The 58,767-nt window shown below is 40.4% G+C and overlaps 1 protein-coding gene across 2 annotated transcripts; it reads left to right on the forward strand.

Moving 5' to 3' along the window:
• Positions 1-21,811: 21,811 nt before the first annotated feature.
• Positions 21,812-58,127, forward strand: LOC132207635 (transmembrane protease serine 11C-like). 2 transcript variants are annotated; one of them, XM_059643577.1, is made up of 7 exons: positions 21,812-21,932; positions 27,565-27,707; positions 37,599-37,667; positions 39,919-40,081; positions 44,747-45,012; positions 48,082-48,218; positions 55,380-58,127. In XM_059643577.1, exons 2-7 carry the CDS (start codon positions 27,605-27,607, stop codon positions 55,539-55,541), a joined length of 900 nt encoding a protein of 299 aa, XP_059499560.1. In that variant the 5' UTR covers positions 21,812-21,932; positions 27,565-27,604; the 3' UTR covers positions 55,542-58,127. The 2 variants fall into 2 exon arrangements, with proteins under 2 accessions (XP_059499560.1, XP_059499561.1); XM_059643578.1 differs by lacking the exons at positions 21,812-21,932; positions 27,565-27,707 and adding an exon at positions 35,260-35,354.
• The last annotated feature ends 640 nt before the right edge of the window (positions 58,128-58,767 follow it).

The raw sequence follows: 58,767 nt of genomic DNA on the forward strand, positions 1-58,767 counted from the left end.
ATTCACTTCATCTTCCCAAATGTAATTTTGCAAATTGCAAATTAGAATTCTAATCTCACTTCTTAACATTTTATCTACTAGACAAAGGAGCCTAAGTCTCAACCTGTCCTTGTTCTTTATATGGGAGCACTCTGTTGCTCATCTTTACACTCTCTCCAAATGTGTAATGCCTCTTTTGAAGCATACCATTCCTACAACAACACAAATTTATACAGCTCATTTAATTATGTAAAACATCCTAAGATGCTTCTAAAGGAATCAGACACAGATTGATAGTGAATCAAAGAAGGAACTTGGCCAATAGGTAAAGTAGAAGCTTAAAAACCATGAATGAGGTAAAAAGATAATGAGTTTTTGGGGAGAGTGGAGTTTCAGAGCTTAGGGCATGGATGACAGAAGGTAAAGCAACCAGTGAAACAGTCAGGGATGTACTTACGATTAGGATTATAAAGAAATGCAAGTTAGATGGCTTCAATATTGGAGATGATTACACTTTACAGAGAGACTTTGCAATGGAGGAATTTGAACATAAAGATAAGAATTTTAAATTTGTGACTATAATGGATCAGATTTCAAAGTAGGGCAGCAAGCACTGAGCTGATTGGAGGTGAATGGAACTTAGTATGAGATCAGATATGAGCTCAGACCTTTAGATGAGTTGAATTTTAAAGACAGCAAACAGTTTTGTTGCCAACCAAAATATTCTTGTCTGAATTTACACAGGTATAGGTCAGAATTTCAGAAGCAGATGTTGGATTAGGGGGTGGGGTGTGCAAACAGGAAATGTTTCGGATGTGAAAGTAGGGTATATTTGTGATGGAGATGGTATTTGTTTAAAATCTAAGATTGATATCAAATATTTCACCAACTGCGCTATGTCAAAGCCAGAAGTTGGTGGGAAAACTTAGCAGGACTGGCAGAATCTATGGGAGGAAAGCAGCATTACTGTTTAGAGTCTGGTGACTCTCATCAGAACACATCGTTTGGTTCAACATAAGATGCTGGCCAAGGAATGGGGTAAAAAAAAGGTTCACGATAGAGACCAAAAGCAATGGCTTCAATCTTCTTGTGTTTACTTGAAGCTCATCTAAAGCCAACTTTTAAAGGACTTATATAATTTTAATATGATCAGTGGATAAAGCATAGGATTGCTCATAAGAAGATATATCTAAAAGTTAATACCAAACAAACAATTGTGAATGGCTTAGTGAGCACTGTAAGCCAGTTGACAAAAGGATTGACTCTCATACTTCACTGGCAAAATACAAAATATTGATCTAGGCAAATAGAAAAGCTACTAGCCAGTAAGCACAACAAATGAACTAATCAAATCAAAAGATTCACAATTACATTAACAGTTTCAATCAGGAACCTCAAAACCAGTTAATCTTACTGTTCAAAACGTTCTTTGGAAGTAAGTTCATTCATCCTATGTATTACATCACACGCTTTTAAAATTTAGTGTTTAGCTTATATAGTATCAATGAATGTATAAGACATTGACATCTCTGGAAAGAAAATTACTCATAAATGTCCATCAGAAATTTCTGTGACATGGATACAATATTGGTTAGAACGTAGGTGACAGAGGTTGGTAGTGCAGGGTTGATTTTCAGACTTGGAGGCCTGTGACCAGCCATGTGCTGCAGGGATTGGTGCTGGGCCCACTGTTGTTTGTCATTTCTATAACCGATATGGATGAGAATGTAGGAAGTATGGTTAGTAAATTTGCAGAAGACACCAAAATTGGTGGTATAACACACAGCAAAGAAGGTTGTCTCAGAGTACAATGGGCCTTGATCAGATGGACCGATGGACCAAGGAGTGTCAGATGGAGTCTAATTTAAGTAAATGTGAGGTGCTACAATTTGGTGCAGCAAATCAGTGCTAATGCATTTAGTGGTAAGATCCTTGGGGGGTATTGCAGAACAAGGAGACCTTGGAATGCAGGTTAATATTTCCTTGGAAATGGAAATCCGGGTAGACAGGATAGTGAAGAAAGTGCTTGGTAAGATTTCCTTTATTGGTGAATGCAGTGAGTATGGGAGTTGGAAGGTCATGTTGTGGCTGTACAGGACTTTGATTAGGCCACTTTAAGAATACTGTGTTCAGTTCTGGTCTCCCTACTATAGGAAGTATATTATTAAACTTCAAAGAGTTCAAAAAAGATTTACAAGAACGTTGCCAGGGTTGGAGGTTTTGAGTATCAGGAGAGTCCGAACAGCCCGGGGCTATTTTCCCTGGAATGTCGAGGCTGAGGGGTGACCATAGAGAAATTTATAAAATTATGAGGGGCATAGATAGTGAGTAACCAAGGTCTTTCCCCAGGGCAGGAGAGTCTAAAACTAGTTGGCATAGATTTAAGGTGAGAGGGGAAAGATTTAAAAGGGACTTAAGGGGCAACATTTTCATGCAGAGGTGTTGCAGGTAAGGAATGTACTTCCAGAGGAAGTGGTGTAGGCAGGCACAATGACAACATATAAAAGGCATTTGGATGGGGCTATGAATAAAAAGGGTTTGGAGGGATAGGGGCCAAATACTGGCAAATGAGACTAGATTAATTTAGGATATCTGGTTGACATGGATTAGTTGGACTGAAGGGTCTGTTTCCGTGCTGTACATCTCTATGACTCCATGTTTTGCAGCTTTACTTCCTTCCCTATTCGACACACATGCACATCAGACCTTATTTTACTGCAGTGGTCAGGATATCTGCGAACAGTCTTGAACAGAAACTAACTGCCTTCATAATACACCTGTTGACAGCTTATACCTTCATCACCCGCATTCTAGTGGCTCCTCCCTGCAATGCTTAAGAATTTGGGTCTGCCTTTCTATTCATTTTTGAGGAATGAATTGGAAGCTGTAAATGTTCAATTTCAACAACAATGGTGCTCTGATCAGTTATTTCATGAAATTTGTTTTGCCAAATATACAAAAATGTGTATTTTATGTATATGTTTTCTTGTACTTTGAGACTTTATAAAGCTCTAGTAAGGCCGCATTTAGAGTACTGTGTCCAATTTTGGGCCCCACACCTTAGGAAGGACATACTAGCCCTGGAGCGTGTCCAGAGGAGAATCACACGGATGATCCCTGGAATGGTAGCTTTAACATATGATGAACGGCTAAGGATCCTGGGATTTTATTCATTAGAGTTTAGAAGGTTGAGGGGAGATCTAATAGAAACTTACAAGATAATGTATGGCTTAGAAAGGGTGGACGCTGGGAAGTTGTTTCTGTTAGGCGGGGAGACTAGGACCCATGGGCACAGCCTTAAAATTAGAGGGGGTAAATTTAAAAAGGAAATGAGGAAACATTTCTTCAGCCAGAGAGTGGTGGGCTTGTGGAATTCATTGCCACTGAGGGCAGAGGAGACCAGGACGTTAGATGCCTTCAAGGCAGAGATCGACAAATTCTTGATCTCACAAGGAATCAAGGGCTACGGGGAGAGTGCAGGGAAGTGGAGTTGAAATGCCCATCAGCTATGATTTAAATGGCAGAGTGGACTCGATGGGCCGAATGGCCTTACTTCCACTCCTATGTCTTATGGTCTTGTAACTAACTGCTGTGGAATAGCAGGATGGAGGGACATATATAGGCAAGAACATATAACCAGAAATGGGCATTATGATTATAATCCAATTATAACAAAGAATTATTTAAATTCAATGAGTATGGTGCAATATATTGATTTGATGAATTATAAAATATTGACAACACAAGGCTACTGTCTGTGTGGAGTTTGCATGTTCTCCCCGTGTCTGCATGGGTTTCTGCTGGGTTCTCCAGTTTCCTCCCACAGTCCAAAGATGTGCAGGTTAGGTGGATTGGTCATGCTAAATTGCCCGTATTGCTCAGGGATGTATAGTTTAGGGGGATGCTGTGAGGGTCTTGTTAGGCTGAATGGCTTGTTTCCACACCGTTGGGATTCTATTAAAAAAGGGGGCAATTAAGAAGATTAACATCTACATTGTGGTTATATTTACAAATTGATTATTAACTGACTTTTATCCTCTTCAATAAATAATTCTTATAAGCTGTCCATGAGGATTTGCATCTATCATCCATATCCAAGGTTTGTGATTATGTATAAGTAAGTAGAGGAATTGCCTTCAAACAAAATTATTATGACAAGTGATTACTGTGTGAGAAAGCAGGCATAGCATTTCACAAAGGGGAAGAAGTGTGGAAAAAGAAGTAGCCTGAGAATGAAAAAATTCTAAAAGTTGGGTGAGGGATAATGAGGTACATTAGGGAGTGGAGCTCTAAGAAGACCCAAACCAGGAAGGACACATGATGCAAACTTACAGGAGGTTCAGTTGGCAAATCCAGAACAAGATTAGGGCAAGGCTGATGCATTAAGTTTGCATTGTTGGAGACTGAAACAGGTGTTACTACCATGGAAGCGATAGCATCAAGAGAATGGATTTGATTTGCAATTGACACAGATTCTTGTGCAAAACCTTGTGAAGCATTCCTTGAATTCATAAACAGGACATAGAGCTGCTGTTTCTTATACTCTTGAGGTATCTGAATTCCAAGAACTGTTAATTCTGCCTTCAGCTTCGCAGTAGACCAGTTCCTCGGCTCAGATGATTCTCTATTGGCACGTGTTTGTGCAGGGGGTCGAGAATACGGATGCACGCCATGTGGCGTGGAATGGGGTAAATTTGACTCCTGTTCCTCCTCATGTGATGGTGCTTCAGATGTTGGAGATAGATTTGAGGCTGGAGCAGATAACGGACCTTTACTGCCTTTGCGTCCTTTGCGAGTCTTCATGGCTGCAGAGAATGAGTGAATCCGTCAAATAAAACAAAGCTTTGGCAAAGAAAACATAAAATAGGAAAAAAGTAAGAGCAGACTAACTTGAACCTTTAAAGTAAAGTGGGAAATCCACTGGGACTGACAAGTCACTCAGTGTTAGGGCAGAAATGGGAGATAATTTAAATCATGGTAATTTGACAAAGTATGTAATAATGATGACTTGATTTAATGACATCAGATGAGATCATAAGAATGGTGTTTCAAGGCTGCAATCCCAGGCCTGTCACAAATAGATTGTCACACAACATCATAATGTCTTTGACCTCTGACCCTCAGACTTCATTCTCTTTGCAGTCAGTTGAAGAAATCAGGTGCTAAATGCAACTTGGTGGTGGCCAGAAGATTGTGGGTTCAAATCCCACTCCACAGACTTGAGAGCACAAAGTCTAAACTGACACTTCATAGTAGTACTAAACGGCTGGGAAACATTCATAAGAATTTAAATTTTTTAAGGTGCAAAGTATACAAGTGGTAGGCAAAAAGCAATTTCCAGCAGTTCCCATTATCTCTATGCCAGAAGTACTGTGCAGTTTATCCCGACAACAGATGAAGTCTCCTTTAGTCAAAGCTACCTCCTGATTTGCACGGATCATGGTTATTGGGTAGGAAAACAGGAAATGGCAGTATTCACGCATCATATTCCTCACCGTTGAACCAATTTGCATCTCTGTATGGGACTGATAAGAGCTCTGTCTATAACTTTTCAATGGAGCGGTAAGTAGGTGAGATTAACCAGCATTTGATATCAATTCTAACGTCCCATTATTGTGCTTAGATGAGCCCATCGTACCACAAAAGAAAATACTCGTGTCATTCCTAAAGTAATGGATCAAAATTCCCAGAAGGTCTCAAAGTTAGGAATTTGTGTAAAGTTACAGGGACTAGTTTTGGATGAGGGGCAAATTGCTGAGAGATGTGTTTGGGTCTTTCACTGTAATAGATGAATGAATACTATGAATGCTGACCAAATTAATTCTGATCTGTTCTAATTCTTGCTATATGTAGTTCATTCTACATGTTAATATCATTATTTATCCACTCTAAATCATTCTTACTCCATGTGTTAATCTAGCTTCGACCATTTGAATGTTCTAACTTCTCTTTTATACGAGTTACTTGGCTATATCCACTGTGCTGTGTCAGCTGACTCGAGAGCAATATTTTACTTTAGTCATAAAAGCCATCTGCCTTCTTTTAACCCAACCAATAAATTGGTCGTGGCACAAGGTACGTTTTGGGGTGTGGTCTCAATTCCTTAGTCAGAGTTTTATGGGGCCTTTGGGAACAGGCTGGGAGGTGGGAAGGTGGGCAAAATGGAAGGCATCAGGTGCCTTTACAATTGTCTTATCTCCATGCCAGTTTATCCAGCAGAAGGAAAGATAGCGGATGGCAAGTATGCCCAGAGCCCATCTGAGCCATCTCAGCGACCAATTAACAGTCTCTCAACACTTGCTGCAGCATTTGGCCAATGGCAAGAGGGCCTGTTGCTGCATGAGAAGTCTGTCAGGTAAACCTTATTAACATTCCATTGCACTTGACTGGACAGGCTGGTGTTGGGGGCAACCATTCTGGTCTTTTTATTTTGGCCCGTTGCAGGGCATCCCAGCAACTTCATCTTCCTGCTCTGTATGATGTAAGCGATCCTATGCTACTACTTCAAAGGAGATCAGGGTAGATATCTCCAGTACAGACACAGAAAATGCTGGAGAAACAGTATCTGTAGAGGGAATTAAAATTTCAACTCCAAGATGACCGTTCTAAAGTTTGCAAGTTACAATATCAGACTCAAAGTATTAACTCTGTTTCTCTCTCCACAGGTGTGGCCAGATGTGCTGAGTTTCAACAGCATATGCAGTATTTTGTTTCTATTTTAGATGTCCCACTGTCCTGACCAATATTTATCCCTCAATCAACATCACACAAAAGAATAAATAAATTACCTGGTTGTAATTACTCTGTTATTTGTGGGAATTTGCTCTGTGCAAAATTGTTGTTTTCTCTAAATTACAACAGTGACTATACTTCAAAAATTGTTACTGGCTATAAAGCACATTGCATTGTCTCATGGCCTGTAAAGAGCTATAAAAATGCATATCTTTTTTTAAGATGATGCACATATTTTTGAAAAAGTCTGAGCTAAACGAAGGCAGTTGAGTGTAACATTATTCATTCTTGGATGTGGAGTGTCGCCAGCAAAGGTGACATTCAATGTCCATCTCTCGTTGCCCGAAGAAGGTGATAGTGATGGACCTTCTACAGACATCACAGTTCATTTGGTGTTTTTCATTTGCAGCTTTGACTTACCAGACTAGACTGGAGTCACGTGTAGGCCAGACCAGGAAAGGACGATATGACCCCGGTGAACCAATCTAACTGGAATCAATGCTGGCTTGGGCTGTTTTGTCTGTTTTCAGGATTTTTAAACTGAGCTCAAATTCTCCATCTGTCACGGAGAGCATTTGGGTAAGTGATCCCAGTAACATAAGTGCTTAGAATTTATTGCTTCTATTTATTACATGGCTCAGCATTATTGCAACATGTCATTGTGTCCTACAACTGAATGCAGTGTAGTCTCCATGACATTTAAACCACAGTGATCAAAACAAGATTTAAACCAAGGTTTGATGAAGCACTTCCATTGGGCAAACTAATAAACATATCTTTCAGACCATGAACGTCTAAAAAAGCTGTTAGCTGATGAATAGAAGCTAGTGTTCAACCTTTCTCACCTCCAAGCAGAGAGACGTTAAAGTGATATTCCCCTCTAGCAAAACTACTGCAGATGCAGGAGCTCTGAATAAAAACAGAAAATGCCGGAAAAATACAGCAGGTTGGGTAGCGTATATGGAGAGATAAACAAGAGTCTATGGCTCAGATCTTCTGGGATAGAATTGCAATTTCTGGAATAGGATCAAGCCAGGGAGAAAAGGCTGTCAAGGTGGAATGAGCAATGGGGCACTTATACAGTGACTCTGGAGTTGGAACTCGTTTTTATTCATCTAACTTTTAATTGCTTTTTTTTAAATCAGAGGCAGGAAGATTCTCATTAAGCAAGGGGTTGAAAGATTATCAAAAGCAGGCATGAATGTAGATTTAAGGTTATAACCGGATTAGATATGATCTAATTGATTGGTGGAGTGTGCTTGAGGGGCTGAATGAGCCTACTTTTGCTTTTGATTTATACGATTGTACGTCTTCTGATTTGGTTGGCAGTCAAGAGGGGTGTGGCTAGTGAGGCAGGCAAGGGACTACAGAAGGAGTGCATTAATCTCAGCCTTTGCATTTGTCCAGTATGTTTGAAGTTCTTTCAGCATATTTGGATGAGAGTAAGGGCTGCAGAGTAGATGAGCTAACAGATCATGGCATTGTGGTACACAAAGTCATTGAAGTGGGGAGAGCAAAAAGGAATGTAGTGGCAGCAGGGGGCTGTATTTTGAAGGGTTAGACAGTGGCCTGTGTAGCCAAGAGCTTGAGCTCAGAAACAAGTGTTACCAACCCAGTTCCAAGGATCAAGACATCTTTTCAGGGTGGCCTGCAAATTAGAGCAGGAAGATTCAGTTACTGCAGTCTATGTAGTTATTCAAGACATAGGTAGGAAAAAGAAAGAAATTCGGCTTCGGAAACATGTGGAGCTTGGCACCAAATTAAACAACAGAAGTTCAAAAGAGTAAAAATCTTTGGATTATTATCAGACCCATGTGCTAATTGCAGAGGGCGCATAAGGTTGAATACATGGCTCAAAGACTGGTGTGGGACAGATAAGTTCTGGTTCATGAGCGCTATCATCTATTTTGGGAAATGTGAAGGTACCATTGGGACAGTCAATAATCTATCCTGGAGCCTCTGTTCTAGAAAACTTTTTACCTAGGGAAATGGCCTTAAATGGAACAATGAGGATGAAGTGTCGAGATTGGGTAGATGTGGCAAAAGTAGTAGAGTCAAGGCATGACAGCAAAATAGTAATAAGAGAAATGTGGATCAGAGTACAGCAGGAAGAAACAGACAGAACAAACATAAGAATACCACCAGTGAAAACTAGATGTTACAAAGATAACAAAAATGCAAAATGAAAGGCTGTGAATTTGAATGCACACTATTTATTACAAAGTAAATTAATAGACAGTGCACAATAAAGAAAGAATATCAGCTGAAAGCGGTTGAAGTGGCACGGCTGTATGATGACAGTAATATTGACCGTTTGCATATTCTCTCCATTTCGGCATGGGTTTCCTTCGGTTTCCTTCCACAGTTCAAAGGTGTACAGGTTTGGTGGATCGGCCACGCTAAATTGCCCCATAGTATCCAGGGGAGCACAAGCCAGCTGGATTGGCTGTGGGATATGCAGGGTGACAGGGGGTTGTGTCTGGGTGGGATGCTCTTTGAGGGTCGGTGTAGACTTGATGGGCCAAACGGCCTGCTTCCATATTAGAAGGGTTTCTACGAATAGATATAAATGATGTTGTTGAGTATTCCAGGAAAGATGGACTTACTGCATTTTTGGACTGTGGGAGGAAACTCATTTGGATGCAGGAACAATGTGCAAACTCCACACAGACAATCACCTGAGCCAGGACTCAAACCCAGGTCCCTGGTACTGTGAGGCAGAAATGCTAACCACCGAGCCATTGTACCATCCGTATTCCTAGCCTTTCTCTACATAGTTCATTTTCTTTGTTACACAGCCATTGAATAATAGATATTTATAATTAACCTGCTCAGACACACCCACAGAGCAGATAAGATTTGAAGTTGGGCCTTCTGGACCCAAGGTAGGGACACTACCACTATGCCACAAGAGCCTCTCCATTTAATGCTATCATTTTCCACCTTATGTTATCCATCTGTCATTCCTTTAGTAGATTTGTGATTATTGATTTGTGTTTGTATTTAAGCTAAAATCCACTAACTATCCTGTAATGTATCTATTAATCATGGCCTAGCAACAATTAGAGTTACAGAATCACACAGCATGGAAACAGACTTTTCAGCCCAACTCATCCATGCTGACCAGATTTCCTACACTGAACTAGTGCCATTTGCCTGTGTTTGGCCCATATCCCTCTAAAACTTTCCTACCCACTTACCTGCCCAAATGTGTCAAAACAAAATGTTCTTGGGACCTGTATCAATTCCTTGACTGAACAGTCGGGTTCCAAAAGACCTAAATATACAGACTTGCTCATGTAGAGCATTGAAGAAAGAAATGATTGGTATATAAACAGTATCTTTCGTGGGCCTAGGACATCTTAAAGTTAATGAATTGTTTTTGCAATGTCATCACTGTTTTAAAATAGAATGATGTTGCAGTTGAAATATCCACAGAAGAATCCCAAGAACTGTAATGACAGGATTAGTTTCAGTGTGACTGATTGATCGAAAAAATATGTGGATCAGGACTTAGGGAAAAACTGCAGCAACCTTTGTCAAATCATATTATGGAATCTTACAAGTCCATCCGAGAAAGTGGACACCTGGAAGTCTAAAGGATGAAATTCTCAACAGTACTGCTTTGAAATGACATCCTGTATTTAGGCGCATTCAAGCGCAGAGTGATTGTGCCAGGAATAAACATAATTCTAGGTTCTTCCATCATGTGTCATTTCTTATGACCTTTGATATAGGAGTAGTGAAGTAAACCTTCCAGTTCATTAAAAGATCTGAGGCATCTTCTTGCAAAGATAAAAGATAGGGAAAATCCACAGCTCTTGAGATGATGAAAGAGATTTGAGATTAAGATAAGGAACAAAAAGTGTGCATACGGCAGATGTCAGATTGATAATGCAACGTAAAACCAGGCTGAATACAGAAGACACAAAAAAGAAGTGGAAAAGCAAATAATAAAAAGAAACAGAGCTTGTGAAAAGACACTGGTAGCTAATATTAAAAGGAAACCAGTAGATAGAACTGAGATATTAAATAAATATTTCATACATGTCTTTACTATGATTGAAGGTACTGCACAAGTCAGGTGAAAGAAGAGGTAATTTAGATGTTTACGGTGATTTAAAGTCAACAACAAAATATTGAATAGGCATTCTAACATTGAAATTGATAAAACACGAGGTCCAAGGATACCAAGCAATGTGACAGTGAAATTGCAGAGGCACTTTCTGACCTGGGGGCATTGACGCAACACTGAACAATTGCCATTTTTTTAAACCCTTGGCCATAAAAAGGATGTAAAGATAAATCCAGAAACTAGAAGGTAGACAATTAAACTTTACTGGTGGAGAACTTCAAGAAACAATGAGCTAAATTTTCCCAGCTACTGAATGATGTGGGCATTGGCAAGAAAATTGGGAGAGATTGGGTCACCTCTTACTGCTGATGTTGAAAGCAAAATGTCCAATTTTCCAACCGAGCACTGAATGGTAAGATGACATTCTCATGGTAAGAGGCCTATTTACATGCATTAGTATTTCAATATTAGTTAATTACTCCTCATTGTTATGCAGTTCCCATTCTCCCATCCACAGATGGTGACAGTCATGAAATTCAGAGCACACTCTCCAGCTTGCTGCTGCTCTCACAGCCCTCTGTCTTGGGCATCAATTACAAACAAACACAACAGGGCATGCTGAGATAACAAGGTGCAGAGCTGGATGAACACAGCAGGCCAAGCAGCATCAGAAGGGCAGGAAATCTGACGTTGCGGGCCTAGACCCTTCTTCAGAAATTTCTTCAGCCCATTTCTGAAGGAGGGTCTAGGCCCGAAATGTCAGCTTTCCTGCTCCTCTGATGCTGCTTGGCCTGCTGTGTTCATTCAGCTCTACACCTTGTTAACTCAGATTCTCCAACATCTGCTGTTCCTGCTATTTCCACAACAGGGCATGCTGCATGCATAGTGGTTGCACCAAATAAAAACTGAAAGAACTATGGATGCTGTAAATCAGGAACAAAACAAAAGTTGTTGGAAAAGATCAGCAGGTTTGGCAGCATCTGTGAAAAATTAATCAAACTTAATGTTTCAGGTCCAGTGACCTTTACTCAGAACTGTGATTGCATCAGATAGTCCCATCCTCCAGGCCCCTTTTGCTAAAGTGATGTTCTATTTTCCCTCTGTCTGACATGTCTGGGGCAGTTGACTGGAACCATTCAGGGTAGTTCCAGATTGCCAGCACTTGATCAAGTGTACAATGGGATTCAAAGATGGTGTGAAAGGTAAGAATTCCAGGAGGTCCCAGCAGTGCCAAATACCTGTCTGTGGGAAGTGGGAGGACACAATGAGCAGGGCACCATAGAAGTAGTGAGGCAAATTTGAAATGGTGGCATAAGAAATCTCACTAGGATTTTTGGAGATAAACCCTCTGAGAAGCTCACCAGAAATGGCACTTAGCTAATTTCTGGTAAAATTCAACCCAATAATTTGGGATAAGTTATTAGTGGCTTGAGAAAAGGTGGACTAAATAAAGAAAACCAACAAGGAATTGTCATGGACAAATCTTGTTTAAGTAACATGTTGGAATTTTTTGGTAAGGTAACAGAGATGGATGATGAGCATAATGTTGTTTTTATATACATTGACTTGCAAAAAGCATTTGATTAAGTGAAATGTAACAGATTCATGCAGAAAGTTAGAACTTCTGGAATAAAAGGGATAATAGTTACATGGACAAAATTGGTTAAGGGACAGAAAATGCAGTGAGAGTTTTCATTTAACACATTACTTTGGAACATGGAAACACTCAGGATTGTATGATTCTGTCAGATCACATGGTGTGCATATGTACTGGATGTCTCTTCTAACTCTGAGCTTGTCTTCTTAGCCTGTACTCAGCATGCACTTACTTGGAAGCTGCAAGCCTCTGTATATTTCATATTGCTTGCTTAGCTCACATAACATTGACTTCAGCACTGACTATGGGCTGCCAGGCTTTCTTAACAAACAGGGTCTTTTGTACTCCATAGGCATCAGGTTCCATGGATTCCATCACTTGCAGTGCAATGGAAAGCCAGAAGCTTGTCATGGTGTGGAGCACTTACCAGTCAATCGGGTGGACATATTGCTGTACAACATTATGCTGTGCCCAAGTTACACTTGCAGCATGTTTATATGCCAAGCACACTGCAGGTGCTTCACGCAAATGGCGATGTGTGAAATTCAAAGGGGAGCAATCCATACTGCAGCGATGTGGAAGCCTAGTCAGTCATGGTGTACCACCTTGAGGGGCTTGTTCAATTGCTTTTCAAGGGATTGCCCACAGTCAGACACTTTGACCTGCCAGAATCCAGGGATCCACGTTTTTGAATCTGGGAATTGGGCCATGATCAGCCTGCAGGCCCAGTGCAACCAGTCAGGGGTACGTCAGATAGGATGCAGTGGAGACATTAGTCCAGGATGGAGTGAGACAATTTATCCTGCATTGGGACAGGGTGGGTGAGGTGGGGTTGAGTACAATGGAAGTAGCTGGAAGGGCAGTTGGTGGTAATGCATAAGCAGGAGAGGTGCTGACATGTCCCCATTGAGTGATTAGGAAGGGCAGAAAGGGTTAATAGTTTGGGTATATGAAGGGGGTGACAGCCCTTGAGTGGACATGACGCGTGCAATAGTGAGAGATATAGTCAATGTAGGATGAGATGTTTGTGCAGGACATATTTATAGGGGGTGTTGACCTTGTTAGCATGGGGTATCAGAAAGAAGATGGTGATCCCTTTCTTGCAGAAGGCTGAGGATCGTTGATATTTCTGTCCTGTTGGGTCTTCCTTTATACCTGGGACAAGCACAGTCCTGGGCTACAATTGTATCCAGACTGCTTGTGTCTAGTGGTGTGACCTCCTGTGGCATTTAGCTCTGCCCTGTCCATCAATTAATCCACCTTTCATTTCAATGCAGACTTACCCTTTTCTGCTTTCCCAGGCTTTTTCACTGCCTCTGCAGTTGTTTAAAGCCTTTGACTTATTTTCTCCAGTTGTGATTAAAGGACTGTCAATCTACAGTCGAATTGTGAACTGTTTTCCTCTCCACAGTTACTCTCAAGCTGGCATGATGAGATTCAAACATATTCTGAGGACTAATTTGTAAGATTCTGATTTGAACATAATGAACATCTAAATCAAATGACCGCAAAATATAATGTCTATTTATTACATGACTAAGTGTAATTGCAAACTTTCACTGTACCCTATAGCACAGTGCAGTGCAGTCTCCATGATACCTAATCCACAGTGATCAAAACAGGGTTTAAACCAGACTTAATAGCACACTTTCATTGGTTAAACTAATTAAAACATCTGTCTTGCCAAGATCTAACAAAGCTTTTGGTTGGTGATTAGAAGCAATTAAGCAGAACTTTTTCTGTCATTTCTCATCTCAGAGATGAAGCCACAGAAATAATCCTGAACCATCCTCTCCAGCAAAAGCAAACCACTTTCTTTTCCAATTTTTTTTATTTCCACCTAGACTGATCCTCTGAACTGAAATGATTTCTTGCCACAGTACCAGTCTTACCACTTATTAGGAATACTACCCTATGTCTTTTTCTTGTCTTTGTGTTCTTCCAAAACATCAGTTACCCTTGACTTTCCAAGTTCCATTTTTGTTTTTATCAAGCCTACTTTTAAAAAAACATTCATTCATGGAATGTATACATTGCTAGCTAAGCCAGCATTTATTTTTCATCCCCAGTTGTCCTTCAGAATGTGCAAAGCTTGAGGTTTAGAAATACTCAAGAGTGTTGTTGGGTAGGGATTTCCAAGCGATATTATTCCAAGTCAGGATAGTGTCTGGTTTGTGGGGGAACATACAGTTGATAGTTTTACCATTCATCTGTTTCCCTCATTCTTCCAGGTGGTAGAGGTTGCAGGGATGGAAGTTACGGTTTTGCTTTTTGTCAATGGTGCATACTGTTGCCACCGTGCATCAATGATGGAGGAAGTGAATGTGTGGATGTTGTCTTATTCAAACAGTTGCTTTATCCTGGATTGTGTTGAACTTCTTCAGTGTTGTTGGAGCGGTACCAAACAGGTAAGTAGAACATTTTCCATCATAATCCTGATTTCTGACCTGTAGATGGTGCATAAAAAATTGGGAATCAGGAGGTGAGTTAGTGGACAGATTCCTAACCTCTGATCCAGCACATTTGAAGAGCCAGTATAAGCACAATGGGTTGAATGATCTCCATAACTATTCTGTGATCATATCAATTACTCTTGGAGGCACATTATTTATAAGGATTGCCCATGTCAGTTTCTGGACAATGATAAGCCACCAGGATGTTGATAGTGGGGATTCAGTATTGGTAAAGCCATTGAATGTCTGGGGTTGTTCGTGAAATTCTCTCTATTTGAGATGGTCATTGCCTGCTGCTTGTGTGCTATGACTGTTACTTACCATTTATAAGCCCACGCCTGGGTGTTGTCCATGTCTTGTGGCATATGAAAATGAATTGCTTCAGAAACTAAGGAAATCCATTGAATTGAGGGTGGAAATTAAACTTCACCGCCAACCGAGCTCCTTGCCCCCTTCATGGTGAAATTGTTGTAGTCCTGGAGGACAGCTTTCTCATTAGAGAAAGGTGACTGATGGTGGTTTAACCTGAGGGTCACATGCCTCAAGTGAGGTGCGAGGGCCAGGAGGGAGACCTTCATGATGACCTCAGCTGCACAAACAAACCTGCACAGTTGGCATCCCTCTGCATCATGAACCAGCTATCTAGTCAACTGAGCTAACCGCACCCCAAACCTGAATGATGTCCTCTCTTTTGGAGGCCATGGTCTGCGCCAATATTCCCCTCCTGTAGCCTACCATGCCCTCAGATACTGTTCTGTATATTTCCCATTCACTATGAGGCACTCACCTTCCTGTTCTGGTCCCCACCCCAACAAATGCATCTTTTATTCCCACTTCCCCAAACTTGACCACTCCACCAACCTTTAAGCATTGTTCACCTCCTGCTGCCCTACAGGCCTCTCCTTGCATTAATGGTCAACAGATTAGTACCCAGGACTAGGAACATCCCAGATCCTTGACCAATTTCAATAAGCAGTCTTTAGGTATGACTGACAAGTCCCCTGACCACTGTCTTGCAACTCCCCAGCTAATGGTACTCTATACCACTGATTGCCGGGACTGGCCCTACAGGATAAATCCTTGCTGTCTGCCTGGATTGCACTCAGACAGGTCTCTGGATGGTGAGCTTCCCAAACTGCTGACTGATTGTGGCCGGGTCCCGAACTGTGAGCTAGCTGTGTCACTGACCGATAGTACAGGGCCCCAGTGACAACAAGCCCCCACCAAATTTCTGACATCACCCTGTGAATAAATGTGCGATGTGATTGCTGCACAGGCAGCTGGTACATACTGTAGACGTTAAATTGATGCCTTGATTTGCCATACATCAAGGCATTGCCCCCCATGTCCTGGACAAATCCCTAATGGCAAGCAGACTGTGCGGTCTGTTCAAAAGTGTATGTCAACACAACAGTTCTGAGAGTCTTTGGCTCTGGTTGAAGCAACAATGCACTCACAGCAAAGGCAAGGAATTTAACGCTGTAAGCATATGGATGGCAAGCACTAAGAGAGCAGATGAGCAGCCCTGAGGAGCCCTGGCCCTGTGTGCAAAGTGTCTTTGCTGCAGCTGTCCAATGCTGGCGTGACTGCAATGCAAATCTGTACTTGCTGTGTGGCCTGTAAGTGGATGAGAGAGGTGCCATGATGGTCATGAAGTGTTGGTAAACGTTGGATGCCAGCATTCATGGACACATATGGTGCCCATGGATCATGCCTGAGTTGCTGATTGTTGCTGAGCAGCATGGCGTCTCCTTATAGACAGGGGAAAGTGAAGTCACCAGGTTCTCGCTCTGACTTCCATGTTGAGATTTCTCGACATCTAGCCTGTTCTGTGCATGCGGCAAATTAAGAAGCTGGATATTAATTACACAATTTGGGTTATTAAGGCACTTAACAAGCAATAATCACCCTTAGGAATTTATGCAGCTGAGCGAAAATCTCACCTCGTCAGTTTGAAAAGGCATAAAATGTTGTAGAGGAGTTTCCAGATTGAGATTGAAATTGAGATTCTTATTGATTCTGTCCTCATCTCACCATTGCCCAGGTCAGTCAGGCCCCTATAAGATTCAGCTCTATATTTGCATTTGACTTCATTTGGCTGTCCAGGAGCTTTCCTATTTCTCTTTCTTTTTAACCTAGAATGAATTCTTGATCATTCTGAAGCCAAAACAATAGGAATTCTATAGGTATTTAAAGAATAAAAGAATGACAAAAGTAAGATTTGGGCCAATCAAGGATAGTAGTGGGAAGTTGTGTGTGGAGTCAGAGGAGATAGGGGAAGCACTAAATGAATATGTTTCAACAGTATTCAATCTAGAAAATGACAATGTTGTCGAGGAGAATACTGAGATACAGGCTACTAGACTAGGTGGGATTGAGGTTCACAAGGAAGAGGTATTAGAAATCTTACAGAGTGTGAAGATAGATAAGTCCCCTGGGCTAGATGGGATTTATCCTAGGATCCTCTGGGAAGCGAGGGGGAAGATTGCTGAGCCTTTGGCATTGATATTTAACTCATCATTGTCTACAGGAATAGTGCCAGACGACTGGAGGATAGCAAATGTAGTTCCCCTGTTCAAGAAGCGGAGTAGAGACAACCCTTATAGATCAGTGAGCCTTACCTCAATTGTTGGTAAAGTGTTGGAAAAGGTTATAAGGGATAGGATTTATAATCATCTAGAAAAGAATGAACTGATTAGGGATAGTCAGCATGGCTTTGTGAAGGGAAGGTCGTGCCTCACAAACCTTATTGAGTTCTTTGAGAAGGTGACCAAACAGGTAGCTGAGAGTAAACCGGTTGATGTGGCGTATATGGATTTCAGCAAGGCGTTCGATAAGGTTCCCCACAGTAGGCTATTGTTCAAAATGCGGAGGAATGGAATTGTGGGAGATATAGCAATTTGGATCGGAAATTGGCTTGCTGAAAGAAGACAGGGTGGTAGTTGATGGGAAATGTTCATCCTGGAGACCAGTTACTAGTGGTGTACTGCAAGGGTTGGTGTTGGGTCCACTGCTGTTTGTCATTTGTATAAATGACCTGGATGAGGGTGTAGAAGGATGGGTTAATAAATTTGCAGACGACACTAAGGTCGGTGGAGTTGTGGATAGTGATGAAGGATGCTGTAGGTTGCAGAGAGACATAGATAAGCTACAGAGCTGGGCTGAGAGGTGGCAAATGGAGTTTAATGCAGACAAGTGTGAGGTGATGCACTTTGGTAGGAGTAACTGGTAGGCAAAGTACTGGGCTAATGGTAAGATTCTTAGTAGTGTAGATGAGCAGAGAGATCTCGGTGTCCATGTACACAGATCCTTGAAAGTTGCCACCCAGGTTGACAGGGCTGTTAAGAAGGCATACAGTGTTTTAGCTTTTATTAATAGAAGGATCGAGTTCCGGAACCAAGAGGTTATGCTGCAGCTGTACAAAACTCTGGTGCGGCCGCACTTGGAGTATTGCGTACAGTTCTGGTCACTGCATTATAAGAAGGATGTGGAAGCTTTGGAATGGGTGCAGAGGAGATTTACTTGGATGTTGCCTGGTATGGAGGGAAGGTCTTACGAGGAAAGGCTGAGGGGCTTGAGGCTGTTTTCGTTAGAGGTTTATTAAAAGGTTGAGAGGTGACTTAATTGAGATTAATATAAATTTAAATATAATTAAATTAATATAAATTTAATATAAAATAATCATTGGGTTAGATAGGGTGGATTGGGAGACCCTTTTTCCTAGGATGGTGACGGCGAGCACGAGGGGGCATAGCTTTAAATTGAGGGGTGAAAGATATAGGACAGATGTCAGAGGTAGTTCCTTTATTCAGAGAGTAGTAAGGGAATGGATGCTTTGCCTGCAACGGTAGTAGATTTGCCAACTTTAAGTACATTTAAGTCATCATTGGACAAGCATATGGACGTACATGGAATAGTGTAGGTTAGATGGGCTTCAGATCGGTATGACAGGTCAGCACAACATCGAGGGCCGAAGGGCCTGTACTGTGCTGTAATGTTCTATGTTCTATATTCTATGTTAAAACAACTTATAATATTTTTTCAGTGTTTCCTCTGTCCTGTTGTATATTACCACAATATAAATAAACTTCCATTGAAATTCCAGGAGTCCAGCAGTGATCTGCTCTTTCACACATGCAGATTTAAAACCATTGTTCTTGAAAGATTGCTTAGTTAAATTATTAAATTCCTTCTCCAAAATGGATCAACACCAAAATACCACTAGTTTAAACTCCAACTCTTTAAGAAAAGACAAATATATAATCATACACCTTCTATCAATTAAGAAAAATGGAGGGTGATATTAATTCCAAGTATATTATGTATAATAATATGGCTATTGAAGGGATAAAATAAGATTAGATGCTTATGGGTCTGGTTCTTTTGATGGAGTTGGCTCTGCATTCTTAAGTTCCTATAAACACTGGTATAGACTCACTGAAGATGGATACATGTTAAGTAATGTAATGAAGTAAAATTCTTGGTAATAATTTCATTATGGGGAGATGCTGATGCAGTAGTAATATCACTGGACTAGTAATCCTGAGATTCAGGCTAATGCTCAGGGGTCAGTGATTGGTCTAGGTCAGTCTTTTCATGCAAAGTTGCTTTGAAGGCAGCAGATCTGTTTGACAAGGTTTCTCATGCAGCTTTTGTTTCACTGAGTAAGATTTCTCAAAATAAGCCAACCTTTGAGTGAAATCCTCATCAGTCAACCAGGAAAATGTCTAAACAGGCTACTGGGCAATGCGGAACAGCAGACGGTGTGCTGTGAGGGTGAGGTGAGAAATATCGGTGACAGACATACTGCACATTAAATGCAAACAAGGGCTGGTAATGTAACGAAAAGAAACAAATTATTTTGTTCCTTTGATGCTTTCTACATTTAAAATGGTATGAAAACTTCTCTACGACTTTTTACCAGTTCATTTGCATTACCTTCCACATGTTAACAAAGTCAGAAGTCACACAATACTAGGTTATAGTCCAACAGCTTTATTTTTGAAATCACAAGCAGGCAAAGCGTCAAATGAAGTGAAAAAGTCACCTGACAAAGGGGCTGCACTCTGAAAGTTTGTTATATCAAGTAAATCTGGTGTTATGTGACTTCCGACTTTGTCCATCCTAGTCCAACACCGACATCTCCAGATCATTCCACATGTGAGGCCTTGACTGGGAGTAGTATGTTTTCATTGCTGCTTTGCTGTGAACACATTATAATGCTAAGTTAGAGATAATGGGAACTGCAGATGCTGGAGAATCCAAGATAACAAAGTGTGGAGCTGGATGAACACAGCAGGCCAAGCAGCATCTCAGGAGCACTAAGAAGCTGCTTGGCGTGCTGTGTTTGTCCAGCTCCACACTTTGTTATGATGCTAAGTTATCTACCTATGCAGCCCTATTGGCTCATCTAAATTTCAAGATCCAGCATACAGATTCTTGTGCTGTTGTAGTAGTTTCCTAACTTTTGCCCTGGAAAACCAGGTTCAAGTCCCACCTGCATCAAAGGTATATAGTAACATAAATATAAGAAGGATCGAGGATAGTTTTGAAGTTGTCTGACGGTGAAAAATGGGCAATAGCGTAAGATAATAGGGATATAAATCAAGAGAAATCATAGATGGTGGAATTTGAAATCAATAAGCATCTGGAATGAAGAGTCTACTGTTGACCATGAAAGCATCGGTTCTTATAGGAGAAACAGCCACCTGGTTCACGAATGCCCTTTAGGGAAGGAAACTGCTGTGCTTACCTGGTCTGGCCTACATGTAACTCTATACCCACAGCGACATGGTTGACTGTCAACTGCCCTCTGGGCAATTAGGGATGGGCAACAGATGCTGGTTGAACCAGCAATACCCGTAATCCAGTGAATTAATTTTTAAAAAAACCCAGCAAAGCAGCTACTGGAATTTAAAGTCAATCACAAATCTGGAAATGAAAACTATTCTCAGTACTTTTTACCATGAAATTATCATCAATTGTCGTGATCATCTGTTTCTTATTCTGCAATCCTTACCTAATCTGATTTCAGACCTATAGTGATGTGATTCACTCTTAATTGCCCTCTTAAATGGCCCAGCGAGCCATTCAGTTCAAGGGTAATCACGGATGAGCAATAAATGTCAGACTTGCCACTGATGCCCATATCCCAGGAATGAATAAAGAGATTGATTCCAGAATCTGATCGGAATTGTCCTGGAGTTCACCACATTTCTGTTTTACTCACTTTGTAATTTTTCATTATTTACGTTCAAACAGTCCCCAGGAGTTTACATTTCTCACATTTAAGCTAGTGGAGCAAAACATTTTGTAGATTAATATTGATTTAGTATGGAGTGAGTTAGACCATCTTTCCATATGCATTACTGCATATTTTGTAATACATGAAACTCACCACAGTTGCAGATACTCTGATTGATTGGTTTTACACTGCAAATAAATGCTTTACCTGTTATAGAACAGTGAAAATAATTCAGAAATCTTTGGCCAGTTTGTTACAGTGTGAAATGCAACCTTATTGAAATTGTCTAACTTCCCAGTGATAGAGCATAATAATCCTGTTCAAAGGTCACAATGTACTTTCAATCTTTAAAAGTAGGTCCAACAGTCCTTTATTTTGAGCACGTGAGTATTACTATCTTAATACAGGCAATAATTTACACACAGCACGTATCTTTCCAGAGCTGCACCTCAACCTCAATAATTACAAACTGCTTCATCTGTGTTTTTATACCCTCCTGATGTTAGGATTACCAGCAGGAAAAGATGACTAAATCCTTAGGGGAAAGCTGAACTCTGACTGACTAATGCAGCACACAACCAAAACTGTCTCGGTTGGTGAATAAACAGTTGCAATTTTATGTAAAGCCTCTTCCACTTTTTAGTCCCTTCCAATTATGCAATCTTACGTACACATGCAGGCATGATAAATGATACCTGTGAAATGACTCAGTATCTGAGTTAACATGCACGATTACCTGCTTCAGTAGTTTATTTACATCCATCCCATTTTCACTCTTTGGGCGGGGCAAAAGAATGAATGAGGATATTAAGGACTATCACCCCTACTAACCACAACATCACTTTATAAGAGGTAAGATTGTATTCTCATTTACCTTCTAATATATGCTCTCTTTAACTAACTTGCTTTAAGTAAGTGAAAACACTTGTCTGAACTTATAAAGCAGACAGCGAGTCCCGGGCGGAGACCAGTGGGGGAAGCAGTCCTGGCGCTTACCTTGGAGCTGATGAGTGCCAGTATGGAGTAGACTGGGGCTTGATGCAGAGCAGGGACAGCTATTGGAGTGGGATTAAACCCTGCAGGGCGGCCCTTTGCTGAGCTGTTACACTGTAATGTCTATTTGAAGATTCCTACCTTACTCCAATGTCAACTCTTTAATGATGTCCTATTTTTAACTTAGTTGTCAACTCTGTTAGTAATGCAACTACTATTATTCCTCTGCTGTAGCCAAGATTTGCACTGAAGTACTTGTATCTAAGATGTTGCCATAAGAAGGCAGACACTGTAAAAGCTTTTCACTGTAACCCCACAATGGAGCACACATGACAATAAAAGGATATTGTATATTGTATCACAGGATTCAGAAGCTTTGCCAAGTTTGGTTTTATCCAATTCTATATCACCAGATCGCTGACGAACAGTCAGAAAAAAGGTACTTTGGACTGATTGGTTCAGTAAGGTTGATGTATGAACTCTGTAACTATGATTGCTGGCCGTGTTAGTTGGTGCAAACATTCATTAAAAAAAGAATGCATTCAAATGTCCTGCAATTTGGTAACTGAATCATTTTTGACTTAAAAATCTCCTAGTGAAATTTTAACAAGTTATATGAGCAAGCTTAAGGTTATAGGGCAACAAATTCACAGGTACCTAGTACTTCCACGTTTGCATTTTTAACAGAAACCTTCAGACAGTAAAATGTCTGAATGTGAATTATAGGCACACTGTAAAACAAAATTAAACTCACTTAAGCAAATATTGGAACAGGTAATCTGAAAATGAGTCAAAGAGAAAAATTTTAAGGAGTGTGTTAAAAGACAAGTTAAAAGCTGGAGAGGTATGCTTGAGATGATGGGGAAATTCCAGAGATTAGGCTTTGGGCAGTCGGAGGTACTACCCTAACCATTGAACAATGAAATTAAAGGATGTGGTAGAGGCCATAATTATAGAAGGTAGGGTTCACAGACTTCCACAAATTTCAGTGCAATCTAGATAGATGAGAGAGTGACAGGCATGTGTGAAATGCACTCATATGTACACACAGATTTTGCATCTCATATGGATTTCTTTTGTGTCAATATTGAATAGCAGGTCAGAAGACAGAGCTTGTAGGTCAGTGAATTTGATTGTAAATTGAGCTTGCTGTGCTGAAATAATAACCCCCTTTCAGACCTTTATGCTGCCATCATTGATTTAACTACTGTAGACTGTACGCATATGGAATGTGTTTGGGCTTTCAACAGGCAAGAGGACCCCGCCAGGATGTGAAAGTTATTAGTTTTTAAAGTAATTTCTATTTTTGAGACCTTTAATTAAACACTGCATGCGTTTCAATCTCATGAGGCTAGATTTTACTTTCCATGTAGACTCCACAATATTACAATCTATACTGAATAAATACAAACTATTCAACATAAATATGATTCTACAAAAATAATATTTATTGCAATATTATTATTACAGCTATGCAATAAAAATAATCACATGAGATGACCTTTCAACAACCTGCAAAATAAATAATTACCAAGGCAGGGAGATGTTCTAGCCAAGGCTGTAACTTCCAATTTTCTTCCACCTGAATGTTCTCTGGTTTAAATTATAAGCTGTTCTCATTAAAAAAAAACCCAAGATGGCATTTGGCTTTTATTATGTCTGGCAATCAAAACAATGACCAGAAACATATTTATCAAACAGACCACTCCATTTTAAGGCAGTTCTACTTTAACTAATTTACATCTTCCATCTAGTCAGTGCTAAGAGGCATCAGTCACAACAATGGCTCAGAGTTTTCAGTCTCTGGAACATGGGCGATTGGATATACATCCAGAAACGTGCATCAGGATCTGTCAAACATCCTGATACACTAACTCCGTGGGAACTCCCAGAAAATTTGAACTTCTGAAGGCAAATCCAATGGCAAATCCTCTGGTCTTGGAAGCCTCTGGGGAAAAAAAATTGAATTCCCAGTTACCTCAACAGCAACCCATAAAATGTTAGTCAATGTATCTTAGTTTTGCCTCCCACATACCGACTTCATCTCTCAACCCTGTACCCATCCTCCATCTAAATCCCTAATTAATCAACCCCTCCCTGATTTGACTATTCCCCATCATCCAAAAATGCCCAATGAACGTCCAACAAAGTCTTTGGTATGGCCTGACTAGATTGCATCAGCTATATCTGTGATATAGATTTTCTAATAAAATTGCAACGATGATAATGTTGATCAACCTGGATTATACCAGGGCCCCCTTTACAAAACCTTGGGGCAATTCTCTTTTGTTGTAACTTACATGACTGTGACCAAATTCTACAATGATATCAAACTTCATAGGGATCAATCTGTCTCTAGCACCCGTTTTTATTTCAGCTCCTGACCCTGACAGCCATTATATTTATTACTGGGAAAATTATCTTTATAAGTACGTTATGTTCCGTGTAAGCTGGGTCTGAGTGGCAACTTGTCTCCTCTGAGTCACACATGCAAGACAGATTTTGAAATCAAAAGATTCATTTTAAACCTGGAACACAATTTCATGTTGTGGTATTTTAGACTGAAACCTGTTTGAGGCTGAGGTTCAGAATTGTGGAATGTGTGGAAAAACTGTGAAACTTGTGATGCATTAAAACTATTGAGACTATCTTGCTCATGGTTATCCAACAGGTATCTAAGTTAACTTTGTCAATTTAATATGATTTCCTTTGTTTCGTCTTGACAATTCGTAATCCATACAGTTCACAATTCTATCCTCCTTCCAGGAATGATTGAAACGTTGGCTTAAAATTCTGCCCATCTCAGTGCTCTACAAGAAACTGACCTGGTTTGACATCACTTTTTATACAACTTTCCCAAGATAATTAAAATCAGCTAATTAAATAGACAATCCCCTCAGGCATATGATTTTATATTTTCCTAACTTATACTATGAAAAACTGTAATAAAAATTTTTTTCTTTATTTCCCTGTTTTGATACTTAGTCTATTTTAGTACTTAAGATTTGTAACCATGTATTTTGTACCTACGATGGTGCCATGTGTGACAACATTGTAAACCTTTCACTGTATTCCTATACTTGAGTACACATTATGAGTACATAGCAAAATCCCAGAAACTGTGTTTAGTGGATAAATAAACATTAACATAAACATTAACTCTCCTATTCTCCTTTTAATTGAGTAAAACTTCCTGATGTGATTCACAGTGCATAGTTAGACCAAAACTGGCAGTCAACCCAAAAAGGAGATATTAAGAAAGATGGGTAGGGGTTCAGTTAGCAAAACACTTTGTAAGAAAGAGAGAGAGAGAGAAAGAAAGGTTTATGGAGGTAATCCAGAGTTGAGGATCCAGACAGTTGAAGACCCATAACAATGATGCACTGAAGGCAGCAGGCTTGCATAAGAGACTGAATTTGGAATGTTATGGGATCCTTCAGAACTACTTGATAGGGCTGGAAGGCCTTTGGTTTAAAAATGTCTTTTGACACCTCTGACATGCAGTGCTCCCTCAATATTGTGCCAAGTTGTCAGTCCTAGTTCGATGAATACTGAGATACAGGCTACTAGACTCAGTGGGATTGAGGTTCACAAGGAAGAGGTATTAGAAATCCTACAGAGGGTGAAGATCGATAAGTCCCCTGGGCTGGATGGGATTTATCCTAGGATCCTCTAGGAAGCCAGGGAGGAGATTGCCGAGCCTTTGGCACTGATCTTTAACTCATCATTGTCTACAGGAATAGTGCCAGATGACTGAAGGATAGCAAATGTGGTTCCCCTGTTCAAGAAGCAGAGTAGAGACAACCCTGGTAATTACAGACCAGTGAGCCTTACCTCAATTGTTGGTAAAGTGTTGGAAAAGGTTATAAGGGATAGGATTTATAATCATCTAGAAAAGAATAAATTGATTAGGGATAGTCAGCATGGTTTTGTGAAGGGAAGGTGGTGCCTCACAAACCTGATTGAGTTCTTTGAGAAGGTGACCAAACAGGTAGATGAGGGTAAACCGGTTGATGTGGTGTATATGGATTTCAGCAAGGCGTTCAATAAGGTTCCCCACAGTAGGCTATTGTACAAAATGCGGAGGAATGGACTTGTGGGAGATATAGCAGTTTGGATCGGAAATTGGCTTGCTGAAAGAAGACAGGGTGGTAGTTGATGGGAAATGTTCATCCTGGAGACCAGTTACTAGTGGTGTACTGCAAGGGTCGGTGTTGGGTCCACTGCTGTTTGTCATTTTTATAAATGACCTGGATGAGGGCGTAGAAGGATGGGTTAGTAAATTTGCAGACGACACTAAGGTCGGTGGAGTTGTGGATAGTGATGAAGGATGCTGTAGGTTGCAGAGAGACATAGATAAGCTGCAGAGCTGGGCTGAGAGGTGGCAAATGGAGTTTAATGCAGACAAGTGTGAGGTGATGCACTTTGTTAGGAGTAACCAGAAGGCAGAGTACTGGGCTAATGGTAAGATTCTTAGTAGTGTAGATGAGCAGAGAGATCTCGGTGTCCATGTACACAGATCCTTGAAAGTTGCCACCCAGGTTGACAGGGCTGTTAAGAAGGCGTACAGTGTTTTAGCTTTTATTAATAGAGGGATCAAGTTCCGGAACCAAGAGGTTATGCTGCAGCTGTACAAAACTCTGGTGCAGCCGCACTTGGAGTATTGCGTACAGTTCTGGTCACCACATTACAAGAACGATGTGGAAGCTTTGGAAAGGGTGCAGAGGAGATTTACTAGGATGTTGCCTGGTATGGAGGGAAGGTCTTACAAGGAATGGCTGAGGGACTTGAGGCTGTTTTCGTTAGAGAGAAGAAGGTTGAGAGATGACTTAATTGAAACATATAAAATAATCAGAGGGTTAGATAGGGTGGATCGGGAGAGCCTTTTTCCTAGGATGGTGACAGCGAGCACGAGGGGGCATAGCTTTAAATTGAGGGGTGAAAGATATAGGACAGATGTCAGAGGTAGTTTCTTTACTCAGAGAGTATTAAGGGAATGGAACACTTTACCTGCAACGGTAGTAGATTCGCCAACTTTAGGTATATTTAAGTCGTCATTGGATAAGCATATGGACGCACATGGAATAGTGTAGGTTAGATGGGCTTGAGATCGGTATGACAGGTCGGCACAACATCGTGGGCCGAAGGGCCTGTACTGTGCTATAATGTTGTATGTTCTATGTTCTATGATAAGGGCTCTGAGTGAGTTGTGAACTCTCAACTTTCTAACCAAATATAGGAAACATAAATGGGCTTTGCAATAAAAAAAGGACTTTGTTAGTTTAAAAAAAAACTGAAGAGGAAATAAGGCATGCTTCATTTGGGAAACTTTTTGCCTAAGCCCAACAAACAGACTGCTCCACAAAACATAAAAAAAATTGCTAATGCATGACAATTGGAAAATGTGGAGAAAGAACATGCAGTGATAATTTTCCAGGTATTGTATTAGAAGAACATCAAATAATCAATATCCCAACTTATTTCTTCACAGGAACATTGAGATTTGAAGGATTTAAAATTTACTCTGGAAAATGAAACTTTCAAAAGGATTAATGTTGGTGCTTGCAATCATGGGGCTTGTTCTGGTTCTTTTGGCAGTCGCAGCTATTATTCTAGCAAAACTTCTGACAGAAGGTAAGAGGAAAGAATTTATGCTTCATGTTGCTTAGGCTTGAAGGGACTTGAAACTTTCAGTGAATCACTAAGGGAATGAAATGTATTTGAGTTCAACTGAAACTTACATTTATATCAGAGATAGTAAGAAACGCCGATGCTGGAGTCAAAAGATAACACAGCGTGGAGCCGGAGAAACACAGAAGGCCAGGCAGCATCAGAGGGGCACGAAAGCTGACGTTTCCGGTCTGTACCCTTCTTCAGAAATGGGATCCATTTCTGAAGAAGGGTCCAGATCGGAAACATTTATGTGGTGCCTTCAATTGAGTAAAACTTCCCAAGATGATTCACAGTGCATAGTTAGACAAAAAGTGGCAGTCAACCCAAAAAGGAGATATTAGGATGGATCAGAGAAAATGGGAACTGCAGATGCTGGAGAATCCAAGATAATAAAATGTGAGGCTGAATGAACACAGCAGGCCAGGCAGCATCTCAGGAGCACAAAAGCTGACGTTTCGGGCCTAGACCCTTCATCAGAGAGGAGGATGGAGTGAGGGTTCTGGAATAAATAGGGAGAGAGGGGGAGGCGGACCGAAGATGGAGAGTAAAGAAGATAGGTGGAGAGAGTATAGGTGGGGAGGTAGGGAGGGGATAGGTCAGTCCAGGGAAGACGGACAGGTCAAGGAGGTGGGATGAGGTTAGTAGGTAGGAGATGGGGGTGCGGCTTGGGGTGGGAGGAAGGGATGGGTGAGAGGAAGAACAGGTTAGGGAGGCAGAGACAGGCTGGGCTGGTTTTGGGACGCAGTGGGTGGGGGGGGGAAGAGCTGGGCTGGTTGTGTGGTGCAGTGGGGGGAGGGGACGAACTGGGCCGGTTTTGGGATGCGGTGGGGGAAGGGGAGATTTTGAAGCTCAAGAAGTCCACATTGATACCATTAGGCTGCAGGGTTCCCAAGCGGAATATGAGTTGCTGTTCCGGCAACCTTCGGGTGGCATCATTGTGGCACTGCAGGAGGCCCATGATGGACATGTCATCTAAAGAATGGGAGGGGGAGTGGAAATGGTTGGATGGATGGCTAGGGACTCAGATAGCAAAACACTTTGTAAGAAAGAGAGAGTTGGAAAGGTTAATGGAGGAAATCCAGATTCTGGGATTCAGACAGTTGAAGATATAGAACAATGATGTAGTGAAGGCAGCACAAGAGGCTGAATTTGGAGGAACACAGAGCTCTTGGAGTATTATGAACCCGGAGAAAGTCACAGGGGAACTGTGGCATTTGAACGTGAAAGAAAATGGAGGCATTTGAACATGAAAACTGGGATTTTTAGAAATTGAGATTTTGGCAGATGGGAACATTCTTGGCTCAGCAAGCACATGAGTAGTTGATAATTTGGATTTTTCAGTGGATTAAGTAAAAACAGCAGAATTTATATCTGGATAAACACAGCAGGCCAAGCAGCATCTTAGGAGCACAAAAGCTGACGTTTTGAGCTTAGACCCTTCATCCCCACACTTTGCTATCTCGGATTCTCCAGCATCTGCAGTTCCCATTATCTCTGATCAGAATTTATATATGTTCAAGTTTATGGAGAGTAGAAGGTGAGATACTCACCTGGAAAGCTTTGGAACAGTTTATTTCAGAGGTAACAAAAGAAAAGATGAAGATTTTAGAGGAGAAAAGTTGAGGCTAGGATTGGCAAGGTTAATATTACATACATGGAATTAGGCAATCTTTATGATAGGGGAACAATGGACAAAAGCTAAGCTCAGCTCAGGATAAGCTGTGACATCAAGTTCATCAAATTAGATCTTTAACTAAATTATAAGAGCTTCCATTATGATTTTTACATTATATCATTCATATCCAAACTGCTCTATTGAATGATCTTATTAGGTGGACTTGTAATAGTAAGTTCCCCAGTATCCAATAATTCCATCCTATAGCCTCTGTTGGAAAAGATAACGATTAAATTTTTGTAAACGTATTTACATTCTTCCTTAAATAAGGAGACCAAAACTGCAAACATTTTTCAAGATCTGGGACTCACCAAGACCCCTATAAGTGAAACATAATATCCTTGCTTTTATTTTTGATTTTTCTAATAAAGCGTAGCATTCCATTAACCTTCTTAATGACTTGCTGTACCTGCACACTGACTTTTTGTGACTCATGTACAAGAATATAGAGATCTTTCTGCACCTCAGAACTCTACAACCATTCTCTGTCTAAATGAACAATTCCACATTACACTCCATCTGCCAGATCTTTGTCCACTCACTGAATCCATTTATATTACTTTGCAACTTCCTTATGTCATCTTCACAACATGCTTTCCTACCTATCTTTGAAAATTTCACCACCATGCCTTTTCTCCCGTAAACTAAGTTGTTGTTATAAACTGTAAAAAGTTGAGGCCCCAGTTGAAATATCAGAAATCATGTCTATTAATAACTTTTACTATAACTCCATAAATCATGTCTATTTGCCCATTGATCCACTAATTTGTGGTTATATTGCTAACTGCAGATTACCGTATACCAGCCATCCCCCATTCAAACTAATTCAGGGACTCGCTACCATATTAGATTACAACAACTTCAATTTGCAATTTCACCCCACTTGAAAGTGCAGTCATCCATAAAGTGTTGTGTAAACAACCCCATTTAACAAGATAGACATTCCATTCAAAGGTGCAGTCAGGTGTGACAGCTAACAAAACTGCACAGGATGAAACCTTTTTGCACCCCACCCCACACCAAAAATAGTGTTTGATATTTAATCCAACTGTGAATAAGTGCTATTACCAAGTTGTTTATCTTTTTCCTCCAGCTAGAGTAGCTCCAAGTATCAGTCAAAGGTGATAATTGGATTAGCCCTTTTCCTTTAAAGTAAAATGTGACTTCCCTGCAAACTTTTCCTGTGTATTATGTAACCAGGTACTTGTCCCAAGTTTTTATTCAACATGCGTATAAAACTTTACCCCACTAATAAAACTAACGAACAATATGCAGCGTATGTAAGCTACTTTTAACCGACCAACAAAAGTGCTATGTCCAGACCCCCGTGACCTGGAATAAATGAATGAATGAATGAAACTGGCACCACTGCTACGACAGGTGTGACCACAAAACGAAATGAATGAATGAATGAATGAAAACCAAAAAAAAAGTGGATGCTGAAAATCAGGAACAAAAACAAAGTTGCTGGAAAAGCTCAGCAGGTCTGGCAGCATTTGTGGAGGAAAAAACAGAGTTAACGTTTCGGGTCCGGTGACCCTTCCTCAGAGTGGATATGTCATCTGATCCCAAATTGCTGGAGGAAGGCAGACATGGAATAGCAAAGGAGTTTCTGTAATTTTCTAGTTTTCCTTGGTTAAGGGGAGATGTCAAAGAATTGACAAGTGTCAAATGTGGCGCCCTTATTCAGAAAAGGTGGTAATGACAATCCCAGTAATTAAAAATTAGATAGTTCAACATCTGGTGGATAAGGTTTTGAGACTCATTATTCAGAGAAAAAAATCAACAGGTACTTGGAAAAGTTTCTTTAAAGGATAGCCAACATGGATTTCTCAAAGGCAGATTGTGCTTGACAAAAAAAGCATGATACAGCTGCAAGGATAGAATGGCAGCATGGGATTGATTGGATTGATCAATAGAGTCAGAGCTTTGACAGCCTGGAAAAAGACCCCTTCAGCTCATTGTGTCTCAATGGTCGTATTAAGGTGTTAGGAGGAAGGTATTAAGGTGTTAGGAGGAAGGTATAGAGGAGACGTCAGAGGGAGGTTCTTCACCCAGAGAGTTGGAATACTTTGCCAGTGGTAGTCGTGGAAGTGGATTCATTAGTGACATTTAAGTGACTGCTGGACATGCACATGGACAGCAGTGAATTGAGGGAATGTAGGTTAGGTTATTTTATTTTTGCATTAGGATTATTCCACGGCACAACATCGTGGGCTGAAGCGCCTGTACTGTGCTGTACTTTTCTATGTTCTATGTTCTATGAATGAATAAGACTAAATAGAACCCATAGATAGACTCAACCTTGAAATGAACTAAACAAGCGATAGTAAATAAAGACCATGAAGAACCAAACTGTTGGGAACTCAGATTTTTATTTAAAAAACACAAGATGCCTTTTTCTAACCTTAAAATTTTTACCTTGAAAATAACACGACCAATACCTGTTGAATTATACAAGGACAAACCAAACAGACACTCTAATCTCATTAAACTAACCATTAACACTCAACAATAATTGGTAACATTTAGCACATGTTAAACCATGTCCGATTTCCTGAAAAGCGGTTTTTGTACAATATCCACTGCTTAAGACTCTAGTGTTAGAATGTTAATGTATGCCTCAATTCTGTATAAAAACAGCTGCTTTTAAGCAATGATTTTGGGATTCTGTTTCGCCTTACGTTGTGCTGCTGTGAATGTACAATAAAGAGGCTATTTTTGCCACTCAGTGATCCTGGTCATCTGGCTCTCTGAACCTGAACTCACACTGTGCAGACATCCTCAGGACCCCACTCATCACGTAATACGAATCAGAAAAATATCCGTTAATGCGTACTCTGTTTTCTACCAACCAGCCATCTTTTTCTCTTGTATCGTTAAATTGTCATGAGTAAGTTTCCTCGAATAGCAATGATCTTGCGATCATTAAAAATATGTTGGCTGTCAACATACCTTTGAAACGGCATTACTTTCCTGAAGTGATTACCCTCCCTGTGTCAGGTAGAGAATGAAGAAAGAAGGTTGAGTGGCCCCAGCCATCATCAGAGATCCTCTTTATCTCATCGAGTTGATGTCAGCCATCTTCCATGATGAAAATTCAAGGTCCCCTAATGTTGATATTGATTCAGCAGTAAGCTGGCTGCTCAGTGAAAGTACTTCCTTCTTTTGCACTTCTGAGCAAGAGAACTTCTTTTCTGATCCTATCCTAATTTGTAGGAATTGGTTTAATTTCCATGGAGTTGTAAGCAGCTCATCTTCATTTTGTGAAATTATTCACGATCTGTTATGCTAAAGTACATGTACATTTCTGACTTTTATTTGTTGACTAATTTGGTTGTCTCCATTTGCCCTCCGTTTTTGTCGCATTGGTGCACTAGATATTTCCTACCCTCAGTCTTGTCACTGGAGATTTGCTACTTACTTAGTCCTGCTTTGCAAGTCAAATAATGACAATGTTCCTTTTGAACTTGTGATCAGAGATAATGGGAACTGCAGATGCTGGAGAATCCGAGATAACAAAGTAAGGGTCTAGGCCTGAAATGTCAGCTTTTGTGCTCCTAAGATGCTGCTTGGCCTGCTGTGTTCATCCAGCTCCACACTTTGTTATTTCCTCTTGAATCTGTGTCATGTTATTGAATTTAAATTTGCTGCAATTTGTCCTGCACATTGTATTACTATCTGAACAACTTCAGGCAAAGATTCTTCAATGAGCTCAAATGGCTTGTTTAAGTATTACTTGTTGTTCCTGTCAGTATCTGCTTTTGCTCACTGCCTTTGCTGATTTCTATTATCTGAAGGCAATTCAGTGATTTAGAAATGGAAAGCATTTCCATCGGTCATGTATAAACACAGACTCCCTTTCCTATTGACAGCATGAATCAATCCCCTTATGACAAGATAGGTAATATCATTATATTCTTCCTTTTTGAGTTCCACTATGAGACTAGGAAATGCTGTGGAATCTTGCACAGGCTGCCCCTTAATTTGGTGAATGATCACAGTTTGATTGTGGACTAGTTGATTTCTGACCATCTTTGCAACCAATTGACTGAGCACATCTTGGTTTTCACTACAGGAAAGAGCAATGCAGGTAAGGACATCAGGGTGGAAGATTGTGAAATATTGGAAGAAATTAACCTAGGGAGAGAGCAGATTTTAGCCTTAACAATGGATAAATCCACAGGCCTGAATGAGATATATCCCAGCCTGTTGAGGGAGGCAAATGGCCCTGTCAATATTTACTAATCCTATCCAGCCACACGTGAAGCACCAGAGGACTGGATGATTGCCAACAGTGCTCCATATTTTCAAAAAAGGAGGAAAGAATAGACCACAAAATTACAGGCCATTCAGTCATACCTCAGTGGACAGGAAGTTGTTAGAAATAATTTTGAGGGACGCACTTAGACAGACATCAATAACTAGAGGGTATAGATTTAAGGTAAGAGGCAGAAAACTAAATAAGAAGTTGAGAAGCTTTCTTTTAAATCAGAGGATGGTGAGCATCTAGAACTGACTATCTGAAAAGGTGGTTAAATCAGAAACTCTTGTAATGTTTAAGCAATACAGGCAATCCCTGATTTACAAACACTTGACTTATGAACACTTAGACTTACGAATATAATCTCAGATCAGGGTGTAATTTTAAAGATCCAGCATACAAGATGTTTCAAATACTTACAGCTGTTTTATACTGTTCTGCACCATGTTCCAACTTGTGTACAAATCGAATGACAAACGGACTCAAGAAGGGAGCCCATTAACAACATATCAGAGATAATGGGAACTGCAGATGCTGGAGAATCCGAGATAACAAAGTGTAGAGCCTAGAAGGCCCGAAACGTCAGCTTTTGTGCTCCTAAGATGCTGCTTGGCCTGCTGTGTTCATCCAGCTCCACACTTTGTTAGTCCATTAACAATGTGAGGATTACCTGTGTTTAGATATTCAACTATGTTGCCATAACCCTCCAGGAAATGTGCCAAGAACGAGAAAATGGGATTAGTGTAGCCAGATCTTTGTTGAATTGTGCAGACACAATGGGCCTCATGGCCTTCTGCTGTGCTGTAAATGGCTACGAACTTGGTTTTTCTAATCACATTTGCTGCCACCTATCCTCTTTGCGATTCAGAAGTATTCTCCCTGTTTCTCCACCCAAGTCTGTATGATATCATCAGTTTGGGTGGAACTTAGTGCAGCCTCCAACATTTATCCTTCCAAAACTATTAACTATAGCATTTTGTTCTCCTCCTGATATACTGGACATGTTTAATCTGTGAAGTTTTTCATCATCTATTGCAGGTTCTATTTTGCAGCTTGCTTGACTGGTTTCACTGCCAAATCGATAAATCACAGTTCTAAGTGCATGAAAATCTTAACTTCAGAGGGAATATCTGTTGCCTCCCAGTCGAGACATGGAAAATTGGCGGATGTGGTGTTGTGTTTCCAGGACACCATATTTAAGAATAAGTTTTCTTACTCTCCTAATATTCAGGATAAAAGATGCACCACCTCAAGTCATCACTGCCTGTTCCACCATTTTTGCTGCGCCCGGTATATGCTGTTCTTGTCTTTTTCATGCCATTTCTACGCAACTGGGTTTTGGCCTGAACACTTCTGCCGGCCCTTCTAAGCCTCCTGAACCTGCCATTTGATTTTGTTCCTCCCGTATCTTCCAAAATAAGAAACCACCCCTGTTAACTTGCAGCTGAGTTTTGAACCTCTGAAGTTTCAGACTGCTGCTGTTGTTCCAAAATGAACTAGAAGGTCTCTTCTTTCTGAATGATCTTTGAGAACTGAACATGTTGCTGTGCTGTCCATAAGCTGGTGATCAATATGTCTGTGGTTCGCCACTTCAAAGCTGTACAAGTCAAAATTCCAATGTCCAACAGCTACCGCATTGGTCTCTTTACGGGAATACAGTCTTCTAATTGTACGGGAGTGCATTAAAATGCTTACTGGTATGCTTAAAAATGGAAGATATCCAGAAACCGCACATGTCACATGCTATATTGAATTTTCTGTATTACTGTTCAACACAAATGCAACACTCAACCAGGATCGGTTAACTCTAAGAGAGGTGTTCTACTTAAGAAGATTAAGTGACGCATGCATTATACTTAGAGCTCTTGCTAAACACATTTTACTCGGATGACTGCACACAACACACTACCTGATCATAGATGGTAGCTGAAATCTGGTGATGTACAAAGACCGTAGACACAGCTACACATGCACGACAACATGATTGCTCTCTTTAGAACAGAGAAGGTTATGTATACAGTTGCAAGAGATGTTCCAAATAAGGAAGGGTTTGACAGAGTAATTATGGATTAAATGACTGTGATCTTTGAATACCTTTGGGCGTTGTCAAAGATTAGACAACCCACTTCATCACATCTACACCCTGAAAATGATAGATGCTGAGATACTGTAGAAGCCCCAATACATTGACTCTGATAGAATTGTCCAGGAAGTTTGAACTTCTGATGGGCAATTTTCTTGCTTTCCAGTAGCCTCTGCGTTAGAATCAGAGACCATGGACCATCTGACATACCTGGGTAGATACCCAGGAAACGTTGGATAAACATATTCTAGTCTAACTCCTGGGTAGCCATACATCTGAAACCCACTGATCTTCCAGACCCAAATTCCTAGACTCTGTGACACCCTCCAAACTCCTGAGTGTAAACAAGACTCTCTAACTTCACCTTCAATCCCCTGATCACCCCCAAACTTCCAAGACTCACCAACCCCCCACCCAACCACTCAACCCTTGAGTGCTGCCCCCCCAACACTCCAACCCCTTGAGGTTTATCAACACAATGCCAGTGGAGGAACAATGATCTTTTTCAAGTCAGATGTGTGTAGCTTGCGGGTGATAGTGTCCCCATTGCATTTGTTGCTGCTGTCCTTCCTGATAGGAGAGGTTGTGCGTTTGGAAGGTGCTGTTGAAGGAACCTCAGCAATTTTCTGCAATGCATCTACTAGATGGTGCACACGACCAAGGAGGATCAGTGCTGGAGGGAATGAAAGTTTAAGGTGGCAGATGTTGTTGCTTTATTTTGGATGGTGTTGCATGTTGGAGATTTACTTCACCAGACAGGAGGAAAAATGTTTCCTCATTTCTGGCTTGTGCCTCCTAAATAGGCGTTGAGAAGTCAGGAGGTGAGCCATGATATTTTCATGGCTGTCTGAATTATGTTTCAGGTCTTTTATAATTCCCAGGAATGGTGAGTGTATGGGATTTAGTGATGGTGATGCAATTGGATGGCAAAGGGAAATGGCTAGCATGTCTCTTGTTGGAGATTCCTTGACACATTTATGACACAAATGCCAGTTTCCATTTCAACCAAGCCTGGATGGCATGGTAAATTTTAAATCTTAAGGCACAATCAGATTTTATTACCTTAACCTTACGCACTATTTTCCCTCCACGCTTGTTAGTGCATTAACGTTACTATTTAGGAGGTATGGTTTGTGAGATTTCAAGACTAGGGTGTGCATTTTCAAGGTGAGAGGAGAGAGATTTTAAAAAAGACCTGGGGGCAAATCTTTTACACAGAGGGTGGCTCACATGTAGAACAAACATGCTGAGGAAGTGGTAGACGTGGGTACAATTACAATATTTAAATATTTAGAATTAAATTAAATATTTAGAATTAAATATTAACATTCATTACAATATTTAGAATAAGAAAGGTTTGAAGGAATTTGGGCCAGGAGCAGGCAGGTAGGACTAGTTTGGTTTGGGATTATGTTTGGCATGGACTGCTTGGATGGAAGGTTTGTTTCCATGCTGTAGGACTCTATGACTGTATGTGTTCCTACTCAATTAGTTGGCTTGTCAAATGTAACCAAAGTTGTATTGGCCTCCTCTATCCCTCAGCCAGTGTCGATATAACAATTCATTTAGTCATCTATCTCTGTTGTTTGTGAGAGCATGTTGTGCATACTTTAGCTGTTCCATTTCCTTATAGCTCAGTAAATAGTACACATCAAAATCAATTTGTAGTGAGGTATTTTGGGAGATTCTGAGATCATAGAAGTTTCTGGATAAATGTGAGTTCTTTTATTTTAAAAAAATGACATTTTCCTTTGTTTGCTCTGCATATTAGTTGTTTTTGCTGGTGTGATTACAACAACCTTGTTCCATTACAATCTCTTTAACTTTCAGGTGGTTTAACAAAGGAGACTACAGAGTCTGTATATGATGAGTTAGTGAACCAGACCTTGATAAATAGAAGTAAGTTGAAACTTTTCATTAACATTCTTATTTGTAGCTATGTATGAGTGATTGATTCATCATCTTTATGCTCACTGACTGCATTAATTCCCAGCCCACCAAGAGCTTAGTACAGTTTTATCATAATACTCTTGCTTCTGTTCTCTATGCCACTACTTATAAAGCCCATTTTCTCAAACTACTCTGCTACCTTCAATGATATGTACATATAAACTGCTAGGTCTCTCTACTCCTATGCCCTGTTTAGAATTATATATATTTTTTATACTGCCCAATCTTGTTCTTCTGGCCAAAATGTATCACTTCCCACTTCTGTGTATTAAATTTCACCCTCACCTGTTCATGTTTTCATTATCCTACCCAGACCCTCTTGATTTCTATCACTATCCTCCTCACTATTCCCAATATTTCCACATCAATGATGCTGTGGCTTTCAAATTGCTCCTTGCACTCCAAAGGCTACATCATTAACAGAGGTCAAGAAAAGTAGTGGTGCTAATACTGATCCTCAGAGAACCTTACTATAAACATTCCTATGTCCAAACAGACAACCATTTACCACTGCACTCTGTTTCTTATGACTTGGCCAACCTCATATCCTTGCTGCCTCAGGCTCTTTTATAGATTTTAGCTTGATGCTGACAAAACCTATAACGCGCTACACTTCGCGAAAGTTTAAGTGCGGCTCATCAACCAGAGGGCTCTCATCAACCATTTCTATTACCTTCTCCAACACATCAGTTAAATTAGTTAAAACTTACCCTAACAGAGCCACACTGGCTTTCTGTGATTCATTCATATTTGTCCAGATGACTGAAAATTTTGTCACAGATTATCATTTCCAAAAGTTTTCCCACCACTGAGGATAAATGGGCTGAGGCCTGCATTTTGTTTTCGAACAAGGTGTAAAATTTGCAGTTTTCCAATCCCCTGGGACCATAGCAGAACGTAAGGATTAAACAATGATGCTCAATCCCTCTGAGATTGTGGCTGTTCAGGTGTTGGTGACTTATCAAGTCTAAGGACAGGCAGCTTTCTAACATCCCTCATTTTTTATATCAGTTTTTAGTCCCTCCAGTGTATCAGCTATCTATTTCATTTGGACCTGGTGTTAACATTGTCTTCCTTTGTAAAGCCAGATGCAGAGTTTTCATTTAGTGCATCACCATGGACTCCTGTCACAAATGTCTATTTTTAAGTCCCTGGCTAGCCATATTCCTCTCTTTAAACACCATTTTCCTTGTAGATGGATATAGAATACATTTGGATTCTATTTTATATTATCTACACCTCTTATGCTGTCCTTTCTTCTCTTTCTTAGATTTTATTTTCCCTTTAAGTGTTTTAAGGTTGTCTGCTTCTCATTGTCAACCTGATGTCTATTGTGTGCACTCTCACTCTATTAAACATTCCTCGTTCATTGGCCCATGAGACCAGGCTTTGCTTGTCCTACCTTCTCCCACCCCCACCCCCAAACATCTCCTGTGTAAAGATGGCACATTGTTGTATTGCAGTTTTGCCTGCCAATCTTCAATTCCAATTTATCTGGGCCAGATTTGGTATCATCCCATTGGAATTAGCTCTCTTATTATAAGATCATAATAAATCAGGGCAGCAGTTGGCCATTTGGCCTCTCATATCTGCACTGTCTTCAACTAGGGCATGGCTGACCTGGTCATGGCCATATTTCTACTTTCCTGCTGGATCATGATATCATGGCTTCCCAGAAATTGAATATATTCAATGATTCAGTTTTACAGCTCTCCAGGAAAGATAATTCCAAAGATTATCCATTCTCTGAGAAATGAAATCCCCCCGCTTCTTTATCTTCAATGGGAAACTTCTTACTCTTAAACTTTGTCTCAAAGGTCTAGACTCCGCCCATGAGGGGAAACATCCACCCTACGCCTATCTGTCAAAAGTCTTTCATGTTTCAATAAGAGCACCTCTCATTCTTTTAAATCAAATAAGTATAAACCAAATTTGCTCAACCTTTTCTCATAAGACAACTCTATATCCCAGGAATTAGCCTAGTGAAGTCTCCCATGCCAGCTCCCTCTTTAAGTAATGAGGTCCAAACCATAAATGGCATGATATTTTTACACTGTATTCCTTCCATATTCTTTTTCAAAGCTACGCTAAATCTTATGGTACTATGATTGCGTTCATCTTATCTTTTGGAATATGAATGCCCAGCATAAATCCTCCAAATGTACATGTCAGTCACTAATCATTATTGTATGTTACACAGATTGTGGCTCCAGACCTGCTTTTTCCAGTAGGATTGTTGGTGGGACAAACTCTGTGAATGGTGAATGGCCTTGGCAAGTTAGTCTCCAAATCGGATCACACGTCTGTGGTGCCTCCATCATCTCTGACAAATGGCTCATCTCTGCAGCTCATTGTTTTCAGAAGTAAGTATTAAGATTGTCTTTAACATATGTTTATATGCGTAAAGGTCAGGTTTTTTCAAAAAGATAGAGCTTGATCTTAATTCTGAAGAAGTTCTCGCTGTCTTATACCATAATTCGATAGACTATTGGGGAGGACATGGCCTAGTAGTATTATCACTGGGCTGTTAATTCAGAGTCATAATTTGTGCTCCTAAGATGCTGCTTGGCCTGCTGTGTTCATCCAGCTCCACACTTTGTTATCATTAATGTTCTGGGGACCTGGGTTCATATCCTACCAAGGCAGATGGTAACATTTGAATTCAGTACAGATCTGGGGTTGAGAGTCTAATGATGATCATGAATCCATTGTCAATTGTCAGGAAAAATCCATCTGGTTCATTAATGTCCTTTGAAAAAGGAATCTGCCATCCTTACCTGATCTGACCTGCAGGTGACTCCAGACCCATAGCAATGTGGTTGACTCTTAACAGCCCTCTGGGTAATTGGGATGCGCAATAAATGCTGGCCCAGCCAGTGACACTCTCATCCCATGAATGAATGAAAAAAAAATTGTTGGTAAACCAGTGTACAAAAAAAATGATTTGTACTGCTGCCTTGCCAGCTGTGTCAACTTCCAGATGAAGTTAGAACATTTAACCAGAAAACCATAGTGTGGTGTTTCCAGGTCGATGTGCCTATTTGTTGATTATACAGTCATTGACTATACAGTCCAAATGAACTGAGACAATGGTCTAGTGAGATTTGGCAAAATATCTTTCCACTGTTGAAAGCAGGCTCTTTAGCTATGGTCACATGGCAATGTAAACTAAAACTTCAGCTATTACATGACTAACCAGTGCTTTCATCATGGATTGTTGACATATTGATAACTTAAGATAAACAAGAAAAGTAGCTTTATGGCCCATTCATCTCAGATACTTCTCAACTCATTCATTTTAATTTTCAAGTATCTGTCTCCCATCAGGTCTTGACTCAGAAATAAAATTTAAGCTTGGAAACATGTAGTGGAAATTTTGCTAATAAATTCATAAAATCATAAAGTGTAGCCACACAAAAAGCCTCCTGTATTATATAGTTGTCCCAATATCCAAATCAAATAATTGAATGCTAGCTAACACATCCAGCAAGAGTTCTTAGCCTCAATCTAGACATTCCTCCTTTTCTCGCTGTGCAGCTTTTGATAATTATTAAATATTAAAGATAAAAGAAGGCTATTCAGACCCTCATGTCATTAGTAGCAATCCTAATGTAATTGCAGGGCCTTCCATTCTATCCATCTTCTTTTTCAAATTTTATTAACCTCCAGTTAATAGCCAAAAGAATTACACAATGCCGTATTACATTTTAAGACATTTACAGTGACAAAAGACAGACTATTAAGTAAGTTTATCTCTGTAGGGGATTTATACGAAGCAGAACAGTTCCCTTTTTATTTCTATTCCAATCAAAAGAAAATGTATTTCATAGATAAACTTTGCACTAACCTTGAAGTAGATGCTGCATATCCCTGAACCAGTCCAAAGTGATTCTTAACTCCCAAAGGTTTAGTTCTGTTCTCTACCTTTTTCAGCCCTGTAGCTTTGATTTCAGAGTTGTCCTTCCTGATGAAGACTGCTCCTAGTGATCCTTGCCCAGCGTGACCTAGGGAAATCTTCCAGCCCTCAATTATTGCCGCACAAATTTGGTCTTATCAATCTATATTTGAGCTGTACATGTTCCAAAAAGTGGTATACCACAGACAGTCTTGGTCTATTGCTGTTCTTCATCATCCCAGGGAAGCCTACAAACCAAATCTTACAATGGCTTCCATTCCTGCCTTTTACATAGTGATGCCAATCACATTGACCTTGTACCTAGGTAGAAATGCTAACTAGCAATGCTTTGATCCCCAGTTCTATCCTTTCCTGGAATCTGATGGATATTTCAAAGTATAGCCTTTTATAACCTGACATTCACAACACTTCTTTACAGTAATTGGAGACTGATTTCTCCATCAGTGCACAGCTGCCTTCAGTATTGTGTGTATGAACGGATATTTTGCACTTTCTCAGTAAAACAATTGAATTAGCCTTCAATAGTCTCATCACCCAGACAGGCATGCTTTGGCACAGGTTACAGGGCACTATTCAATTTATCCTAAATATAAAGACAGCCCCTTCACTTTAAACCTCACAACTATAATACAACAGCAAAGCATTCCATGCATCAGCTGTGTACTGGATTACTCATGTTACTATAAACTCAGTTCTCAGACTCGTACTGGCAAAATTAAATTGATGAGTCTTTAGACATTAAATTGATGAACCTTAAGACATTAAATTGATGAGCTCTTAGCCTGACAATGATTTTTTCCTCCTCATTACATTAAAATCATTTACCATTAAGCCTTCTGCTCCCTTTCTTTGCTCAAATGGAGAGCGGTCCAATGTGTCAAGTCCTCCAGTTTTCTATCCCTGGCCTTTCCAGGCAAATCTGCGCAGTATATAATTCTCTCAGATGTTTTCTTTCAGTAGTCGATTCTGAATGGGCACAGTAGTCTGTGTGGCATAACAAAAGTTTTATGTAAATTTATCATGACCATTAATTTACTCCTGTACCCAATGCTCTGTCTCAAGGTGCCGTTGGCCCTGGTGGCAGATATAATAATTTCAGAAAATACCTTTACCTGTCAGCACCCACATTATCATGTTTCAATTCCAAGCTTCTTTGTTCTTCTCAACCATTCAACAGCTTTCCATTTAAGGTGGGCAGTATTCCATTCCTCGTTCTCTGTGTTATCTCATATTTAGCAAAAATTGCATCTTCTATCATCTATTTCATAAATATTATTTTTCAGAAACATTTACTGTCCTGCCTTCTGCCTGCCAAATCACTTGCTTTTCTTTTTCTCTCCATTCACCTGTTAACCTTGTTCTTCGAAAAGGTAGAGTCCTCAGGTTTACAAGGTGCTGTCAAGGACCCATAATCTCCAATCACTGTAAAGAAGTATTGTGAATGTCTGGTTATAAAAGGCTATACTTTGAAATACCCATCTGATTCCAGGAAAGGATAGAACTGGGGATTAAGCTGAAGACCAGTTGTGAGGTGAGACTGAAGGGATGGACGTGGAAATGGATAGGTGAAAGTAACAGAGATGGGGCACAGGGAGTAAGTTGTAAGACCCGAGGACAAGACAGATGTAGGAAAAGTTCAAACTAAGACGCAACTTTAACACAAGGCTGAAAATTTAAAATTATGGGGAAGAAAGATTTTTACAGCTGTAAAACTGCAGGGCTAGTTGACAACCAGAGGACAGTAGTCAGGTGAGAGGAAGGTGGCAAAATAGTTCAATCCCGAAGGTGTGAGGTAAATCTTTTGATGGGAGCTAACATTGTCAGAGAATGCATAATAAGTAAGGCATAATTCATTAAGGAAAGATTGGATAAGCTGCAATTTTTTTCTTTTAGAAAAATGGAAATTGAGAGAAGACGTAATTAGGTATATAATATTATAATGCCTGAAATAACATGTACAGAAGGACCTAATCCACATTAACAATTAAGTCAACAGCCAGGAATACAGATTTAAAGTAATTGGTAGAAGGATCAGAGAAGTGTACAGGATAATGTTTTTCATCTAAAGAGCTGTAGGGATCTGGAAGCCTCTGCCTAAAAGGATTACATAGTACATAGAACAGTACAGTACAGTGCAGGACCTTCAGCCCACAACGTTATGCCAAAGTTTTACCCGAAACCTGAGGTCTATCTAACCTCCACACCTTATGATATCATCCATATGCCTATCTAATAGCCACTTAAATGCTCCTAATGAGGCTAACTCCACTACCCTCTCTGGCAATGCATTCCATGCCCTGACCACTCTCTGAGAAAAGAACCTACTTTTGACATCTCCCCTATATCTACCTCCACTCACTTTAAAACTATGCCCCCTCATAATAGCTACCTCCACCCTAGGAAAAAGTCTCTGGCTGTCCATTCTATCTATACCTCTGATCATTTTGTACACCTCTAATCAAGTCACCTCTCGTCCTTCGTCATTCTAAAGAGGAAAGCCAGAAATGTAGGAACAGAAATACTGATTGCATTTAAAAAATACTGGGAATATTACTTCAACTTTCGGGTCTATGGGCCAAGAGGTGGAAAATAGGCTGAGACTGAATAATTCTTTTTTGGTCAGCACAATCAACCTGGGGTTGAATGGCCTCCTTTGAAAGATAAAACGTCTATTTCCTTATTGGTTAGGGTTGCAATCTTGAAAGGACAAGTATTCAATTGTACTTTTCAAAAGGAAATTGCGTGTGAATCAGGAAATATGTAAGATTTATGGGGAAACTGGGGATTGTTCTTTTAAATGAACTGAAAGACCTCTTTTGCTGTCAAATTCTGCAATTCTCAAGAGCTAGTATAGATCAGTTGACATCTATGTTACATAGAGGTGGAGAATGCTGGAGTGATGGAGTCTGGTCATAACAAAGGCATGAATGAGAGGTTCAGCAGCAAATGGTTTTCAATAGGGTAAGAGGGGAGCAATCTTGGCTTTAACAGGAGCCTCTGTGATGGCGAAGACATCGAGTCACAAGTTAACTCAGTGTTACACAAAAGTTATAGATTTAACCTAAATGTTTTCAAAAAGATTGAAATTATGTTTATTCATTTTTGCTTAAAGAGCATTCGCCAACCCTTCTAACTGGAAAGCTTACATGGGATCAATTTTTGTTGGACGTGGTATATCCAGAACCATCACTGAAATCCACGTCCACCCTAACTATAGCATCCCAATGAACTTTAACAATGATATTGCAGTACTGGAGCTTTCTTCCCCTGTCAACTTCAATAAGTTCATCCAGCCAATTTGTCTCCCATCGAGTCGTGAAGTCATCTCTGCTGGTCGAAAATGCACAATCACAGGATGGGGAGCGCTTGCCTTTCAAGGTTAGATTTTGGCATTATTCCAATTTTAATCGAATAGTTTGTAACTAGAACTGCCATTTTCCATACGGTTCATATCTTAGTGCTTAGTTCTTTAAGTATGTTGAATGTGTCAGACACAAAGAAACCCATCAGTTTGAGTATCCATTGTCCATGTTAATTTTGTCAGTTTTTGGTCTACAGTTTTGCCTGTGGTCAATTGACCAATGTTTCTTCAGGATACTGGGAGTACACTAACATGAATTAGGGGAAGAGTAGATCATGCAACCCCTCAAGCCTGCTCCATTACTCATTTTCATCTATATTCTCATCTACTGCAGATAACGCATCAACACCTTGCTTATCAAGACCCTAAAAATACCTTTAAAAATTCACTTCCACCAACTACTAAGGCTGTTTCCAATGCAAAAGCACGTTTTTTATACTGGAGAGAGTACCCCACCATATCTGGACAATTGTAGTATGTTTGTGAATTTAATGATTGATTTGGTATTCATTTATTTTTAAGGACAGAGCCCTGTAATCAATAACTACATTAAAATGTGTTTTTTTCAAACAGCATCTAATTCGAGTTAATAAGACATTTTAAAAACTTATTTGATACTGATTCACCTGACATGTTTCATAACATCTTCAAAAGCCCCAGGAACTATCACTGTGTTAAATGGGATAGACTCACACAGATCCAACAACACAAATGTGTACATTCCTGAGGTGCAGCAGCAGAATCATGCACCAACACAGTCTGAAACCTCATAGCCTGATATAATCGCTCACTCTACCAATGCCACCAAGCTCCTGACCTCACGACAGCCTTGATTCAATGAAGAGTGCAGGAGGCCAGTCAGGAACAACATGGGGCGTACCTAAAAATGATGATGTGTCAACCTCCATCACAAGGCTACTTGCATTAGCAGCAAATGATAAATAGAGCTGAGCAATTCCTCAACCAGTGGATCAGATTTAAACTCTGAAGCCCTGGCCGAACAAGATGAGAACAGGGGGTGGGTGGCGAGTGGGGATCAGTAAACACCTCTGTGGAGGAGGTGGATCCGCACATATATTCCATCTTCAATAATGGGGAGTCCAGCTCTTCAGTGCAAAAGATTAGGCTGAGGTATTCACAACAATTTTTACCCAGAAATGTCAAGTGAATGATCCATCTCAGTCTGTTCCAGAGGTGTCCAGCATCACAGATGCCAGTCTTCAGCCAATTCAGTTCATTCCACATGATATCAAGAAATAGTTGTAGTCACTGGAAGCTGTAAAGTAATGGGCCCTGACAACATTCCAGAAATAGTGCTGGAGACTCGTGTCCTAGAGCTTGCTGCAGGCGTAGCCAAATTGTTCCACCCAACAATGAGGAAAAATGCCCAGGTATGGACAAGACAAATCAAATGTGGACAATTACTGTCCAAGGAATTTACTCTTATTCATCAGTAGAGTGATGGAAGGTGACATTAACAGTGCTAACAAGCCACATCTGTTCAGCAATAATCTTCTCGCTGATGCCCGGCTTGGGTTCTGTGAGGGCCTGACCTTGTTACAGCCTTAGATTTGAACATGAACAAAAGAGCTGAATTCCACAGGTGAGGGAAGAGAGACAGCTTTTGGCATCAGACATTTGACCAAATGTGGCATTGAAAACCCTTGGCTAACTCAAGTCAAACGGAGTCAGAAAGATTCTCCACTGGTTGTAGCCAGACCTGGTACACAGGAAGATAGGCGTGGTTGTTGGAGGTCAGTCACCTCAGCTCCAGGACATCTCTGGAGTTCCTCAGAGTAGTGTCCTAGGCCCAATCATTTCAGCTGCTTCATCAGTGGCCTCTCCTCTATCACAAGGTCAGAAGTGGGGACATTTGTCAATGATTGTACAATATTCGGTGCTATTCACGATTCAACAGGCAATGAAATTATCCAGGTTTGAGCTTAAAAAGTGGCAAGCAATATTTGTGCCATGCAAGTGCTAGACAATGACCATCTCCAAAACAAAGAGAATCTAACCATTTCCCCTTGACATTAAATGACATCATAATCACTGAATCTCCCGCTCTGAAGAGCATGGGGGCCAGCATTAACCAGAAACTGAACTGGATTACCATATAATAAAGGAGGTACAACAGCAACTTTATTAATAATAGTATGACAGCATCGCTGACCAGGCAGCATTTATTGCCCACCCCTAAATGTCCAGAGGGCAGTTAACAGTCAACCACATTGTTATGGGCCTGAAGTTGCATAATGGCCAGACCAGGTGAGGATGTCAGTTTCCTTCCCTAAAGGACATTAGCGAACCAGATGGATTTTTCCTCAGCGATCAACAATGGATTCACAGTTATCATTAGCCTCTTAATTTCAGATATTTATTTAATTCAAATTCCATCATCTGCCATGGTGGGATTTGAACCTGTGTCCCCAGAACCTTATCTGGGTCTCTGGGTTAACAGTCCAGCGATAATACCGCTAGGCTGCCACCTCCCGCTTTGAGGTCAGAGGCTAGGAATCCTGCTGAGAGCAACACAAGTCCTGGCTCCCCACAAGCCGTCCACCATCTTCAGGGCACAAGTCAGGAGTCAAAACATCCCACTTGATTGGCACCACGTCTGTAAATATGCACTCTCTTCAGTAGTGCAGTGTGCACCATTTAAAAGATGCACTGCAGAAATTCACCGGAACTCCTTGGATAACACCATCCAAAACTATGGCCACTACCACCTACAAGGAAAAGTACATAGGATCACCGCCACCTGCAAGTTCCTCTCCAAACTAATGTCCACCCTCACTAGGAAATATATCGCAGCTCATTCAGTGTCACTGGGAGAAATCCTGGAAATTTTTCCTTAGTGTGGGTTACCTTATGGGTCTACTTACAGTACATGGACTGCAGAAGTTTAAGGCAGCTTATAACCTTCTGAAGGGCAGTTAGGGATTTGCAATAAATGCTGTCTCAGTTAGTAACACGCACATCCCACGAATGAGTTAAAAATAAATGCCACAGTGAAATGCCAGACTTGACTATTATGCTCAAGTTCAGAAATTAATGAAGAACTGTAAAAATTTTTTTTCCTCCAGGCCCACCTGCAAAGATCCTTCAAAAAGCAGAAGTGAAAATTATCAATGACAAACGATGCAAGAGTACTTTTGGAAACCAAATTAGTGATACGATGCTGTGTGCCGGTATCTTAGCTGGAGGAGTCGATGCCTGTCAGGTAGCCTTTTCACCCAAACAAAATGTGGATAAATATTTATATACAATTATTCAAGATAGTATCAATATGTTTTGAAGAAAATATATTAAGTCATGTTTATTTAGATGTAAAACAATGAGTAGTATTTTTATTCATGAACGAGTGTTCAACAAGCCCATTTACTGATGTAATCAACAGGTCACAAGTAGCTTCAAACTGAACCTAGATAAATGGTCTTTACAAGAAATAGGCACTCTATCCCTATGATTGTAGATTGTACATGTTGCAACGATTCCATTCCAGGCTGACTTCCAATTCTTTTGAAGATAAAGGGAGCAAAATTAAATGTCTTATAGTGGGAACAGGTCTTTCTGTCATTTTGGCAACTTTAATGCTGAAAACCTACTTAGAACTCATTGCTGCTTGCTCTCTCATCTAACCATGAATTGCCAATAGCAATGACTTTCACTCATTCTTTAATCCTTAAATCCATACGATAGGGTAAATTGACATGTTCCATGATTTGGAAGGGCAGCATGGTGTCTCAGTGGTTAGCACTGCAGCCTCACAGAGCCAGGGACCCGGGTTTGATTCCACCCTCGGGCAACTGTCTGTCTGAAGTTAGCACATTCTCATCGTATCTGCATGGGTTTCCTCTGGGTGCTCCGGTTTCCTCCCACAGTCCAAAGATGTGCAGGCTCGGTGGATTGACCATGCTAAAATGCCCGTAGTGTTCAGGGATGTGTACATTAGGTGGGTTATAGGAGGATGGGTCTGGGTGGGATGCACTGAGGTTTGGCGTGGACTTGTTGGGCCGAAGGGCCTGTTTCCACGCAGTAGGAATTCTATAATTCTACTATTACGGACACTGGTTATTATTCATGTAATTCCTTCTAACCTTCAAACACAAATTTACCAAGCACTCAAAGAGGACTGATAAACTACTGGCAGTGACAAAATCAGAAATTGCTGGAAAAACGCAGCAGGTCTGGCAGCATCTGTGGAGAGAAAGCAGCGTTAACATTTCGAGTTAACTGACCCTTCTTCAGAAGCCCTAGTGGCAGTCCCAGGTGGAAAACAGGATCTGATCTTCAGTCCATTCATAAGTCATTTTAGATGCAAGTTAGAACACGGTTCAGGACACTATAAAATAACCATAAAATAGACTAAACATTCATCAGATATAATGTAATACTAATACACCCCAGGGTGGTATTGTACTTGTAAATTCAAGCATTTGTAAATTGGATGTTCCTAAATCAGGGACTCCTGTATTTTGAAAACTCTTCCAAGTACCTTTCGCTTTGTCAATTAATGCATTTGAAGATTGTGTTACTTGACAGATTATATCATATCCTGTATGATGATGTATGCAGACTGTCAACATACCTACATAGAGATACACTGCAGCATCTAGCATCTGTTATTAATGACAATGGAATAAGAAGTGGACAGGTCCTATAAAGGACAGATGATTATTTCCCAGGCTGTGAAGATATCACCCAGAGATAGTAAGAACTGCCAATGCTGGAGTCTGAGATAACACATTGTGGAGCTGGAGGAACACAGCAGGCCAGGCAGCATCAGAGGAGCAGGAAAGCTGATGTTTCGGGTCAGGACACTTCTTCAGAAAACGGATCCTGACCTGAAACATCAGCTTTCCTGCTCCTTTCGCGAAGATGTCACGTTAGGTTTGACCATTAGATTATATTTGACCATTTGGTCCGATTCCCTAATCCTGCTGTCCCAGAGAGGAGTGGTATTTTCAGTGTTGGCTTCAGTCTTAAATGATACATTGAATCTTCCAGGCAATTGAGAGCCACACCTCACTGGGAATTCCTGAATGAAGAAACAGTTGTCAGTAGAGACTTGCTCCAACCACACACAAATTGGCACACAGGCAGTGTACTAGAGCTATAGCCTCACAATAACTGAAGGCAAGATCTGACATTTTAAATCAATATTCACTTTTTACGCAAACATTAATTTGTATGTTAGAAATTCAACACATCACATAGTGAACATAAAATGCTTGAGAGGAATGGGTGTCTTTGAATATGAGCTAGGGTTCTTTTTTCAGACAAGCTAGGAAACTGTTGTAGACTAATTGAGAAGGATTATTGAAACATCCCATTATCATGTCATAACCAGGATGGTAGAAGATAAACTAAATAGGTCGGACCATTTCTCATTTATCAATTCCTATGTCTCTATTAACTTGTGACTATCTTAAGAAACATTGCAAGTGGACCTTGAGTGTTCTAGATTAGGATTACTATACAATGAGGCAATTGTTTTCTTGGTGGAGCAGTCTAGTGAATAAAAAATTGAATCTCAAATTGCTTGGGTTTTGGGATGAAAATTGCCTGAATCCTATACCATGTATACGATAGGGCTCAATCTCTTCTTTTTTGGCTCTGTACGAGTTTAGGCAAGTTTTTTTACAGGAATCTCACTGTGAGACCTAGTGAGATTTCTCACCATATCTTACCTAACTTGCCTCGTTAACTACTTACCCCACTCCTGTGGCATCCCTCACAAACCTATTCCTATCTTAGCAGGTGCCATTCCCTGGGCATCTCACCACTACTGGCATAGCCTGGAAATCACCTGGCGCCCATGCCATCTTTATAAGCTTAACAAACTGGGCAAGCCCTGAAGCTATCCTGAATGATTCCTATGTATACCGTATGTGTGACAGACTAGGGGGAATTGGCACCTGGTTTTGCAGGCAGGAGCCTGGGGTTCCTGTTGGATGGGGTGGTGCAGATGCAGATGACCTCTTTCCCTCAGCCTGGTCTGAGGTTGCCACCCGGGTCGGCGTAGCCTCAGCCATCTGGAGGGATGCCCTAAGCTGTAGGAAGGTAGTCAATGACCTTCTCCATTTCACCAGCATAAATATCACCATGTATTTTCCACTCCCTTCCACTCTTTCTCCATCTCTCTGCTACCACACCCACTTTCTACCAAGGCTAATTCTTCATCACTCTCAATATTGTCTGTAGTACCTTCCATCACTCACTGTCACCCCCTACACCAATAACCTGCAAACCCTCTCCACTGCCTGCTCACTGTCTCGGGACAACTCTCCTGTGACACCCACTTTCCTCTCTTTTCATACCCTAACCTCTTCCTCATTCCAGGAGGAAAGCAACACATAGTGGGGCAGGAAGACTCGAGATGGATAAATATGGGCTACCCCATATTTAGTTCCTTCCTCCTTTTGCAGAAGGCATCCTGACTCTGACTGCATAAGTTGCTGGCTGGTTGATTGACAGTGTCCAAGCCCCCAGCACAGTATTAGAGGCTGCCTTTGACCACCCTCAGTGAAGGTTACCCCCCACTTTGACTTTACTGAGTCTTCCTCTCTGCATGCCAATGCAAAATGACAAGGAAAGACTGAAGTCGTATGAGCTTGATTGCCCCATTCAGCAAGAGCTAAGTACACAAAGGCAATGCCAAAGGAGGAATGATGTGAGCATACAGGTAGGTTCAGAGTCGTGAGTGAGCAAAGAGCTCAGAGATCTGGCTTGGTCCAGCCCATGAACTGGTCCATGCCCTGAGATGCTGGTGTCCAACATGGGAGGACCATTCCAGCAAGTAGCCAGGCAAAGTTACCGAGTACCACTCTGATTTCAACATCGAGATTTCTTGACGTCTAGCTTTGTTTTTATTGTGTTTGTTAAGGTGGGAAGCTGATTCTTAATGAGGTAAGCTGTGGCACTAATAATGCATCCGGCTAGCTACCATCCCCCTTAACTGGCAATTCGTCACTGCCTAGCAAGAAATCTGTTTCACAGCTCAGCAAAATGCATAAAAGGTGCAGCTGGTCTGATTCTGTAACAAATCTTGCTGTAGCCCACATCACTCAGACTACGAGAAGATTCTGCCCAAAGTTAATGTTAAACTGATATAGCTCCATCTACTGCCCACTACTGGAAATGCATGCCTGTGAGGGCACCAAAATTAAACATTTTCATTCATTTCACTCCTCGTGCCAAAATCTAGACCCAGCTTGGGTGTTTCAAATTTTACTGCTGTTTTTTTCTACCTTCCAGAATATAGAACATATAATTGTACAGCGCAGGAGCAGGCCCTTCGGCCCACGATGTTGTGCCGAACATGATGCCAAATGAAATTAATCACTTCTGCCTGCCTTTGGTTCATATCCCTCCATTCCATGCATTCTCACTTGCTTATTTAAAAATCCCTTCAATACCCCTATCATATTTGCCTCCACCACCACACCTGGCAGCCTGTTTCAGACTTGTTAGGGCAAATCAGGGCAGGACTTACACACTTAATAGTAGGGAGCTGGGGAGTGTTGCCGAACAAAAAGACCTTGGAGAGCAAGTTCACATTTCCTTGAAAGTGGAGTCCCAGGTTGACAGTGTAGTGAAGAAAGTGTTTGGTACTTTTGCCTTTATTGTTCAATGCATTAAGTATAGGATTTGGGAGGTCCTGTTGCAGCTGTGCAGGACATTGGTTAGGTCACTTTTGGAACACTGCGTTCAGTTCTGGTCTCCCTGCTATAGGAAAAATGTTGTTAAGCTTCAAAAGGTGCAGTATAAATGTACAAGGATGGTGCAAGAGCTGGAGGGTCTGAGCTATAGGAAGAGCCTGAACAGGCTGTGGCTGTTTTCCCTGGAGCATTGGAGGCTGAGGTGTGACCTGATAGAAGTTGTTAAAATCATGCTGATCATGGATGGGGTGATTAGACAAGGTTTTTTTTCCCAGGATAGGGGAGTCCAAAACTAGAGGGCATAGGTTTAAGGTGAGAAAGATTTAAAAGGGACCTATTGGCAACTTTTTCACACAGAGGGTGGTGCGTACACAGAATGAGCTGCCAGAAGTAGTGATGGAGGATAGTACAATTACAATATTTAGAAGTCATCTGGATGGCTATATTAAAAAGGAAGGATTTAACAGGGACATGGGCCAAATGCTGGCAAATGGGATTAGATCAGTTTAGAATATCTGGTCGGCATGGACAATTTGGACCAAAGGATTTGCTTCCATGCAGTACATCTCTATGACTCTGTGTAAAACACTTGCCCCTCATATCTCCTTTGAATTTTCCCCATCTCACCTTAAATGCATGCCCCTAGTTTTAGACATTTCAACTCTGGGAAACAGATTCTGACTATCAACCCTATTTATGTATCTCATAACTTTACCAACTTTTATCAAGTCTCCCCTTAGCTTCTGTCACTCCAGAGAAAACAGCCTGAGTTTTTCTAGGCTCTCCCTATAGCTCAGACCTTCTTATCCAGGCAGCATCCTCTTCTGCACCCTCTTCAAAGCCGGCACATCCTTCCTGTAATGTGGCAACCCAAACTGAATGCAATACTCTTAGTGTGGTCTAACCAAAGTCTTACAAAGCCGCAATATGACATTCTGACTATTGTACTCAATTTCCTGACAAATAAAGACAAAAATGCCACACCTCTTCTTCATGACCCAATCTATGCTATGGACTTGAACCCCAGGATCCATCTGTACATCAGTGTTGTTGAGGGTGCTGCCATTATCTGTATACTTTTCCTAAACATTTAATCTCCTAAAGTGCAGGACCTCACACATACCTGAATAAACTCCATCTGCCATTTCTCTGCCCCTTATCTGCAACCGAGCTATTATCCCATTGTATCCTTTGACAACCCTGTACACTGTCCACTACTCCACTGATCCTTGCATTGTCTTCAAACTGATTAAACCTACCCACCTACATTTTTAACCTAGATAACAAAATGTGAAACTGGATGAACACAGCAGGCCAAGCAGCATCTCAGGAGCACAAAAGCTGACGTTTCGGGCCTAGACCCTTCATCAGAACATTTTTAACCTAGTCATTTATATATATCACAAACATCTGAACACCACCAGTCACAGACATCCAGCCAGACCAACATCCTTCCACCACTGTCTCTGCCTTCTATGGGCAAGCTAATTCTGAATCCACATGGCCAAGTCACTGTGGATCCCATGTAGCTTAATCTTCTGGATGAGCCTACCATGAGGAACTTGCCAAAAGCCTTACTAAAATTCATGTAGACAACTTCCACTGCTCTCCCCTCATTGATCAAAAAATTCAATCAAGTTAGGAAGAAATGACATGCCCCACACAGAGCCATGCTGACGGACCCTAATTAGGCCATGCTTTTCCAAATGAATGTAAATCCTATCCCAAAGAATTCTCTCCACTTGTTTTCCAAACACCAATGTAAGGCTCACCAGTATATAGTTTCCCAGATTATCCCTATTTCTCTTCTTGAGCAGAGGAACAACAACCTCTCCACTGGCTAGCAAGGATATAAAGATATTGGTCAAATCCAAACAATTTGTTTTCTTGCTTCTCTCAAAAACTTAGGAGAGATACCATTGGGGCCTGGGGGATTATCTACCTTAATGCTCTTCAAGAGACCCAATACCACTCATTTCTTGATCTCCTAGTATATTCGCATGCTTCATGCTAATCTCACTATCTTTTGCCTGGCTGAATACTGACGCAAAGTACTCATTTAGTATCTCACCTACATCCTCTGCGTCCAAGCACAAGTTCCTTCCTTCGTACTTGAGTTGCCCTACCTTCTCCATGGTTATCATCTTGTTTTTAATGTATGTACCGTATGCCTTGGGATTCTCTTTAAGTTTATTTGCTAAGGCCATTTCATGGCCCCTGCTCTCCTAATTCACTGCTTGAGTTCTTGCTTCCTTTCTTTATTTTCATCACAGGCCCTGTTTGTAATATATTATTCTTATAATATTGTACATTAGATATGCTTACTATATTATAGTTATTTATATTATTTCGTGTTTTAATTAATTCTTGTCTGGTTTTTGTGGAATATTTTGCTTTGTGTCTTCCTTTCCCCAGCTCCATCTAATGCTTTCCTCCAAATCTTGTTTTGTTTGTCTCCACTCTGAGTTTGCCTTTATTTCTGGTGGTCAGTGACTAATGAAGATTTCATGACACAGGCATTAGTTTGGCGCTGGAATTTGAGATGTCACAGGAGAGAACATCAATGGGCTGAAAACTATTTTGTGTATGCACGGCCTTTCCCTCCTGTATCGATATTTCTGATGTGTCTTATCACTAACAGGAACACATGATGTTTTATGATGCATTAGGTGTACGTCACATTAAAGAATTATAATTTCTGTGTACTCTCTTTATTACAGGGTGATTCAGGAGGTCCACTGGTTTGTCAGAGATCAAATAACACTTGGTTTCTAGCTGGGATCGTGAGCTTTGGTATTGACTGTGCAAGGCCAAATATCCCTGGAGTGTATGCTCGTGTTACAGCTCTTAGAGACTGGGTGCAGCAGAAAACTGGATTGTAGATAGAACTATTTCCCAACGTGTAGCTACTGAATGAACCATGGCGTCAAAAAAGCCACAATAAAGCCACAAATGCAGTGGTTCCATTCATCTGACAAGTAACCACATTTTTTTTCTGAGCGGGTGAGTGAGAAGAAGGCATCCTGATCTGACATCAGTATTCATTCAATTCCGTTGTTGATTCATGAATAGGATCCAGGAACGGAACTCACAACGTTAAAAGCACATGAGGATAATAAAGCTGTAGTCCACGGACCCCAGCTTCTGGCAAAGCTCACCACAAATCAGAAAAGCTCTTTGAATGCTCTATCAGTTTAAGTGTAGTATTTTCTGATATTATTTCCTGGATTAGTAAAGTAGTGTTTAAAGACACATTTCTTCATGTGATTTACAGCAGATTTGTGTTTCAGTTTAATGAGCTGGGAGAAGTTATGCGGGGATTTGGAGAGGCCATGAAAGTTCTTGATGCCATGATGGAAGGATTCTGAATGAAGTCAAAAATGCTGGAAATACTCAGCAGACCAAGCAGTGTCTAGGGAAACATAAATATAACACTTCGGATCAAATACCTACTCTCAGAACTGGGACTGGCTCGCACTTGTTATCTTTTTAATTCAAAGAATGTTTGCATGGGATTCTTTTGACTTTTGGTAAAATCAAATTAGCTGCTGGTTATATAAAATGAAAAATCAGTACGAAAAATCGAAAATCAGGAGAAGTGCTCAATATTATGTTACCTACTTTGCACCAACATGAGAAGTCAATGCTATCCCTTCATGCCCAAACCAAATAAATAAAAATTAAGCTTTTGAAGGGATTTTTCATTGTAAAAAAAGATGCTACGGATAACACCCATCATTCTATAATTGTTTTCTATCACTTGATTAGAGTTTAGAATCACCTAAAATACAGTTTCTGTGGATTATTCATTGATAATTCACAAACATGCAGAATTTTATGTTTTTCTTGAATGTTTAATGCTTCAAGCAACACTCAAATGTGGTAAATGTCCACAACATCAAAAGTACTGTAGTGAGGTAAATTAATGTCATATTCTGCTGGTTGAAAATCAACTCTATACTTCCTGTTAGAACTTTGTGTTGAATAAATCTGAGATGTAATCATGTGATGCAATGGCCTAGATACTAAACTTATCCTGGGTTCAAGGTCAATTCAATTCTCTGGCATCAATGCCCTGTTATGTTACATGTAATGACCCACTGTAAGTTAATAATTAACATCTTCTCTTTATAGGTACAGGAGTAAAAGATTCCTTCTCTCACATATATTCCAACATTTAAATAGATCATGATTAATCCTGTTGCCCAATTTTATCAGATCCAGCAGAAAAGAGTTCAACACTCACGCTAACCTTCATTGAAAAATGTATTTCTTGATTTCATTCCTAAATGGGCCAGCTCAAACTTGAAGCTGTGTTCCCCCTTTTCTGGATTCCTATTTTCAGGGGGCATAGACCTAAAGTACAATTTGGCATATATTAGTAATGTTGGCCACATAAGCCTGGTGACTATCGATTTTGGAAATGGAAAATAGTGAGCTGACATCAGAAAACTGCACGATTGTGAAAGAGAGCCAGAACAGAGGGGGCATTACTCTGTGTCCAGTTGTGTACAGCCTAATGTTAGAGAGCTGGCTGGTTGCTTTTCTAAGATGATGGATGTCTTTGAAACAACATGCTGTGTAGCATGAATACTGGAAATCTGAAATAAAAACACTGGAAATGTCCAGCAGATCGCTTGATCATTGGAGATATAAATAGAGTTGATGTTTCTGGTCAATATTTTATTGGTATACTTCTGATAAAATGTCATGACTGAATATGCTAATTCTATTTCTCTTTCCACAGATGCTACAAGAAATGCTTGAGTTTCTCTAGTATCTTTCTATCATTATTTCGCTTTCTCCAGTGTGGCAGATTTCTAGATCCCTCACGCTAACAAGCATCGAATTCATTTAAAAAACTTGTTCTGCTTTCAGTAGTTTCCATCCTCCGCACACCCACGCAGATTTGCAATCAACAGGTGATCTTGTGAAACAAGTTCCTGAAGGTCAACAGAACAATAAAAGCACAAGGATGGTTTGCACAAGCTTGCCTTGAATTCCCTTGAACATTGAGGAGTCAAGGAGTGATCTAATTGAGGTTGTTATGACATTAAAAGGATTTGTTATGTGGGATTATGAGCGAGGGATTTAGACCACTTAGAAGCAAAAATAGTTTGAGGAAGAGTTTAATTGTAGTCTAATTAATGGAGTAGCCTTGGTGGATTGCCATTCTCAACATTCTAATGTTTTTCTATGTTAAATAAAACAAAAATCTCCTCACTGGTTTCTGGGCTACTCTTAAGTTAAAGTGAAGGTAAGGTATTAGAACAGAATGAAGAAAGCTTCATTCATCCCTCGTGTTTCCATGCTTTTCTTAGTGCTGCAGAGGTTTGTTGCGAATATCAGATACCTTTTGGGTAAAATTGGTAATTTACTCATACTAACATTTCCTTTCCTCAGTAAACATTGGAATTCAACAATTTTATTGTTAAAGTGTAACAGTAAAAGTCCTCAGTGAGGCCGACAGCAAATTTTATAGCCTTAAAACTAATTCTACCCGTGCTGTAAATCTATTTTTGTGATTTTTCAACAATAATTTAAATGTTTACATGTCCAAATGAAATAAGTACCAAATGTGCAATAAATATTTGTGATCTTGGTTCACTGTCTGAGAATGTATATATCCACACACAGACACTAGCTGACTTCCACAATAAAATCAAAATACAGCAGATGCTGGAGATCTGCAACACAGAAAATGGTAGAGCACCCTCAGCAGATCTGGCACTGTCTGTGGTGAGAAATAGTATTTTGAGTCTAGTATGAATCCTCTGTTATAATCCTATGTTTTAGCTTATTTTACTCATACTTTACGTAAACTCAAGGCTTAAAAATTACTATGTGTATTGAATATAAAAACATGCAAACTTGATTTCGGTTTTGTTATTGTTGCATTTCTTCATGAGGGAATATTTTAGGAGCAGAGGTACAAACCATTGAAGCTGACAGAGCAGCTTGAGACAAAGATTAATAAAATGTGCAGTATCCTGGGCTTTATAAACAGAGGCTTAGAGTGCATAAAGATATTAAAATAAAATTATATATGCCACCAGTTTGCCCTCAGGTGAAAGACTATACCCGCATGAATGCAATTAGTCAACAATG

The sequence above is a fragment of the Stegostoma tigrinum genome, chromosome 3, assembly GCF_030684315.1.
Source record: "Stegostoma tigrinum isolate sSteTig4 chromosome 3, sSteTig4.hap1, whole genome shotgun sequence".
Taxonomy (NCBI): Eukaryota; Metazoa; Chordata; class Chondrichthyes; order Orectolobiformes; family Stegostomatidae; genus Stegostoma; species Stegostoma tigrinum.

What these genes read in the sequence shown, in the direction of transcription:
- LOC132207635 (XM_059643577.1), top strand. Translation starts at nt 27,605, where the DNA reads ATGAAACTTTCAAAAGGATTAATGTTGGTGCTTGCAATCATGGGGCTT. An exon ending in GCAGCTCATTGTTTTCAGAA is followed by an intron (nt 40,082 to 44,746) that starts GTAAGTATTAAG and finishes TTTTGCTTAAAG; the next exon opens with AGCATTCGCCAACCCTTCTA. An exon ending in GGGAGCGCTTGCCTTTCAAG is followed by an intron (nt 45,013 to 48,081) that starts GTTAGATTTTGG and finishes TTTTTCCTCCAG; the next exon opens with GCCCACCTGCAAAGATCCTT.